The sequence below is a fragment of the Populus nigra genome, chromosome 13, assembly GCF_951802175.1.
Source record: "Populus nigra chromosome 13, ddPopNigr1.1, whole genome shotgun sequence".
NCBI lineage: Eukaryota > Viridiplantae > Streptophyta > Magnoliopsida > Malpighiales > Salicaceae > Populus > Populus nigra.
Window position 1 is genome coordinate 13,830,324 of NC_084864.1, and position 65,189 is coordinate 13,895,512.

The 65,189-nt window shown below is 32.7% G+C and overlaps 6 protein-coding genes and 3 long non-coding RNA genes across 10 annotated transcripts; 4 read left to right on the forward strand and 5 right to left on the reverse strand.

Annotated features, from left to right (window-relative positions):
* The first annotated feature begins 5,116 nt into the window (after positions 1-5,116).
* On the forward strand, positions 5,117-9,025 carry LOC133671023 (putative disease resistance protein RGA3). The gene is made up of 3 exons (XM_062091640.1): positions 5,117-6,949; positions 7,309-8,501; positions 8,658-9,025. The coding sequence occupies exons 1-3, from the start codon at positions 5,364-5,366 to the stop codon at positions 8,771-8,773; spliced, it is 2,895 nt and encodes a 964-aa protein (XP_061947624.1). The 5' UTR covers positions 5,117-5,363; the 3' UTR covers positions 8,774-9,025.
* A 596-nt stretch (positions 9,026-9,621) lies between these two features.
* LOC133671024 (uncharacterized) lies at positions 9,622-10,505 on the reverse strand. The gene is made up of 2 exons (XR_009834198.1): positions 10,214-10,505; positions 9,622-10,010 (listed from the first exon to the last, which is right to left on the reverse strand). It is a non-coding gene; the product is annotated as an uncharacterized LOC133671024 (long non-coding RNA).
* A 965-nt stretch (positions 10,506-11,470) lies between these two features.
* LOC133670342 (nudix hydrolase 18, mitochondrial-like) lies at positions 11,471-13,575 on the reverse strand. The gene is made up of 5 exons (XM_062090822.1): positions 13,199-13,575; positions 12,488-12,599; positions 12,295-12,378; positions 12,063-12,191; positions 11,471-11,969 (listed from the first exon to the last, which is right to left on the reverse strand). Exons 1-5 carry the CDS (start codon positions 13,300-13,302, stop codon positions 11,817-11,819), a joined length of 582 nt encoding a protein of 193 aa, XP_061946806.1. The 5' UTR covers positions 13,303-13,575; the 3' UTR covers positions 11,471-11,816.
* A 9,894-nt stretch (positions 13,576-23,469) lies between these two features.
* On the reverse strand, positions 23,470-25,256 carry LOC133671187 (uncharacterized). The gene is made up of 2 exons (XR_009834221.1): positions 24,643-25,256; positions 23,470-24,399 (listed from the first exon to the last, which is right to left on the reverse strand). It is a non-coding gene; the product is annotated as an uncharacterized LOC133671187 (long non-coding RNA).
* Positions 25,257-28,999: 3,743 nt separating this feature from the next.
* On the reverse strand, positions 29,000-32,409 carry LOC133671691 (glutamine synthetase cytosolic isozyme 1). Its single transcript, XM_062092525.1, has 11 exons — positions 32,249-32,409; positions 31,181-31,220; positions 30,962-31,065; positions 30,781-30,829; positions 30,594-30,700; positions 30,291-30,507; positions 30,142-30,216; positions 30,002-30,055; positions 29,848-29,885; positions 29,583-29,742; positions 29,000-29,489 (listed from the first exon to the last, which is right to left on the reverse strand). The coding sequence occupies exons 1-11, from the start codon at positions 32,320-32,322 to the stop codon at positions 29,337-29,339; spliced, it is 1,071 nt and encodes a 356-aa protein (XP_061948509.1). The 5' UTR covers positions 32,323-32,409; the 3' UTR covers positions 29,000-29,336.
* Positions 32,410-44,545: 12,136 nt separating this feature from the next.
* On the forward strand, positions 44,546-45,367 carry LOC133670409 (uncharacterized). The gene has a single exon (XM_062090894.1). It carries the CDS (start codon positions 44,630-44,632, stop codon positions 45,170-45,172), a length of 543 nt encoding a protein of 180 aa, XP_061946878.1. The 5' UTR covers positions 44,546-44,629; the 3' UTR covers positions 45,173-45,367.
* Positions 45,368-46,478: 1,111 nt separating this feature from the next.
* Positions 46,479-52,542, forward strand: LOC133670833 (putative pentatricopeptide repeat-containing protein At5g59900). Its single transcript, XM_062091434.1, has 2 exons — positions 46,479-48,497; positions 50,498-52,542. Exons 1-2 carry the CDS (start codon positions 46,545-46,547, stop codon positions 52,310-52,312), a joined length of 3,768 nt encoding a protein of 1,255 aa, XP_061947418.1. The 5' UTR covers positions 46,479-46,544; the 3' UTR covers positions 52,313-52,542.
* Positions 52,543-53,146: 604 nt separating this feature from the next.
* LOC133671631 (uncharacterized) lies at positions 53,147-54,538 on the forward strand. Of its 2 annotated transcripts, none has more exons than XR_009834331.1 (2): positions 53,147-53,663; positions 53,764-54,538. It is a non-coding gene; the product is annotated as an uncharacterized LOC133671631 (long non-coding RNA). The 2 variants fall into 2 exon arrangements; XR_009834330.1 differs by having other exon boundaries at positions 53,998-54,538.
* A 6,381-nt stretch (positions 54,539-60,919) lies between these two features.
* Positions 60,920-62,610, reverse strand: LOC133671365 (aspartic proteinase PCS1-like). Its single transcript, XM_062092106.1, has one exon. It carries the CDS (start codon positions 62,521-62,523, stop codon positions 61,195-61,197), a length of 1,329 nt encoding a protein of 442 aa, XP_061948090.1. The 5' UTR covers positions 62,524-62,610; the 3' UTR covers positions 60,920-61,194.
* Positions 62,611-65,189: the final 2,579 nt, after the last annotated feature.

The window sequence follows — 65,189 nt, forward strand, 5'->3', positions numbered from 1 at the left end:
AGAATAAAAATTGCCGATAAAATCATAATCCAGGTTTCCTTCCGACATAATAAAAGTAATAGTAACATTAAAGAAGGTTCTGGCAATTAATTAATATATAGTGTAGACCCAAGAGGAAGAAAATATTTCTTTCGATCCCTTGTAAAGGCATGAATGTACATGAACTAAAAGCTACTATATATTTTGACATTCGAGAGTCTTACAATGATGTCAGAATATACACTACATGTAAAATTGAACTTTGCTATGAACAAAAAAAATCCTGCTTAGGAGAGGTTCTAACTTTTTGCTAGTGATAGGGTTTATACTCCAGTGGACGACTATATATACAACTCGAAACAATTAAATTTTTTTGAAATGAAAAGATGAACTAGACTATAGGGTTCTAAATTTTTTTTAAATATTATTTTAATATATTTTTAATAAAAAAAATATCTTTTATCACATTATTAAAAATGCATAACCTAAACCTTAACCTAAGTTAACTGTAAGTTAGGCTATACACCTAGTCCATTTAGAATTTGGTTATTCAAGGCTTGAATTGATAGATGATTGGTTAACTAGTTTAATCTGATGAAAATCTAATTTTTAATGTGTTCATTAATTTTTTATTATTAAAATAATATTATTTTATTAAAAAAAATTGAGAGTCAACACATCTGACTAATAGCTCAAGTCTTCACCCAAGTCCACACAAATCAAGTTTTACAGCTTTGTACACTAGAGGTTCTGATTCTTTTTTCACAATTATTTTTTGAACATTTTAGAATTTCAAAATCGCCGTATCTTTATCTCTTCAATATTGTTCCATCTCATCCTAGCGTCCTACTTCAGCTCCTGTGAATCTACTACTGAACTAACGTGGGTATTAATTAATTAGATAGCTTGCTCATAATAAATAATGGAGAATTAATTAAGTGGTGACTCTTCATCATCTTCATCTTCATCTTCATCGTTCTTTCTTTCTTAATCTTAGAGACTCTTATCTATATTGTGCCCTATATATTGCCTCTCAATTAAGAAAAATAAATTATTAGTTAGTTAGTTTATATATATATATATATATATATATATATATATATATAATACTGGGTGTCTTTTCATGCAGAGCTGTAGCTAAAACAATTTGCACTGGCATTTACGACTAGAACAACTCAACAAAAGGGTGTTTTTGCTCCCTTTTCATCTTTTTATCCCATAATGCATGCACATAGCTTTTTCAAGTGAAGACACACAAACCTCTGTACTAGTTGCACTGCATCACCCACACTCTACTTTAAACCTACTTTGGCAGGAGGGAAAGCAACCTATTTATATATATAAATTCCTTAGCGAAAAGGGAACTTAGTAAACAAGGAAAAGAAAATGAAATGGAAAGGAAAAAGAACCTATCTCCAGCAATCAATCGGTTTTTTTTTATTTTTTTTTTCCGAAGAGATTTCTATTTATCAAAACAACAAGATACGAAAAGAAAAACCCCTTTGAAATATTACGTACTAAACTTTTGAGGGCTAGCTCGAATCATAAGAATTTTGTACTTGATTGCCAAACAAAACAGAGAAATGTTCAGACTTCTTGCTCACTGTAGATTTAACTTCGTATAAAGGCAATTATATAGTGTATTAATTTGTTCCAAGATTTCTAAGCTGACAATATTGCGCCCACAGATGCGTGTGGGGCATTTCGGAATTAATGTTCCAAAGTTTTGTTCTCACTTCCAAACAGAACTCAACGGTATGGTCTCTCAGACACACATGTACAATCACATGCAGCTTTTGATGGTTGCATCGAAATTTAGCCACCATGAACTAGGTTTTGGTTGTTTCTCTCGAGGATAAGGAAGGTAGATGGAAGATGTCATATTCAATAATGTCGTTTAAGATTTATGGTAGTTTGTCTTGGTATCTCAATTTGCCAACACTACTGAGTTGTGGTGTCACACTTTACCCACTGATGTCTAGTCATTATAATAGGAGGGTCTGAGAATACTGTAATAATATTTGTTTTTTAAAATATTTTTTATTTAGATATATATTAAAATAATTTTTTTTATTTTAAAAAAATATTTTTAATATCAACATATCAAAAACAATCTAAAAATATCAAAAAAAAATTAATTTAAAGTAAAGAAAAAAATAAAAAATTTAATATATATCTAATTTAAATCCTTGTTCATATATAAAATTAATTGCTATATTTTCCAATTTTTATTAACGTAATGATTACAATATCAAATTTAATACCTATCCGTTTTAATTTATTTTTTTGTCAACTTAATGATTACAATAGGAATTTTAATACATATTCCATTTTTAATTTTTAATTACCTTAATTAGCCTTTTCCATATATACCGTTGGTTATTCGCTTCCTAAGAAAAAAAAACATGTTAGGCGCGCCACTTATAATTTCCTTATTTATTGTCTTGATTATTAAATAAATAATACATGTTTTTCTTTCAACAAGGTTTTATACCATGACTTATCATCTCCTTTTAAATGTAGTTTTTCTTCTAAAAAATAAAAAACATTATGCAATATATATAAAACTCTAGACCATATAGCCAAAACACTGTAGACTTATTATTTAAATTTAACTTTTTTAAAAATTTGATTCTTAATTTTTTTTGCATGATTGTATTTTTTTTTGTGGCCAAATTAAAGAACAATTGAATCGATAAAATTAAAAGACAAAGGATCAAAATAGAGAAAACACCTCAAATAGATGATGGTTTCAAAATTCATACAAAAAGTTTAATTTAGTCTTTAAAATTTATAAATTATACCTATTAGATCCATCAATATTCTTGCAATTCAATTTTGGTATAAAAAATGAATTATTTTTTAGTTCCTGGTTTGAGAGAGGAGAGAGATCGTTGGATTCCGGTGGTAGAGAGAAAAAACCAGAGTTGTCAATAATTTCAACCACAAAATGATCGATTTTGGTGTCAAAGGGTTTAATTTGGTGAGGATAGTTTCATTTAGGTATTTTTTTTTCATTTTAAAATTGCCTAAAAAACTAGATCTAAGCTTAAGAAATATTTTAGTTTTGGGTTGATTTCAAGTTTTTTTTAATTGTTTTTTAAGGCTATTTATGAGTTTGTAAAGGTGTTTATGCGCTTTTCTAGATGTTTTGGGTCAAAAAATATAGATCCTATTTTTCCAGCCACCACACTAACCAAAATCTAGGGAATACCAAACACCATGTCATCATCATTTATTTATTTTTTCAAGAAATATTGCGGCGAAAAACATATCATCCATCCCATTATATTTTTAAAAATAGGGTCATCGCGCGGACCCTTTCAAAATAGATAAGGCACGTGGCCTCTTTCATTGTTTCTTTCTTTTGGTATTTTTGCCTTTTATGAAATAAAAACCATGTTTTTTTATATGTTTTTTTTTTAATTTTTTGATTTACATCCACCTCTTGATTTTTTTAAAAATGTATTTAATTATTATTAATGATTTTTTTATTTATCAACATAAATAGTTATTGATTTATTTAATTATATATGTGCATATAATTTTTTGTTTGTATTTAATATTTTTTATATAAAAAACATGTTTAAAAAGCTTGCATGTTTGAATGTTTTGTTAAAAAAAAACCAACCTACAATGAAATGCGAGTAATATAAATAATGTGCGTGCGCTCATGTGTATGTGTGTGTATATATTAGAAGGAGGGGTATTTTTCTAATGTGATTTATAATTATTAAGTTCACTTTAATGATTTATTGGTTATGGTGGGTTGTCCGAAAACTTTTTCTCTTTTTCATTATTTTCTTCTTCAAAATCCACTGAATATTTTATTTGGCTTAGATTCATTAACATCATCATTCATTAATTCCTTTGGTTTCTTCTCCTTCTCATCATCATCCCCAAACTGACTGGGCTTGGATTCTGCAACATCCACACTAGTGTCTTGGGATTTTTGAGCTTCTGAATGCTACTTCATCATGATTAATTATGGAGTTGTTTCCAAATTCTTCATCTAGTTTTTCATCGATCAGCCACGACTGGACATGGATCTGTTTCTGAATTTAACCTGAAAGAATCTCTATATGCCTCCCCAAAATCTTCAACGGGAACATCATTTATTAATTATGATGGTTCCTTCTCGATCCTAGTTCAAATCCAAATGATTATGTACAATATTCTTTCTAGTTTGGACTGCTATTATTAATTCGTTTTTCAGCTACAGCTTTGGATTCATCATTAAATTTTATAAAATCTTGATAAATTTAATTTAAATTATAAAAAAATTAATCTATCTGCGATATTAATCAACAAGTCGACATGTTTTTTCAAGTGTTTTAGAATACACTAACGGTTATTTTTCAAAATATTTTTTCTAAAAAATATTTTCGATATCAACACACATGAAAACAATTTAAAATAAATTTAAAATTTTTAAAAATACAATTTCAACAGCTTCCTAACGTTCACTTGGTAGCTATATTCATTGGAATTTATTACAAACGCTGTTGTTATATAGTAGACGACAAGTATTCTCGTCTTTGATATTTAATTGGATCTGCACCTCTTTTGGGCTCAGCTTCCATATATCTCAATTATAACTTAGGTTTTATACAGTGAGTTGGGCTTGCTATTTCTATTAAGTCTCGAGATTCCGCAGGCACCAAATAGCAAACCAGCTACTTCCAAGGCAAGAAGAGTGCGAGAAAGGAAAAGAAAAAAGCAAAGGCCGGGCCTCCTCTGTTGGGTTAGATTCCGCCGCCTATGAGCCGAGCAAGCTGGTCTTCTTTTCTTTCAGGTTAATGCTCTTACTTTTTCTCATCTTCCATATACTTAAAGAGTACTTAAGCTTCATTTAATGTTAAAATTATTACCCTAAGATTGCTTTTTCCTCTGTTTTTGTGATCTGGGAAAGACTGTATTGGTAAAAGGAATTGTTAGGCTGGGAGATGGATGCATGGCATTTGCATTTCACCAAACATTTAGGCAACTCAAGTACTTCCATGACTGCTTTATGTTACAGTGGTCATATCAATTCCATTGTCGTAGTGGGTGTTAAGCACAATTTTTCCTCCTTTCTACACTAATAATGTATAATGGCATGACAAAAACAAAAAAGTTTACACCTGATGTTACCATATCTGGCCAAAATGTCAGGATGTTAATCACAAGTGAAGACAAAAACGAAGTTCTAAAAAGAAGATGTTGCCTGGTGCTTAATTCTGGGATTTTACTTTCACAGTTTGCACCATGAGTATTGTACAAGCTATGGTCCTGCATGGATCACATTTCACTGCCTTTTCCAACAAATTACAGCCGACTTCCTAGTTCTTCTTTCTGAGGGCAACTTCTTCTTACTCTATACCTGGCTTCATTCTATTGATTACATGATGGAGTGTAGTGTAAGATATGCTATCACATTTCATCATTCTTCTAGTCCTCGTTTTCTCAAGGCTATCATATTCTTCCAAGTCCAACATTCTTTCCTATCCTCTACCCAGCCTCGTCCTTCTTTCCATTGGTTTGCTCTCTTCTTTATAAAGAAAACCCTTTTTATTCTTGAACCAAGGAAGATAATGGCAGAAGCTGTTATCTCCAATATTGTTGGTACAATCACCAATGGGTTGGCACCCCTGATTCAGCAACGAATTGAACTAGCATGTGGAGTTGAAGAACAGCTTGAAAAGCTTCAAAACACATTATCTACAATTAACTCTGTGCTTCATGCTGCAGAGGAGGAACATGACAAAAACGAGGAGGTTCGGGTTTGGTTGGGAAAGCTTAAAGAAGCAGTCTACGATGCGGATGACGTGATTGATGAATACCAGACTGACAATGTGCAAAGGCAGGTCCTGGTTTATAGGAGCTTGATAAAGAAGGTACGCAACTTTTTTTCACTTTCAAACCCTATCTTGTTTCGTTTTCAATTGGGTCAAAAGTTAAAGCAAATTAGAGAGTTCATAGATGAAATTGCGAAAGATAGGTCTAACTTCCACTTTACGGTACAAAGTGCGAGAGTTGACAAAGTTGTTCCAATAAAAAGGGAACAAACTGGCTCATATGTTTCATCAGAGGTTATAGGAAGGGAAGATGATAAGGAGGCGCTAATCAAATTGTTGCTGTCTTCTAATGAGAAAGAAAATGTTACCATAATTCCTATCGTTGGAATGGGTGGTTTAGGAAAGACTACACTTGCTCAATTGGTCTTCAATGACGATAGAGTTGCATCTCATTTTGGATATCGTAAAATATGGATGTTTGTCTCTGGTGACTTTGATGTGCGACAGATTTTACAAAGAATTGCTGAAAAATTGGATCACGGAAACCATGGCCACTTGGATTTTGATTTGTTGCAAAACATAGTTAAGCAACAAATGAGCACTGGCAAGTATTTACTAGTCCTAGATGATGTTTGGAATGAGGATAAAGTAAAATGGCTTCGCTTAAAAGATTTGTTAATGAATGGTGCCAGGGGGAGTAAAGTTTTAGTAACCACACGTGGTAAGAAGATTGCATCAATGATGGCCACTGACACACGCTATGTATATAATTTGAGTGGTCTTCCATATGATAAGTGTATGGATTTATTTCTGTCATGGGCATTTGATAGAATTCAAGATCGACCTCAAAACCTAGTAGAAATTGGAAAGGATATAGTTAGTAAATGTGGAGGGCTTCCTCTTGCTGTAAGAACGTTGGGTTGCTTCTTAAACCGGAAGGGTGAAGATGAAGATGAATGGTTGTCTGTAAAGAATAGTGAGATATGGGAATTAGTTCAGAAGGAAAATGATGTTCTTCCTGTTTTAAGATTGACTTATGATCAAATGCCACAGTACTTGAAGCCATGCTTTGCTTTTTGCTCTTTGTTTCCCAAAGATAATTCAATCGATAAGGAAACACTAATCCACATGTGGATGGCTCAAGGTTTCCTTCAATCATCTGATGGAATTCCACTTGAGAAGATTGGCCACAGGTATTTATTGTTAAAGAATCTCTAGTTTAAGAAAATTATATGATTGATTATCTTAGTCAGTGGGATTTGTTTTAATTGTTTGAAAGAATGAATAAACGATTTTTTCAATTATATCAACTAATATACCACACACACACACACACACACACACACACACACATATATATTAATCTCCCATAAAAAATATGCATTTAGTGGGGTTAATTAATATAAACACTCATCAAGTGAATGAGAAAATGTTGCTATTTGAACATTAACAAATAATTATCCTGCTCATGTTTAAACCATGCAATCATATTCAATCTTTTTATATGTTCATCTTTCAGTGTTTTGGTGTTTCGTTTTTATTTTTTTGACAGGTATGTTAATGAACTCTTGTCAATGTCTCTCCTGGAAGATGAACTTAAATATCCTGATGATGAAGCAAGACACTGCAAAATGCATGATCTTATTCATGATCTTGCACGGCTGGTTGCTGGGACAGAGTGCTCAATCATCACTGCTCATCCTAAAATCCCTGGCAAAAAACTTAGACATGCTTCTGTTTTTGGATCTGGTTTGCCTGAAAACTCTTCATTGAAAGTCAAGGATTCAATTTCAGAATTTTTATGCAATGCAAAAAAGTTGCGAACTCTTTACTATCATCTACTAGTGGAGCAAAACAAGACAGTAATTAATCTCCTTGCAAATCTCAAGTACCTGCGCATCCTTATTCTAACTGAATCAGAATTTGATGGTTTGCCAAGTTCCATCGGTAGCTTGCTGCATTTAAGATATCTTGATATCTCTAAGAACTATCACATAAGAAGACTTCCACATTCTATATGCAAATTGCAAAATTTGCAGAAGTTGAAACTATATGCTTGCGTGCAGCTTGAGGAGTTGCCAAAAGATACTTGGAAGATTGGTACCCTACGACATTTGGAAATAACTTCGAAGCAAAAGTTCTTGCCAAAGAAAGGGATAGAGTGCTTGACTTCGCTTCGTTCATTGTCCATCCACAAATGTTATCGTCTTTCAACCCTGGTTCGAGGAATGCAACACTTGATTGCTCTTCAAAAATTATGTTTGACTGATTGCCCCAATCTCACTTCTTTAGGGTTCAGTTTGAATTACCTCATTTCCCTTGAAAGTCTGGAGATTCGTAACTGCAGTGGTCTTGACCTGAGTGGACGACAGGAGAAGAAAGAGGAAGATTGCTTGGAAGGGCGCCGGAGCTTTCCATCATTGCTCAATATTGTAGGTCGTAATTACAAAAAAGAGCAAATTGAGGATGCGGGCAAAAAAGAAGAGGGCCACCAAGGTCTTCAAAAGCTTCGGTCTCTGACATTTGTTCAGCTTCCGAAGTTACTAGAACTGCCATGCGAGCTTGAAAATGCTGCTAGCAGCCTGCAATATCTTTCTATTTCCAATTGCGACAAACTTTCTTCTCTGCCAGATTGGTTGCCCCAGTGCATAGCACTGAAGAGGTTAGAGATTAAGCAGTGCAAAATGTTCCCATCTCCACCAGGAAGCCAGCGTGGTAGTTGCACAATCATCTCACCTTCTCAAGGTCCATTTTTTCCATGCATTATATTTGCATCCTTCCATATTGGTTCATCATTAATATTTATTTATTCGTTCTTGAAATTTTAGCTTCTCTCTTTTATTGCTTTTCAATGCCTTCATTATCATGTTATATTTTTGTAATCAATTGAAAGTTTAGCAGATGAATTGAAGGAGCTAATACCAAAGCCAAGAAACAAAGAGGAAACCTTTAAAGAAGCAAATACTACCGAGTTGTATGAGCTTACCGAAGAACGTTCGAACCTGGATGAGTTCTAGAAGAACAATTCAAAGCTGCTGCAAATATGACCAAGTTTCACCAAAACATCTCTGCATTAAGATCTCCCTCGTGAACATTGTGTATAGTTTAACTTTATTGTTTTTAAGGCATGTAAATTTAGTTGTGATGGCATTTTTCTTTATTTTTTTTATCACTCTATTCATGAATCTGGGCAAGAAACTTATCTCTTATTTGGTTGATTATCTATCACATATACTCTTTCCTTATCCTCATTTTAACTTGTTACGTTACATGCTACTTACTATGTCCTTTGGGCAATAAAATTTATTTCGCTACTTCTGATATACACTTTATGTCCTCTGGTTACTAGCTACATGAAGAACATATTTTGTTTTTATATTATCCCATGTTGTCATCAATGCCATGCATCTGGGCAAGAAACGTATCCCTTAATTTGATTAATTATCTATTCTTCATCCTCATTTTATCTTGTTATATGACATCCTACTCATCTTGTCCTTCGGGCAAGAAAACTTATTTTTGCTACTTCTGATACGCACCTTTTCCTCTGGTTCCTAGCTCTCTTTAAGAACTTCAAGCTTAAGAAGACATGGTGAGACTGGACAACAGCCTGATGTGAAGCTTTCCAAGGGAAAATATGAAGACAAGCATGGATTCAGATTTTTTATCGCCGTCAAAAGTTGGAAGAAGAAGAAGAAGAGCATAAATAGATAGAGATGAGAGATGTGCTATTACTTCAACGTGACTGAGCAATAGGCAGAGAGGAGACGGGGAAGCAAAAGGATTTCCCCTGCATCTATCTCGCTCAGGTCTCCTCGAATGATCAATTATTATGAAGCAAAGAGGAAGTAGAGATCGTGTAAAATATGAAACGTAAGAATCCAACTAATCCCCAGTAATCTCAATAAACCTAACATAATAACAACTTACTAGTTACTATCATCTCCAAAACCTTGAATAAAAAGGGAAAACATTGAGAAGAAGCAAAAACCCACAATCTTAAACTAAAAACACAAAAACCCTTCAAAGATCAAACTCAAAAAATCAATTTAACTTAAAAGATTTGTAACTTAGAATCAGAAAGACAGCAATGAGAACTAAACTAAACTAGACTTTATTGTTTCATCCTCTCAACAGCTTTTCTAAGAGGTGACTTGCTGCGACCTTAAACTGACCTCTCTGCTATCTAAGAGAAACGATGCCGAGCTAACCATAGAGCCACCATTACTACTTGTCCATAATCAAAGAGGCTGCCTACAAAGATAAAGAAAGAAAACATTAAATTAGAAACAGTTTGTAAGAACAACAAAATGGGTGGAGGAAGAAGAAGATGGAGAAGAAGGGGAGGTGAGAGATGTACATAATTAAAACTATGCAACAATTAGTTAATCTTATAACCATTAAGATCAGTCCAAAGAATTTAAGAGTAAATGATTTGAGTAAATATTTTTGTGCACCTTTTTCAATATTCTGTGCACATTTAATGTTTAGTTTCCTCCGATATTTTATCATATTTCAAATCTAAAAATGATAGATTTATATAAACTGAGGGTTTGTTATTAATGTTTTGTAATATTAGTATAAAAACTCCTTATAAAAGCTGTATATATAATAATAATAAAAATTGCCATGCATGTCCCGCGCGTGTTACAATAACATGTGAATGAATTGGACATCATGCGAAAACTATGTCTTCTTATCATAGTTTTTAGACCCGGGTTGGTAACTGGCCCGATTCAAAATTTGAGTTTTGACCGGGTCATCCGAGTAATTTTTTTTAAATAAAAACAATGTTGTTTTAATAAAAGAACACAAAAGTCAATAAGTTACAATTGAGTTTTTGACCGGATTTTGCCGGGTCAGCCTGCCGGGTCACACTCGGTTTTTCCTTCACCTGTTTTTTCTTCAACCCGGCCCGGTTCCAGTTTTGAATCGACCGAATCTTGAACCGAATCAGATTTTAAAACTATGCTTCTAATAACTTAAATAAGTCATCATGGCCAGAATTGAATTATTTTAATTTTTACTTAATTATATAAAAAAATTTGGATACCGGGAGATGGAAATTATAGCTTCATGGATCACAAGCTTTGAACTTTACCCGCAAGATCATTTTTTATGAATCCTTTCGTTGGGGTTACAAAGGAGGTGTTTGGTTGGAGGGTATAATTGTTAAAAAAATATATATTTATCTTGTTTTAGTATAATTTTATTTTCATTATATATAATTATTTTATATTTAAATTAAAACATGCTAAATTAAAAGAATTCTAGCCTCTTTCTCATCTCATTCATATTCGTATTTATTTTATATTAACTGAATTATTTTAACAACAATTACCGTTTCGCCAAACAAATCACATAGTTTTTATATCTTCGAATCATTCTTTTTTGTTGTTAACAAAATTAATTTTTTTAAAAAATAAAAATACTATTTTAATAAAAAATATTTTAAAAAATAACTACTCTTTAAACACCGACTAAGCCTATAATATTTTCTTTCTTTTCAATCTATAATACCCAACGCTTCAAAGTCATTTCAAGATTCAAGAAGGTCAATAATTAACGAAAATTAAAGTCAAAACCTAGAGCCGACATCGCTTACATGCAAACTAGAGCTTGATGGAGGAGGAAAGAAACTTTCCCTATTTTCTTCTTTGACAACTACAGATTACAACTTTCAAAGCCCTTAAATTAATTGCAAATAATCAAAATTTCCAGAAGTAAAAAAAGCTGTCATTATCTGCAATCCTGATGAAGTACAATGACAGTTGGCCGACTATGAAAAAAAAGACAACTGACATTTTTTTTTCCTTCCCAAAACATAATTTTTTATTAATACCTCTCCAGTTAGAAACCATCTTGCGTCTTCCTCGTAAAACTTTCTGATGTTCCCCCTAACATAATCCTAACAAGAAAGTTATCAGAATTGAAAATTCAAGAAAGGGACAACAAAATAAACACAAAATCGCCTAATTATTGCTTCCTGCCACTCCTTTTCTTGCTTGTTCAATTCCTGTTAATTATGGCCCTCGCTGTATTTCTCCACAATTTGTCTATTTACAAGTTGGATTTGGCCTGGTAGCTTAAAGGACAAGATCCCATGTCTTCTTCACCAAGTTGTTGCCGACCTGCGAGGCGGTCAACTAATACATCCAAGGCTTCCTTCATCCACCCACGCTGACAGCATTCTCTTGCTTCTTCCACACTCATCTGTACATAGCACAAAGGTAACTTAACATCAGCAATTGCACCGACAGTTCCAATAATACAGATAAAAATGTTAGAAAGGTAGCATGCGCATACCCATTTTCTCTGGCGATTGTTTTTCTCTGGCCAGAAATCTAATACCTCCTTAACATGTAAAGGGAACAAGTATCCATCATAATCAGTGCCATGAGTTCTGCTCTGGAAGGTCCAGTGACCTAATTGGTGCTGCAAAAAAAGGTCAAACATCAATAAACTGCGTGATTAAATTGGGGAAAAATGAACTTAAATTGAACTGCAACCACACCATTAAAGAAGATAAGACAACTACCTCAACATTGCCTTTCACCCCGGCTTCCTCGTATGTCTCTCGAGAAGCGGCTTGTTTTATGGTTTCATCCAATTCCCAGCCTCCCTGGTAATCAATGAAGCATATTGGTTAGGTTATGTGACAGAGCAATGGTCTGTACTCTACGCTCTACATTGAGTTAATCAAGTGCTAATTTCATTTTGAAATTAGTTACCTTAGGAAACAACATCCCCTTTCCTTTCTGTGAACTGATGACAAGAACTTCTAACTCATCTTCAACCTCCGAAGTATTTGAGCTCCCGTTCTTGTATCTGTATGGTATGCATCTGCAATATGTGAAACAAGAATACAGAAAATTTAGCAACCAAGAAACTTAAAAGTAATAAAATCGGGCACAAACTGGACTACTTGGAATCAAATCATCAATTGAATTATTGCTTCCATGTTTTCAGTTCCAACAAAGATGGCCAATCAATCACAGAGCAGGACAGAAACTGTATTTTCCCTGCTCCACAAGAAGATTTAGGAAAAGATATGGACAATTATCCATGCACGTGGGCCAATCCTGTCCACCCATCATGGATAAGCCCACCATGATGGACTAGCAAGTGGCCTCAAGCGCCCGTAAGCAACCACTCATCACATTCATTAAATATTTTGTACTAGACCAACCTCGCAAACCAGAATCAAGTTCTGCTTTTCTAACATGTCAAGAAATCATTTATGACGAATCCTGTTTTATTAAAAGACAAAGCAAAACTTAACAAATCCTCAATCAACTAATGATTATTTAGTCCATCAAATCTGCAGGCTTAATAAGAAAAACAATCATGCCCCACTAGGCAAATCAAGAAAACGCAGCTAGGTAACTAATGAAAAAAAAAAAAAATTCAGTAGAGAGAAGGATAAGGGAAAACCAACCCACCCTACAACTTGACGACGACCTTTATCATAACGCTGCAAATGCCTCCCTGTACGAGACACCAAAGAAGCTACAACATTTTCTTGAGATACCAAAGCAGTAGCCATTTCTTTTCTTTCTTAGCAAAAACAATTTTCTCAAGAGAACTTTTATGGGGTTTCTTGAAACAAGAAACTGGTTCTTTCTATTACAAGAAACTAACTAACAAGCTAGCTAGATAGCTAGAGAAGGCAGGAAATATTAGGTAGATGGTGCAAAATCTGTGATGATATGGGAACTGACAGATCCTCTAAGGTATCTGTTTCTATTAGTAGTTATGACGAGTAGAGACGGGCTATCTTCTCGTATAAATAATGGCAGGAAAGAGTGAGGAGGAGAGGGAGAGGGAGGGGAAAGGCTTTGATGGCAGGGCCCCCGTTTATTGGACTTTGGCCATTTTGCCTGCTTCCAGACGACGTGTTGGTGACGCGTCAATGATTTTTTCTTTTTCTTCGTGAGTGGAATCACCGATTATTTTTTTAAATATCTTTTATTTAAAAATATATTAAAATTATTTTATTTTATTTTCAAAAAATTATTTTTAATATTAATATATTTAAAAATATTAATTTATAATTTTTTTTATTTTTTTCAAAAACATTTTAAAACATAAAAATAAACAGTCATTTTATCTTTATTTTTTTTTTGTTTTTTTCTCAGAAAAAAATTTAATTATTATTGTAGACTCCAACCATTGCAATCCACGCCGCTAAATGGAGGGAAATTTGTGTTTTTTTTTCCTTTCTAAATAAGAAAAATTCATTAAAATTTAGAAATCTACATGTTTGTATGCTTCTTTCAAACACGTGCCCCCACGACAACTTTAATACAAGTTTTGAAGTTTTAAAATCTTAAATATTTTTTTTATAAAAATAAAACTATAAATTGTAATACTATTAATCCTTTTCCATTATAATACTAATTATAATAAATAAAGTGACGGTGACTATAATTTGTTGCGAGTGAACAACCGTTTATAATACAAAATTTGGATTAATAAATTCTTATCCCCTTGTAACGAGTTTGTAAACCTTATACAATCATTCGGCTCGGTTCAAGATTCGTACTATGAGTTTTGACTAAATAATCAAATTATCTAGAACTGATTTTAATTTTTTTATATGTAAATCAAAATGTTTGTATTAAAAAATATAGTCAATAAATTACAATCAGGTTTTTCCAAATTAACCTGAGTTTTTATTTTTTATTAAACCCGGTTTGATTTCGGTCTCGGATCGACCTGTCAAGCCTAACTAGAACTTTCTAGGTCAATCCGGGTTTTTACCCTCTATTATGTTTTTAAACCTGACATGAATCCAATTTTAAGTTGGTTTGCTAAGCTGACCGAGTTTTAAAACTATACTTATAACCGTTGATAGTGACAAAAAGTACGAAAAGAAAAGAGTATTATAAAATTATTTCCTAAAAAAAATCATATATTAAAAATGGTATAGCCAATTATTGTGTGTGTGTATATAATTTTTGTCGTTATAATTAATTTGCTGCTAACAACGAGTTGATTCGGACGTTAAGATACCTAAGGATTATATATGTACTTGATTCAAATTGTGTCACCATCATAGCTCAATGAAAACGGCATGCCTTGTGAGAACATGTGACTTACTCATGATTTTATTAAAATTAGTTTTGAATTTAATAATTTATGTTAGATGGGGGAAATAAAATAATATAATAAATTAATTCATTTTTATTTTATAATCACGTTTGTTGAATTTGAATCTAATGATTATAGCAGAATATAACATAAAAAAACTTGAGAATATCTCAATTCAAATGCATTGCCTCCCATTAGTACATCAAAATACAATATATAAATAATTAATAGCTAGTTAGTGTGAGGTTCTCTACAATTTTTTAATTTCCATAGATAATAATTCACTGATATTTAAAACCTTTTTTTGATGAAGACAGAGAGAGATGACTTCGTGTTGTTAAATAATGGAACATTTACTTCCATGGAATCTTTCAATGTTCTTGATTTTATACGAGATGGAATGATGGGCCCTTCCCATTAATTTTTTTTTTGTGGAAAAAATCAAAATAATGAGATTTCGGGTACAATATCCGCTCTTTGTTAATTCATGCTCTCAATTAACAACTTTAGGTTTAGTTTGATAATATTGTTGACTTTTACTACTATGGTAACTGTTGCTTGGTTGTGGTTCTGGATGCAATTGTTGTTTTTAATTAACATGTAGTTGGTAAAAGTCATGATAAAAAAACATTCCACAATAAAAATAAAAATTAGTTGTGATTATTGGTTATAATAAAAAAAACTCATCAAATTAATTAATTTTAGGGTTGATATATAATATGTAATCAACTATTCATTTACTAAACAATTCTTGGTATCTTGTTATTTTATTTTGTTTACAATTTCTCTTAGGGTTCAAATCCTAAAACAGAAACAAAAATTACTTGGAGCCTGGTTGAATATCCAACAAATCAAGCAGATGTTAGTATGCATAATACACCTATTTCTGGAGATTCTTTACTTAGCGAAGGGTGAAATATCAGACTCAACTAGCTGTAATTAACCTCTCATTCTTCGTTAAGAAGCATACTTGAATTGCACGTACCTTGGGTCATTTTTTCCTTTCTGTCAACGAAAAAACCCCTTCAAGTGGGGTGCAAAAAGAAAAATGCTATACTTATCACGTTTATCTTGTCTTCCCGTATATATACTGTTACTCTTAATACTTGTTTGGAAAAAAAAGAAGAAGAAGTTTGAATTGGAATATTATCAACACGGTGCATTAAGAAAAACTCTTATTTGGCCTGAAGGATTTTCCATGTGAGTTGTGTTAGATTCGTATATTCATGCATGTAATTCTGTGGAAGTTCTTTGTAATTGATCATTGCCTTGCTAGAATCTACACTGCTTTGAATTATCAGCACAATGATTTTCAGGCTTCTCATATGACCTTCACAGCTGATCCATGTGTTGTCAGATAGATTTCTTGTTGATCTAATATCCCTCATATAGGAGGTGTAGTTGTTAAATTAGGTTGGATTTGATTAGTTAATTTAAAAAAAATCAGGATTTAAAACTAGATTTTTAAATGAATTTTAAGTTGAATTACAAAAATATTAAAATCCAATTAAATAGTTGACTCAATTAAATCCAATCTAGATTTAATCAGGTAAATATTAAAGAATTTTTTTTTTTAAAAAAATATTATGATATAGATTGTCTTGATAATTAGCAACTAAAAAAACTTCTTGGGATAAGTTTTCGAGCTGATTATAATGACTGCAAAACTGAATGAAGAAGTAACAAGTTGGAAATGGCCCATTTGTTGATGATATCAAGGTTGTCAATTCCGTTTCGGTAGATGTTTCGTTTTTTCAATTGGAACGGAATGTTTCAGTTTCGGAGTGTTTCGGCGTGCCGTTTCGGGGTTGTACTGTTCACACATATATATATATATATATATATATATATATATATATATATTCAACAAACATAATTTAAATTCAAGATAAATTAATTATAAATTATGCAATACAAACACAATGCCAAACAAATATAATTTCAAAATTTAAAATATTTCTAAATAGTCAAGATTAAATAGATCTTTAACTTAAAGTAATTCAACTTAAACAAAATATCAAAATATTATGAAAGTAAAATGTTTTAACACAAATATTTTAAATATAAAGTTAGGTCAATGTCATTAAGGCTAATGAAATCTAAACCATCCCTTGTTTTGCTCAAATTCCTACAAAGTATAAACATGAAAAAAACAACATAAATATAAACCATATATATTAGTGATAAATCTAATTTTAAAAAATTAATATCATTGTTAATGAAAATAGTAATAATAATTTTCAATGTTATTATTAATATCATTGTTATAGAAAATAGTAATAAAAAAGAGCTTTTTATAATTTGGTGGTTTAATTAATTAAATTGAATAAGGTTCAATTTGATTCAATGGCTTTTCAAGAGCGGAACGGAACATGTGGAATGGAACCGGAACGTTTCGGGCGGAATTTAGCCGAAAAATCCGGAACGGACCGAGATTTAAAATGAGATGAAATTTGTTCCGTTTTGTTCCGTTTTTTGAATTGGTATGGAATGTTTCGGCCATTCCGGACGGAACGGAACGGAATTGACAACCTTGGATGATATAGTTTATTTTAGGGTTTATTTTAACTTACCCTTTGAAGTTTATGGATCATTCTCTGTTGCTTGAAGTGGTGGAAAGGGTTTCATGACTTCTTTTTTTGTCTCAATTAAGCCCTAAAGGATCATTATGGATCATTCTCTTTTTTCTCATAAAAATTAAAGGGATGTTTTGGATCATTGAACAATGTTTTGGAGGAAAAATGAGAGAATCTATAAACTTCAAGGAAGTAATCTAAAAATTAGCCCTTCACCATCGTAATAAGATCTATATTGATCATTTTCAATGGTTATTTTTTACTTTTTTAGCTGGTGGTAGACAGTTAAAGGATCTGAATACAATAAAAAATATTTTTAAAATATTGTTTACTTGTTGCATGGAAACCATTATTCTCCGCATTATTTTTTTAAAAAATTTTGGTCCCTCCTCTGCGTATAACAGTTGAGGAAAGTGCAAGGAACGGATGTCTCGTTCACATCCCAATCTTTGAAATTAGACTTCGCTACGATGAGCTTGTAAGACTCCTTCGGCTATGTATGACTGCTCAAATAAAGGTTGCAACCATTTGACCTCGCTAGCCATCATGGGTCATCAATTTGAGCTCCTACAAGTGTTGATCGCCTAATAAGTTCAAAGCTTTCATTATCAAATTGGAAATGAGGTGAACATGAGATTTACAAAGTAACATGCACATTTGGATAAAATCAATCCAACTTTTAGAAAGGTTTGATTCACTCCATATATAGAGCGGCTACTGCATTTAAATACATTGCTTTTTACTAAAACCTGATCTACCAATCACTGAGACAAAAAGTATCTGAATAAATTGAAGGCACACCTCTTGAATTTGTGCCCTCCAAATATTTTATTTTCTATTTAAATTGACTTAGATATTAGAGTGTCCCAATCCTTCCAAAATATATATATATATATATATATATAGTAAAAGAGTGGTGTTATCATGCCAATTTATCTAAAAAGATTGTAAGTGATTGTCATGCTTTTTTTTCTCGAGCTGAGTATCAATTCAAATGGTTTAGTTTTTACCAAAGACTTCAAGTGAATCAATTTTTTTAAAAAGAAATTTAATCATAATTAAATCAAATAAAAAAACTAAACTGATATATTTGATTTGCTTTAGTTTTACATGTGGTAAAATCAAATAAATCTAATTTTAATTAATAGTTCTTTAGTTAGTCTATTGATTTTTTATATAATCAGTTCAATTTAGTTTGATTTATTTTTCTCGATTTCAAAAATATAAACAAAATTAAATTTTTTTTTTAATTTTCTAACCAAGATTATCCAATAAATTTTGAAAAACATTAGGTTTGGTTAATTTCATATCTATTTTTTACTAATATTCTGAATAATTAAATTAATTTGTTAACCCTTATTTTTCACTTTTTTAGTATGCACGCATGCATATATTTTTTTGGACAAGAAAATACACATGAATGTTAGAAGAAATCCCCCCTTCCTTGTACGTTTATTTCTCCAAAATCGATTATGAATAAAACCCACTTAAATAATTCATAAATATGCTAATATTATCCACTGATTTTAATTAAAATGAGTAATTTCATTTTTCTTACTTAAAAAAAATAATAAGATGAGTAATCAAATACGAATCAACTCCTAAATTCCTGCCCACAACTCAAAATCATCCAACTTAACTTTCAATAACCCAACCCGTAAAAGTACTCCCAACTCCCATTAATTTATTATAATTCTTTTGATACATAATTAAATGCAAAATTGAAAAAAATGAAGAAGGGCTGAATTTAATCCATGAAGTCCCAACCACATATCTATTTATTTCAATCTATTCAAGTACATAATGATTTAACTTAATTTTTCTTTTTTACTTTAGGGTTTCAAACCAAAATTTATGCATATTAAGACGACTAATTAATGGATTACTTTTATGATTTAGTGAATTAGATATATAATCAATTCACTTTAAGATTTTTTTAAAAAATAAAAACTAGTACGAGGCAATTGCTTCCTCGTAACCTTAATTACTTCATAGATAAAATATGAATCTAAATCATGCACCTAATTAATGATCACACGACATGTGCTTTACTAACTCCCAAAAATCTTTTTTTCTCTTCATATTTTGAGGTTGTACCAAACGTTTTATCTTCTTATTATTCCTTTTTTTTGGTGCATACCAAACATTTTCTTAGTCGACTCCTAAAATCGATTTTCCTTTATCACACAGCGACACGGCATGTTCTCACCTAATTCAAGACTACGATCGTTAGGAGCATCAAAAAAAAAAAAACCATTCTGGTCGACAACGAAGTATATGAACACATGCATGTTCGTGAGAACCGAACCTTCCGAAATCTAAAAAAATGATTCCAATTATTATTTTGTCTTTTCAATAGATAAGATGGTCTAACAAAGTTAATGCCTTCGGTGGAAAATTAAGCAAAACCCTAAATATATATTGCATGTCCAGCCGTAGACTATAGTTTTTATATAATTCTTAGTCCAAAGTCTCCGGCTCCTTCTTGGCTTTGCATAGCCTATATATATATATATATATATATATATATATATATATATATATATATATATATATATATATATATTCAACTCTGATCGGTATATACTAAAGATAATACATTATATGTGGCAGTAGAGGAGGGAGTCTCACATCATTAACTTTGCCCTCTTTTCCAGAAGTTGACAATTTTTTCTCCGGATAAGAAATAATTAAGCTCGTGCTTCACAAATGGTCGGTCACCTGTCGGTTATGAGTTATTTTGAAATTTGTAGCTACACTTGCATGGTTGCTATCAATTTAATCTAGAAAAGTGGAAAAACTTTCCATACCTACATGTATTTGAATATAAATTTGTTTATTTATCTTGAAAAAATATTAAAATAATAATATTATTAATATTTTTTAATAATTTTATATAATTTTTAAATCAAAAAAATATTCTTAAGAAATACACCATAACATGTACTAAACCTTCAACTTAGATATTCGAGCATTGGTCTTTCTACTTGTTCATGGCTTCAGGAGTAGCCTTTGATGAATAATGCTAAGCTAGGATCTCCCCAAAACATTTTGAAATCGTTTACGTTTTGGTCAATGAACTTACATGATGCCCTAATATAATTCATTTTTTTTCTTAAAAAAATATATATCATCTTATACATTAAATTATAGGTATATTTTTTTAATGAATCTCATTAAACCAATAATTGATATTTCTTTTATAAATGAATTTTATAAAACTATTATGTAAGATTAACAAAACTTTTTAATTTATATAATTCGTATGTAGGTAGGGCCAGTCGAATAGAACCCTCTTAAAATCAATGAATAATGAAATTCTACGGTAGAAATAACAAATTAAGCTATCATTATATTCTCAATATTTGAAAAATAAAGTCTTATATTATATTACTGTAGATGAATGATTTCATAAACAATATGTACTATTTTCATTCGTTAATTATATGTTTTCTCAACAATGCACCAGCTGTTGAGCATACACTGCTGCTAATTAAGAGAGTGGAAACCGGTGATGATTCAACGAGCTGGCATGTGAAAACATGTGAACATGTTTCTGAATCATAAACTGGCTGATGTTTATTCCAATCTGTGGTATGAAACCCACAAAACTCTTATCTTATTTCATGTGGTTTCTGACATCAAAATAATTTCATGTTGAAAAAAGAAGAGGAAGATTTTCACACAGAGAGATATATAAAAGAATAGAGTTTGCTGGGTCAGATGTGGTGGTTTTTTTTAATGAATTACAGTCATGTCATTTATGTCATCTATGACACCAACACTTGAAGATCTGATTTCATTTCAATGTCGTCTAAACTTAGCTTGTGCACAGTGCATGCTGATCACCAAGCGAGGTAATTACATGGCCGAAACCACTACCATGAAAGCTTTAATTCCGAGCTGGATACCATGATAAGGCGATGCTCAGATACGATGATGGATAGTATCTCTGCCTAGCTAGTTGAGCACTACCATGAAAGACGCAACTGTCTTTAGGAATAGAAAGAAACTAGCCTTAGGCTTCCACGTTTCGCTGTGAGGAAAATAATCAGAAATCAAAAGAAAAAAAGATTAAACTGAAATCATTATTGTTATCATTTAAAAAATTAAAATTAAAAATTTGATTTGAAAGATAAAATTAAAAGTTGTAAAATATTTATCAAAAAAGTAAAAGGGCAAAAATATAAAATTAAAAATAGAAGAACCGAATAAAAAATCATTATATATACAAATTAGAAACCAATAATTAAATTGAAAATACATAAAACTTTAATAAAATAAAAAATAACAAAAATATAAAAAAAAACTAAAAAGACTGACTCTAAAATCCAATAATACTAAGGACCATGACATATTTATCTTATGATTAAAAACAAATCCTCACATTAAGTGAATGCTTGAATTTACAAAATAAAATTTAGTTTTATTGTTTTTAAAAAGACAATAAATGTAGGGATACTGGAAAAAAAAATGTAGGTTTTGTTTTTTTTTCCTGTACTTATTTTTATTGAATTCTTATTATAATTGTTTTTTATATCTTTTAATATTATGGTGGTTTAGAATTTGACCTCGTAATTTATTTTCTTTTACTTTGCCTTCTATAAAATTAGTGTGATTTATAGTTTTGTCAGAGTAATCTTAATTGTTCTGGTTTACAAGTTTGATGGGTGTCTTATTTTTTAATTGAACTTAAATTTTTTATCGTTTATTTTTTTCTATATAGTTAAAAAATAATTTCAAAAATAAATCATGTTAATAAATTTTATAAAATCCATGGACTTGTTCACAGGTTTAGATGATTGATATGGTTCTTAACCCAATATTTACGGATGAAGTAAAATTAACCCACAGGTTTAGATGGTTGATATGTTTGATGCGGTGTAAACCGTGTTCTATAAAAATTTAATTTTTTAATTAAAAATTATTTTTTTTTATATGTTTTGAATCGTTTTAATACGCTGATTTTAAAAATAATTTTTAAAAATAAAAAAAATATCATTTTAATATATTTTAATATAAAAAATATTTAAAAAAAATAATCACAACCATACTTAAAAACAGGCAAAAAAAAAAAATAATTCTATCAAAAAAATTATTCACGCTGTTAACATTTGTTTTTAAGTTAAAAAAAATTATGACCTATCAGCAAGCGCGTACCGATATACTGTTGTCAGCTAATTTTCAAGACCATTCGATCCACAAAGGCTCTGGCCTACGAGCCGAAGGTCATGGTTCAAATTTGAAAGACTAGACAGATGACCACTGAACATGCTTGTCATGGAGTACAAGCCCCACAAGTCTTAACAAACTGGGGATCACACACAAGAAGGCAGTTCTGGAGGTCAAGAGAACGCCTTAATTAGATGAATGGGCAGAAAACATGAGAAGACAAGAGAAGATTGTGGGGTTGGGTAGCTTTTCTGTACACATCATGAAGCCTACGACAGCCAAGAGCGTGCTTGTCGTCCTTTCAGTGGGTCTCCACAAAGAAATTTTGGAACCAAGAGTCGACATGCCCTTCCTTCACTTTCATATTCATTGATGGCAAAGGATATTATCAAAATTGGGATGCAGTTTTTTACGACTCCTTCGTTCTTTCAGACCTTCACATACTTGAAAGGTTGGATTTTCTTCTTTGTTTTCTTCCATGGATGGATGGTCCCAATTGGCATTTTGTTTTCAATAAATTGTGAGGGAGGAGGGTTCTTAAGACTTAAGAGAGTTGTTGCCAGCACAAAAAGGCTTGTTTTCATTGCTTTATAGGAACTTTGCGGCTTTTCTGCTAAATCTATCTACCTTTAACTTGTTCTTATGGGTGTGAGCTGTGACTTCTGCTTGCTACAGATGATTGAGTTCAGATTTCTCTTTGTTCTCTCTGTTGGACCATCGAAGAAAAATTCAAAGTGATGATAATGCAACATCCAAAAGTCTGGCCACGATCCCCTGCGCTAATCTAACCCTTAATTTGTACTGAGAAATATAACGAGCTTATGATTAAATTGAAATTAAATTCAGAAATGAGAAGCTTTGGCAAAAGTACAACCCTGGAAAACTCAGGAGAATTTAAGTCAATCTCATAGATGAATTAGGATTCATACAAGTTTAGAGCTGATTCTACTTGCAGGGTGTCCAACGCCCTTAGAGTAAAATGCACGCTACAAAAAAAACTGACGAGCCTGTATAATATCTATGCAAAACCCCAGGATTTCCAAAGACAAGAAGCATACAACAGATTTGCTGAGAAAGCACAATATTTGCAGGGAAAATCTGAGGAAGAAGACTGAAAATTAAAACTACTTCTAAAACCAAATTGATTATTATGCTCCAGGAAATTTCAATGGAAACACAAGATTGGTTATTGAAAGAGAAATGCAGAAGGACCGAACAATTTCTCATTCCTTGGAATAAAGAATATTATGGACTTGAAGTGAAGAACATTAAAAAGAAGAAAAGAACACAACATGACGTCGAACAGAGAACGCGAGAATTTGTTCCTGGCTCATTCTCTTTAATTATAGCTGTACAGCATTTGGATAAATCAGAGCCTTGTAATATTGTTCTTGGGTTCTTACCTTCTTATTTAAAACAAATTGTAAAATAGTTGGACCATAAGGCAAGTTCGAGCACCGATTCCCTCTCCTTTTTTTCCCACAGAATAACTAAAGGAGGATGAACTTTAAAACGGCAAGGCAAAGTGTTCCATAGTGGGCTTCTCTTTAGCCATTGATCACTCCTTTCTTGCCCCTGGATTCCATCAACTTCAATCCTTTCAGTGATCAGTTGGTTACTTAAGACTTGAAGCATTGATTATTATGGAATCAAGCATGCAATTTCTTCATTTTTGTCTGGTGTTTAACCATGATTCAATTATACTAGCCCACAATACCATTGCCATTAACCTGCAGCTATTGTCTCCGTCCTCATGAGAATTTGGGTCTTCCAAACAAACAAACAAAAAACTGAAGGAAGCACTGCAGCAAGAGTGTACATACAAGATTAGTATTATTAGATTATGAATTTAATAAAAATAGAATATTTATGCTGATTTCTTAAACACAGTGTCTTCTAGCTAGGGGTGTATATGTCTATGGATGGCCTATGTTCAAATTATGGAAGAAGCTGAAAATACTCAAGATGCCATCAAAGCAGCTAGATAGAAGTTTCTATGGTGGTGAAGGTTAAACAGACAAGTGAGGCTTTGGAAAAACTACAACCTTCTATGTTTTGAATGATCAGAAAGTAGATGAGGAAAGAGGCTGCTATCTCTTCTTTCTGCATATATGACTGCTGAGGAATCTTTTTTTCAGCGAAAGTCTAGGGCGGCATGCATGGGTACAAGAAGGAAATCAGAACACAGGCAAGAATACCATGGACTTGAAGCGAAGAGCCCTAAACGAAGAAAAGAACATAACACGAGTTTGAACAGTAGGCAAGAATCTGTTCCTGCCCCATTCTCTTTAAAATTTCTAGCTGTACAGCATTTGGAGTTTCACAAGGCAAAAGATTCTTATTAAAGCAAATCACAAGGAAAGTTCAAGCATTGCTTCCCTCCATAGACAAGAATCTTGCTCCATTCTCTTTATTATATGCCTTCCCTGTTGCGAGCATTCGAACGTGGTGCTGCAAAACATCTGATACAGTTCATGCGCGCGTCGTATTATACAAGAAACAAGGAAGTCACCCCCTTCTCACATGAGAAAAGATCAAAAAACATTTCCCCTTCAATAAAGAGCTGAAAGGGTATGGTAGAAATTATTAAAGAAACTAGTAATGCCAAACAATCTAAACTGACAGAAGAAAAACAGAAGGTAACCTCGGAAAATAAAAAAATAAAAAAATAAAACGGAAAGGCGGGAATGAAGATCAGCGGGAAAGTTTGTTATAGTTGGGCTGGGCCAAGAAGTTCAAGGTAAAGCGTGAGGTCCGGTAAGGAAGGCGAGGCCCGCCCTAGCACCAAATTGATTGGGAATTTAATTTTGTTTTATTTTAGGGCAACCTTAACATTAGGCCCTCAACTATGATTTTAAGTACAATATGGTACTCAAACTAAACTTTATTTCACATGGATCTCCAAATTATCACGAAACTTTCAATTACATCTCACAGATAAAGCTCAAATCTTCTCATTTCTTTTTTAGGGAGAACATAAGAAACTAAAGATATTCAATTGAGAAAATCTATAGAATTATATAACATTTGTAATATAAGATTTATGAAATTAAAGGTTTTGGAGAGATAATGTTTTATCAAATTGAGTTATATAACTATATATTAACTAATTTTTTAGGCAATAATGCTAAAAAAACCAGCAATAATCTTCTTCTCAACAATAATCTTGTTTCTTATATAATATCAAATCATGTACATTGTCCAATTTACCCCTCAATCATTAATACCCATAATTACTCATTAAAGGGTATTGTTGTCATTTCAACTCCTTGTTATAGGGAGTATTGCATGCTATCCTCAAGCATAAAGAATTATTGGCGCACAATTTTTTGGCTTTCTGCTAGCGATACTAAGATTTTGGAGCATTTGTTAGATTTAATTTTAATTTATTTAAATTTTGGATGGATAAAAAATTCAACACATTTTTTGATAGGCCCGTGGTACTGCTTGGTGTGTTTTTTTTATATGGTTCAATTATGATTTTTTTTTTAATTATATTTTTTTAAAATATTTATATGCATACATGCGATGCCAAAAAATCAAATTGATGTAATCTACCACAATTTATATTTTATAGGCTCGCTCTTCCACTGCTTTTCCTCTGCATCTTGCAGCACAGCTTGGATAGTTATTAACATGTTGTTAAGATTTTCAAGCTCAGTCTTTAAGCCCCCAGCAAGTCCAAGCTCTTGAAGAATCGGGGAATTCAAATTCCCCATGATTTTACTCGCTAGAGCAGAAAGAATTGCATCTCCCATAGCTTGTTTTAGAATGGAAAAGAATTTGATGTTGACAAGAAGAAGTAGAAAAGCTCCAAGGATAACTAAAACCAGGGGATGCGAGCAAGAAATGGTATATATTGAGAAGAAAGTGCAGTATGGGATGTGAAATGGAAAAGGTGAAAGTGTTTGATGACGGGCTTCTGCCTTTTCTGTTCTCTGACAATGTTGATTACGCTCCACAAGTTGTAAACTTGACTATCTATGCCTATAATAAAGCAACTGAAGTTTCAGAGAAGGAACATGGCTGTGATTTGAAGACAAAATTTCTCAACTCAAAACGCAAGATTGGTTATGGAAATGAGAAAGGACTACTCACTTTTTTAAAGTGAGCAGGAAATTTTAATGGAAACACAAGATTGGTTATGGAAAACAGAAATGCAGGACTTTCAAGAACATGATATGAGTTTGAACAGAGAAGGCAAGAATTTGTTCCTGGCCCGTTCTCTTTAAAACTCAAGCAGTACAGCATTGGAGGTTTCACCAGGCAAAAGATTCTTATCTTGTGATCTTTTCCTTTAAACGATGACTTCTCAATGCAAAAAGAAGTATGAACATAAGGCAAGTTCAAGCATCATCTCTCTCTCTCTCTACAATGTCATCAGAATCTCCTTTTCGTGGTGACTTTTACCTCTATCAGAATTGCTTTATCTCCACTTCCCTCCATAGACAAGAATCGTGACCCATTCTCCTTATTACACGCTTTCCCTATTGCGAGCATTTGATCGTGGCGCTGCAAACATCCAATATAGTTCACGCGTCATATTATACAAGAAACAAGGAAGTCATCAATGAGAAAGATCTGAATATATTTCCCTCTAATAAAGAGCTGAAAGGGTATGATAGAAATTGCCTCAACCTCAATGCTCAGTACAGTAAGTTTCCTTTTGGAAGATAGCGCATAACCTAATGAACTGGGTTTAGTTTCGAACTATCAATAAATGGGTTTTATGCAGAATTTTCATAAATACAGACTTCTTTTTTACAGGGACTTTTATTAACAACATCAACATAAATGAACTTTTAAACATAGTTTAAGGAACAGAATCTGACCTGGGAAAATTGAATAGAATGCGATTCATAATTTCACAAACGAATCCAGTAACTTAGCTGAGCCTTGAAAAAATTATTAAAGAAACTAGTGTTAAAAGGAGGAATTTCTACAAATAGATAAACTACATTACCAACCAAGTAATTCCATCAACAAGATCCTGATTACTTGTTGGTTATCTTTCACATTTAACGAATCTCAAATACTCATTTAGGGTAACACTAAAGCAGGCAACAACAAAAAAGCCCCAGAAGGTAACCTCGGAAAGTTAAAAAAATGGAAAGGCGGGAACTGAACATCGGCGGGAAAGTTAGTTATAGGTGGGTTGGGCCAACAAGTTCAAAGTAAAGCGTGAGGTCCTGTAGGGAAGGAGAGGCCAACCCTATTTTCAAAGCGTGAGGTCCTGTCTTATATTTTAAAAATATATCTGATATAAAAAAAATATTAAATTGAAATTATTTTTTTTTTAATTTTTAACAAACCATTTATCTAGCTAGAATCACAGATAAAGCTAGAATCTTTTTCTCAAAGCTGGATCCTTGTGGGCTGCCTGGATTCTACCTCATAGACTGAAGGGTAGTAGTCTTTGGAGCCTGAAATGTATTAGTGATTGTGTATGGTATTGGAAAAGGCTCCCAAAGTTGAGAGAGAGAGAGAGAATCTGGGATCAAATCCACTATATTCACTTAAGGTGAGATCATCGCTAGCACTTTGCTGGTGTTCTTGTAAAGACTTACAGATCTAGACTGCTCTACAAATCTGGCATTCCTTCCACTGCAAAATTGGAAACTGTTGCAAGGAATGGAGAGTGGGTTAGTCCTGGAGCTAGATCAGATGATTTGGTGGCTATTCAAGGTGCTATTTGCAGTACAATTCAGCTAGGGAGGACAGTGCAGCATGGCTTGATAGTTCTAGTGGAATCTATTCAACTAAAAGTGCTTGGAAGTTATCGAGGAGCAAATAAGTGAGAGTAGACTGGTATGAACTGATCTGGGCTCCCTCACAGATTCTCAGGCACAGTTTTGATTTCATAGCATGCTGTATTAAACAGATTGTGCCTTTTAGTGGATGAAATTGAAAAGAAATTGAATATAAAAAATAAAAGATGGAATTAAAAAAGAAAGAAAGAAAAAAAGCAGCCTTGGCCAATTGACGCCCATTTATACATTTATTAGTAAGTTTTCATTGATTAATTAATGAATTGAAATTTGTCAGCTCAAAAAAGAGAAGATCTAACTAATTGATAGTAATCTCAAATGAGTTTCAGACAACTAAGTAAATTGCAATTGAGACACCAAGAAATTATTTTTAATTTGGTCCTCAAAAAGCTGTTAATCAAAAAATTAAGAAATGAAACTACATCTAATTAATCAACTATATTAATCATATGTTATTAAGTCTTAATTAAAAAAAAAACAAGAAATGAAACTAAAGATTTGGCATGTTGTGTTCACTGCAAAATGGAGAACAATTAAAAGGCATAACTTGAGGGTCCATGGCCTATACAAATCAAGAGAAGAGAAGCATAACCTAACCAATCACATTTCAGGCTATCATGGAAGTGCATTGATCTAGGACAAATCTAAAGCTTTATAAATCAATAAGTAGTTTATTTTAGAGCAAGACAAAATCTTGTTCTACATTACATCAAAGCAAAATCTTTTCAACCCATTTCCAGGCACTGGAAATCTGGGCATCCATGAAAGTGATTGAAACCAAGCATTACATTATTCAACAGAAAATGCAGAATCATAAGGCAGGCAAGCGAAGCAATAACATCGCTTGCTACCTCAAATACAAAGGGAAACAAATTGAAAGACATACATCCTACTGACTCAAATCCTTCTGTGATTCCTTGAAAAGACTACTACGAACAACAGTATTTCGAATGAGAGATTGGTTAAGGTTCTCATGGCTTCCACAGGATGGTGGTTTCTGCAATCATGGAAGTCACGACATATGGATCCATGTTTGAAGCAGGCCTTCGGTCCTCAAAATACCCCTTTCCTTCTTTCTCCGTGTCGCGGCCAACACGAATGGAAGCCCCACGATTAGCAACACCCTGTCAATCGAACAAGATGTAAAGAAACTAATGTAAGACATCTTGTAATAAGAGAACTCAAGCAGCAAGGAAATTGTTTCCTTTCCCTCTTACCCATTTGAAAGTGTTAATGTCAGCTGTTTCGTGCCTTCCAGTGAGTCTCCGCTCGTTCCCTTCTCCATAGGCTGCAATGTGTTCTTTATGCCTCAGACCAAGCTTTTCAATTGCTTTCTTGATGACTTCATAGCCGCCTTCATTTCTCATGGACTTAGTACTGCAAATGTGAAGAATTTTCAAGTATGAGACAGGAAAAAAATACTAAGAGTGCGGAATAAAGAAGGAAAATAAATTAAGCTTCAATCAATGATGCAACTTATACCTGTAATTTGTGTGCGCCCCTGCTCCATTCCAATCTCCCTGGCAAAACAGAAGTCCAAATTCTTGAGAGCTTAAACGATAAAAGTACTGAAAACATGCACACTTGCAGCATCCAAATTGAATAGTAAAAAGGGTACAAAGAAATGAGAATTGACCTGAATTGGCTTAGGATCAAATGAAAGCACAACTCCTGCAACCTCAGTGATCCTCTGTTAACATAAATACAGACATTTGAGAAAACAATAGATATTGGAATGGTTGTACCATCTTCTATAATCAAGTACATTAAAACTACCTCCAAAATGTACCGAGCTGCCCATAATTCATCTCCGGAAGAGATACCGACTGAAGGTCCAACTTGAAATTCCCACTGCATGAAAATGAAAACGGTTTAATGTTGGGAAACAAAACAAGATCAGAGTGGTTTTAGTTCTTTTATTTTACCTGGCCTGGCATCACTTCTCCGTTGATACCACTAATGTTGATGCCTGCATACAGGCAGGCCTTGTAATGTGCATCAACAATGTCGCGGCCAAATGCTTTGTCAACACCAGCACCACAGTAGTAAGGTCCCTGAGGGCCAGGATAACCACCGATAGGCCAGCCAAGTGGCCATTTAACATCTTTCTGCAACAACGTGTATTCTTGCTCAAGGCCATACCTGGGTTTTTTTTTTATCAGATTTCTCGTTAATCAAAGTTGCAAAATCACTTTGAAAATAGAGTGAAGCTGGGGAAAAACAAATACCAGGGAACCTCAGCAACAACATCAGGATGGCTGAATATCTTAGCAGCCTTGCATCTCTTGTTTGTTGGAATAGGCTCGCCAGCAGGAGTGTAAGTATCGCATATGACCTATCCAATCAATATCAATGTTAAAGAGAATGACTTGGCTACATCAAGTGGCAAGATACAGGGGGGGAAATTGAACTCACAAGGATATTATTGCCCCTCCTGAATGGATCCTTGAAAATAGCTTGTGGACTGTTTCATTGCACAAAGGAGAGTGAGTTCAGAAATATTTGAAAATTAAAAAAAAAAAATTAACATTGCAAAGAACATGGTGGTCCAACAATATTAGAACCACGCAAGTAAGAAAAGAAAACGGAAGCTTACTATAAAATCACTTCACTGTCTTCTCCAGGAGCCTGGCCTGTGCTGGAACCATCATAGTTCCACTTGGGAAGCTTTGAAGGATCACTAACCGGACCGGAAAGAGTCTTTACATAAAAATTAAGAAGAAAAAAGACATTTTTTAACATTAGAATTACTAAATAGAAAGCTTAGACAAGAACAACGACGACGACAAAACCTTAAAAGCATAAAATTATATACCCTTCCTTTGCTCCTTATATCCATTCCAGACCCTCCAACCCTGTTCAGAATTAAACAAAAGCATAGATTACTTGCTTGGTTGGTTATAAAACAAGGCAAACCAAACCATATCCATTAGCAAAAAGCAACAAGAACAGAGCTATGCCATGTTTAACTACAATAAAAACTTGACACGACCCCAGCCTCCAAGGAAAAATCAAGAACACAGGATCATTTCAGGAACTACATTAGTCCCTTTTGTTTTTAATCGACAAATCAAAGATAAATTTACTGACTAGAAACAAACAGAGTTCAATTAAATATCAAGCTTGGCTTTTCAATGTTAATGACCAGAAAAAACTGAAACTATTTAAAACAATTTGTCAAATAACCATCTCAACCCAAAAATTTAAACGGTTAGGTGAGGTAGAAGATATGATTTATATTATTCTCTATTGCCTCTCGCTATGAAAGTTCCTCCATAAGAAAATATTTGCTTAAGCTAACCGTAAGATTGAAGATCTTATTCTGTCGGCTATCCATCACGACATGAAAAACTGGAGCAGGGCATAGTCTTGTGCTCTGTTTTTTTAAAATGATCTAGTGAGCTACGTGTGGATGACACACAAGTGTTGGTTCATGTCAGATGGCTGAATTAGTGACCTTACTTGTAAGGGTAATAGTTCAATATTACAATCAAAAAACACAAGAATAAAGCAAAACCATCCAAGACTATAAAACTATGAGCAGCAGCAGCAGCAGCAGGGGAATGGCAATAAGTGCAGAAGGAAAAGTGAATTAAGCTTCTCAGGAGGGTTCTTCTAAACTTGAGAACCAAAAAAATGACTCTAAGTAACACAATAATATCTTTGATCATTCATGGTATAAAAGTTACAAGAACAGGAAAACATAGAAACCCCGTAGCCCCAGAAGGGATAGATTTCAAGACAGCATCAAAGAAGCAAACCATAAAAAAAAAAAAGCAAACCCTCTAACAGAAACGTGCAACTACACATATATGCATACAAATATCTATACATTCATTTACAGATGAAGAAGAAGTGTGTAAGAAAGTAAAGAAGGCAGTACCATATGTACTCAGCAATAATTTTCTCAGTAGAGTCGGAGAGGTTAAGGTTGATAAGGTCTGAAAGCAACGACATGCTCAAAAAAAATCAATGAAGCTTCTCTTCTCTGTTTTCTGAAAGTTTAATGTCTGTAGATGTGAGCATGGAGGAGCTTCGCTTGTGCTGCTTTTAAAGGGCGGATTATTGTTGAAGATATAAAAGAAATCTTAAAAAAATATGGACTTTTTTTACTGGATATGAATTTAAAAATATCTGATAATTAAAAACTAATTTATTTGATTAAATATTGAAAAAATATCTTTTCTCTAAAATAAAATAAATGGATTGGCCGTGTCAGCAGAAAAGGTGGATGAGGGGGGGGTTGCAGCGAAGTTTATGTTTGAAGGGAATCTTCAGACGGATCCATGTTTTACTTCGCTGGCTAACTGCTCTACCGGTTGCAATTTTCTTTAGTTTTTCAAAACTTTTTCTTTTCTTTGTTTTATTGATGAAATTTGTCAAAAGATTGAAAATTATAATGAAGTTTTTCAACCATATTGTTATAATATTGATAAAATTCTAATTAGAATTTTTTATATAATTTGATTAATAAAGAGATATTTATAAAGTTAAAACTATGTAAATTTAAAAAAAATTAAAAAAAAAATTTAAAACTAGTTTTAGAAAAAAGAAAGTTAAACCAAATTTTGATTATGTGGCGTGGATTTAACTAGGTTAATTTTTATTTAATTTTTTTAGAACCTGACCTAAATTGAATTTTAAATTAACACATTAGATTAAACCTGGTTTAATAAAACTTGTAACTATTTATTTATGAAAAACTTATGTGATTAAAAATCTCATGTTTTTATAATATGATAAAAAGATCATCTGGAATAATGAATTTTTATTTTTAAATAAATATTATTTGACGTCATAATTAGTATTATGAAATGTTTGAGACTTTATATGAATGGCTTTTAAAAGTGTTATTCGCTTAAAAAATTATGTTAAAAAATTATTTTTAACATTAACACATCAAAACAATTTAAAAATATAAAAAAATTATTTTTAAATTAAAAAATTTAATTTAAACCGATTTCTATTTGAGACGCAACCCAAATGGTGCTACATCAAGCTAACAAGCCAAAGGTAATGTAACATCGATGGCCACATCCACCAAATGAACTAAAAGCAGAAATAAATGGAAGTGGTGGAGATGATAAATTTGGATAAAAAGTAGTGTCGTATTGGTTTGTAATTGCTGAAAGTTGGTCGTCGTTTAATATGAATGATGGTGGAATATCATATTTTGCAGAAGGAAAAGGGAGGCTGAGCTCACACCGCATGAGGGGAAGCGATAGCGGTGCTCATGCATGCATGTACTAGCTTTGATGGCTACGGTAGCCCGAATTCCAATGATATCTTGTGCCGATTGAAGAAAAATAAATTTATTTTTATGGATGCTTTTAAATTAACTGAAAATGAATAAAAAAATACAATTTTAAATTTACATAGGACAATAACTAAAAATATATATATAAATAGTTTATTATTAACATAAAAAATCCCAAAATCCCTGTTTTTTTTTTTACTATTATTATCCTTGCAATTTATTTTTTTTCTAGCTATCAAAAAGGGGAGAGAGCTAGCGTGGTGCCTTATTTGAGAAAAAGTCGCTATCTTTGAGTGTGTTTGGCAGTGTGGTTGCGAGTGCTTTTTAAATAATTTTTCGTGTTAAATGCATGCCAACAATGTTTTTTTCATTTTTTAAAAATCATTTTTGACATTAGCACATCAAAACAATCCAAAACATACAAACCATATTAAATTTTAGTAAAAAAAAAATTTCAAATTTTTTGGGAACGCAGCCGCAGCCGCATTTCCAAACAGGACCTTTGTTTTTTTGTGCAAAAGTGCTTCTGGAAAAGAGTTGATTTTTTTAAAATTAATACTTTAATATTAAAAATAAATTTTAAAAAAATAAAAATATTATTTTAATATATTTTTAAATAAAAAATATTTCAAGTAAAACGGCTCCTAGAATATCAAACCAGCTCACAGCTGTTAGACGGTGAAACCAGGAACGTGGATGAAATTCACCGCCACGTGTAAGAAAGTCAACGAGTCTTCTATTGGTTTGAGCCCGCATGCTCCTAAACTTCCTAGGCACCTCCCCTTTTCATCTTATCACAATTATTAGCCCTAAATTTTAAGCGATTGGAGTGTATTAGCGACAGTAATACCCGTCGGCGTCGCTAAAAGCATAAAAAACATTGCCTTGTCCTGCTCTTCTTCTCCCGCAGCAGCTCGGCTATGGAAATTTTATTTTGCCGCAAAAACATATTTATAAGACCGGTCTAATTTAATAAATCAATTGAAGACTATATAAACCTGATTTTGAAACTTGAACTGGATAGAAAAATAAAAATAATCATAAATGACTCGGTTTGTTTTATTTTTTTAAATAAAAGGATATTATTTTAAATTAATTATTCTTGGAATTATTTTTGACAAAACCCTTCGAGGGGATGAAACGTACTGCCCTCAACTATTTGACATTTGAAATGCCAGTCGTCTGCAAATCGAAAGAGAATATCAACCGCTCGAAGTTATTCAATTGCTTGCAGTCCAATTTTTGGTGACAGAAGTTTCGCTGCTGATCTCTGCAAATGGATAACATTATTGACTTTCTGTCAAAACCAGAGGCTGAAAACCCAGAATTACCCAACAAGTAATTAAGGCAGTTGTTTGTCACCACAAAGTCTAAGTTTTAAAAAAATAAAACACCAAATTATTTAAATGCATGAACTCAATACTCAAAGTCTAAGTGTTGGTATGTTCACATGCACTTTTTATTTTTTTTAGATTCAAAATATATTTTTTTTAGTATTTTTTATTGTTTTTATACAATGATATTAAAAAATAAAAATAAATTATTTTAATATAATTTTAAATAAAAATATTTTAAAAAATAAACTCTTCATCCCGATCTTAATTTACTAGGCGATGTAATTATTCCTAGTACTATTATTAACAATTTTACAAAAAGTACGCATATTTTAATTATTGACATGTTTTATCCCTTAATTATTATAGTCGTGACAAAATAAGAAATGAAATGCCAAATTTGATCTATTACTTCCTCAAACTGTTGTTTTTTAGCAATTAAAGAAGGTCTATTGCAAAATTGACCGTTAAATCTAACTACCAAACTTTGATTTTTAATTTATATGCTATTAACGACTTTGTTTCAAGCAATTCAAATTTTTTTAATAGATGAAAATACTTGATTTCATATTATATATTAATTCATATATCTTGAAAAAAACAAGTACTAAACAACACTTCGTTTTTAAGTAGTGTTTAAAATTATAATAATAACTATTTTTTAAATACATCAAAATATTATTATTATTTATAGCGTTTAAACTAATACTTTTGTTGACAAATCTTGATTTATTCAAATAATAATAATTTAATGATACAATATATCAAATTTGCACTTCAATCCTTATTTTGCCACAACCCTAGATGGTGGCCCAGTAGTAAGAGCTTGAGACCAAGAGATTTGATCCTTTTGTGGTCTCAGGTTCGATCCATGTGATTGCTCATATGATGGCCACTGGAGACTTACATGGTCGTTAACTTCAGGGGCCGTGGGATTAGTAGAGATACACGCAAGCTGGTCCGGACACCCACGTTAAACTAAAAAAAAATATATGTCATTTTACCCACGGGATAAAATATATCATGTGATTTCAGGTTCGAGCCCTGTGGTTGCTAATATGATAATCACTGAAGGCTTACATAGCTGTTAACTTCAAAACTCGTGAAATTAATCGAGATGTGCACAAGCTGACCGAATATTCACGTTAATCATGTGTGTGTGATTATTAAACCTAAATTATTCCAAAACTTATTCCAATTATCAAAGCCGGTACGTCAACGGTCCTCTAAGACATAGAATCAGGAACTTTTTGGATCCGCCCCCAACTTAAGTAGAATAATTAATTTGTATAATATTCTCAATTCAATCAAAATACATATCGAGGTTCTTGATTGCTTGAGGAACAGCTTGAATAATTGAAGTCAACCATCTTCATTGGACATGAGAGGGCACAGATGCAATTGACGTTACTCCTTGATTATAACCCTTCAGCCTTTTTTTAATCCTAAGTTGTATCCTGAGCCCTCCCTTTGACTCCTTATGGGGCAAGATATATGTAGAAAATCAGTTTACTAATCATATGTTTATGTAATTAAGATATTATATCAGGGATTTTCATTTTAATAATGCTATTCGGTCTGTCATGTCCTTCGTAGGTGATAAGTTTTGCTGGCCTGAAGAAGTCAGGATAATTAGATTATCATGAAGGGACAAATCTGAAATTGCTTTCTAAGCATAGTTTTTATACTCGGTTTAAGTTGGGTTGAGGATTATAATAATAGTTATGGTTGAAAATATTTTTTATTTAGAAATATATTAAAATAATATTTTTTAAAATTATTTTTTATATCAGCATATCAAAACGATCCGAAAATATAACAAAAAAATTTGAAATTTGAGGAAACTTGGTTTGCACTGCATTTCCAAATAGATTCTTAATGGCTCGATCATGGGTTTCGATTGAATTATTAAGAGATTGACTTTAATTATCTTTAGATATGAATCAAAACAATATCGTTTTTGTTATAAAAAAATAGTTAATGGATTGCAATTGAATCACTAAGTTAACCTGAGTTTTTACCTTTCATTATATTTTTTTTAAATTCAACTTGATTTCAGTTTCAAGTTGACCAGATGAGGTTTTAAAACTATGCTTCATGCATGCTTTGTATTGTCTGAGAAATTTGATTGTTCGTCACAAATATTGCAAGCTTACAATATTTTTTAAGCAGCCATATTATAATTGGCTCAATTACCAGTAGTTGAATGAATGACAATTTACCATGAATTAATAGTCTTCAAATAGTATTATGAATTAAATATGTCATTTTATTTCATAATCTCAACTCAAATGCAAGCTTCTTAACTAATAGATGCTCAATTTTCCATGCCTAATCTTGACTCTGTGTGCTATGTTGGAAACTTTGAAGTTTTTCTCAGGTTTTGTTTGCCGAAGCTGACAACGACGACAACAGCAACCAACAATAACAATTATATATTAATTATTACATTATATTTAGATATATTTGCAGTCTTAAAATATTGATTTGATATTTAAAAATGCATGTTTCGTTTATTAATTTTTAAAACTTAAATCTTGGGATTAAAAAATTCATTAAAATTCTTTAAAAATAGGTACTGATGGAGGTTGAAAAACCCATCCTCCTCGAAGAAAAAAAAACAAAATTCTTTTTTGATGCTTTATACAAGTTGTTATTTTTTGATGGCATAGAAAGTAATATCATCCCACGTCCGTCTGAGTAGGCAGATTCCATAGATCCAGTATATATGGTGAATTATTGTTTTATTTAATCATAAAAAAAATACACTAAAGAGTCGTCTCTCAGCCATTTATTTATCACAATATATTGTGCTAAATATCATTTGTGGTCCTTCAACTTTAAACTGAGTCAGATTAACCTCTCTACTTCCTCTTTTTAATTGTTCTTTCATTGATTGTGCAACCTGGCCAAACATAATTGGATGGAGAATCTCAAAAGGGGAATCAAATCATCTTCTCTGCTTCTAACTAAAGATGATCCGAGCCTCTTAATCTAACCTCAGTTCTATCTAATTAGCCCGATAAAACCACAATGCATGGTGTAATTGGAAGAGATCAGGGGTTGGTTTGATCAAATTCAAAGTATAAGGTTTGATTGAGTAAAATTAGAAAAGTAGAGGGATCACATATGATTTTATTTGTTTTTTGAATGTACAATGTCTAATCTTGGCATCACATCTCTGAATTCTTGATTAAAGCTAGAAACTGCGTAAAATATTTCTGTTTCAATGTCGTTCGTATATAACTATATATAGTTGTATATGATCGTTAGTAAATTAATAGAATAATTTAATACCAATGCCTTGTGTTTGTCGTTCAAGACAAATATTTCTTTTTTCTTTTTCTTTTTTTTAATAGACAATGCAGTTGTTGGCCTTGTTGATGATGAAGCTAGCCCAGCATGCAGGCGTTGTAATTGTCAGACATAACGAGTACCGAAGGTGGTTTTTTAAAGTGTATTTTATTTTAAAATATATTAAAATAATATTTTTATTATTTTTTTAAAAAATAATTTTTGATATTAGTATATCAAAATAATCTAAAATTATATAAAAAAATTAATTTTAAATAAATAAAAATTTTAAAATTTAATCAATTCCTATTTAGAACCCAACGCAGAACAGGGCGAAATAGAGAAAATGTGTTGCACAATTGGACTTGCTCCCATGGTGGTGATTGGCCTTTAGTAGTTTGGATGTCCACCTGTCTTTCTGTAGGCCAATAATGGTGGCATCAGGTGCCAAAACGGCAAGGCTTTATGATTCTGTAAAACCTTATCTCCAATGGTGGATTGATGGTGGCTACAAGAAACCCATTGGATGGTCATTGATCGGAATATTAGAAAGAACATATTCTACGCACGAATTTTGAAAGTACCTTTATCCAAATCCAATGCTATAAGATGGGAGTTTTTTTTTAATAAAATCACACATTTTTTTTTGTTTTTTTTTAAATAGCTAATTAACACAGAAAAAGATTTTAAAATTAATCTAATTTGATATAAGTAGCACTTACCACTTGTGATTTTTTAAAATTCTCATAGTTGAAAGTGCGGCTATTTAAAAAATACATAAAAATTGGTTTTACAAACTAAAAAAATCAAAAATATATTGAAACTTTGATAATGATATTTCTAATACAATTAAAAGATCTCAATAAAATAAATTCAACATCAACAAAAAGATTTATCAATGATAATTGAAGTATATAATACACTTAAATATATATATTTTTTTATGCACAAGGATAGGGGGGTGAGCATAAATGTAAGATCTTTGAACATGATGGATTAGATTTTGCTGTAATGTACAATATGCTTTATGCTTCGGTTTTACCCTTGGTAATTGAGATCTTGAATGATCTTTTCTATTGCTCAGCTTGTCAGTTTCTTTGTTGTAATTCAAATCTATCACGCTAAAGCTTTCATGGAAGATTTTATTCTCCACCTACAAAACCATGCATGGATGCTCATCTAGAACAAAGCAAAGCTCCATTGACTCTTTTTTTATACATCCTTGATAAAGAATTTCCTAAATAGGCAAAAGAAAGAAAATTCTCAGAAACTTTACGTTCTTTTTAGCACATATTTTTATATATAAAAAAAAGTGATGAAATTCAAAAGGGATTGCAATGATAGAGTTTGAAGATTTATGCAGATGTTGTCCCAAAGATCCATGATTTATCTTCCATAAATATGCTTCTAGTGAAAACATAGCAAAGAGAACAGAATGGCTAAGGCTTCAATGAAATTGAAGTTGGGACGAGAGTTCATTGTTTCCTGCTGTATGCGACACTTGAAAGGGTTTTTGGGCCTCTGCCAAGGGGTTTTGGGATCTGATGCAACTCTGAGAATATTCGTCATGACTGTGCTAATAACCTCATCGAGGTTTTAGATACACGATTGCTAACCATCAAACTTATCTGGCTTGGAATGAAGCATTTTTATATGCAAATGATCTCATCTGAGGTTTTCAATATGTTATCATGATGAGCATCAAACTTGTCTGGTCTGGATGATTTCAGGACTGAACTCTGCCGGTTCAGTGGGGCGAAGATATATCCTGGCAAGGGCATCAGATTCGTTCGCTCAGATTCCCAGGTAATTTGCAGTTCGGTGTCGAAGGCATATTGTGTTTTGTTTTTATTTAATATCTTCTGCAATACAATCTATGAAACTAATAAGTGATAAAAAAAAAAAAAAAAAATAAGTGATGCTTTTTCAATCAATTCATTCTAAATGCCTTTTTTTTAATTTTTTTTTCTAAAATTATAATCAATATGAATTTGACATGTCTCCCAATATTTTTAAAAAATAAAAATTAGTGAAATATTGAGTTGACCATGAATGAAGTATGAATAGCAAGCAGACAATGTAAATGGTAACTTCAAGGGGTTGGTCTAGTGAAACTTTTTTTTTTTTTTTTGATTATCGTGGGTGTCCGAGCCAGCTTGCGCGTACCTCGACTAATCTCACGGGTCCTGAAATTAACGACCATGTAAGCCTCCAGTGACCATTATATGAGCAGTCACAGGGTTTGAACCTGAGACTTAAGAGGGATCAAACCCCTCAGTGAAACTTAATTATGGGCTTGGAGGTTTACTCTCTTCAGATCTTCAGTTTGAATTTTTCTAGCATCAAATCTTTTAGGGCCGCGAGCTGTGGGGCTTAACACTGTGTAAAGATCGGTTCCAGGCTGTAAAGACTTGGTTTAGTACGTGAAAGCTGGGACAAGATATTCTGTGATTCAGAAAACAAAAACAAAAAAACAATGTTAATGGTTTGAGTTGAATGTTAGTTTTGTTATAAAAAAAAATACCAAGTGTTGAATGTTACTAAAAGTTTCTCTTTCTCTCTGTTTCTTTTCTTCTGTTGTTCTTCTTGTTATTCAAGAACCCTTCTTTCTTCTTTAATTACCAGATTAATTGGATGGCAACACATTAATTTGAATTAAATCTGGAAAAAAAAAAAGTTTACTGTGCACTGTTCTTCGATCTTGGAGTCCCTGAAAATAGATCAGGTTCCTAAGCATTCTGTTAAATTTCAACTGTCAATTATTAATAAGGTGAAACTATTAATAATAGCATTTACATTGTTTTCCAGATTATGAAGGGCTGTTCACTAGTGCATTGTAAATTAAAGTTTGCTGTCTAGATTTTCCATTTGAGTAAACATATATGTTCAAATAAATATGGTTCTGGAGGTTCAAAACTTCGAAAAAAAAACCAGGTATGACCATGACCACCTTGCTGCATACAGAAAGAAGTTAAATAGCTTCATGGATGCCGTATTCTCTGGGGTAATCTAGTTTTTTTGTTCCAAGGACTGTTGTGCCTTCGAAGTATACTAATTCCTTACACTTCTAATGTTAGAACCCTTTTGATCTTGTCCATTTTTCGGCATTAAATCATTCTTCATCTTATCTCCTTGTCATATAATAAAAGAAAAGGAACCTTAGTCGGAAAACATTTATCTTACCCGTGTCAGTTCCCATTTTCACTTCAGAATGTTAGAGAAAAACTAGATGCCACCGCCAAGGAGAGACACAATTTCCATGTAAGTGAAGGGGCTTTGGAGATAGAAGCAGGTAGTTTTGATTGGCGTCAGACTTGGTCATGGGTGAATGAATCAGAAATTTATGGAAGGGGCAAGGAGAAAGAAGATCTGGTCAACATGCCGCTCACCTGTTCAGATGATTTCTCTATTTATGCTATTTGTGGAATGGGGGGCTGGGTAAGACAACTCTTGCTCAGTTAGTCTACAACGACTGGAGAATAGAAGGGCATTTTGATTTGCGGATTTGGGTGTGCGTATCTGTTGATTTCAACATAAAAAGATTGATAACAGCCATCATCGAGTCCATTCAACGCACTTCTCCAAATATTCAACAGTTTGATGCTCTTCTACGATGCCTCCAAGAAGAGTTAGGTTGTAAGAAGTCTTTGCTCCTATAGTCCTATTGGATGATGTGTGGGAAGATGACCATGATAACTGGAGCAAATTGAAAGATGCATTGAGTTGTGGAGCTAAAGTAAGTGCAGTTATTGTCACTACTCGTTTGGGAACTATGGCTGAAAAAATGGCCACAAATCCTGTTCAATACATGGAAACATTGTCGGACGAGAAGAAGTTTGTATTGATGGTCAAAGATGGGAGGAGAAGAAGTTGTCGTGACTGTCGTGGGTTAGATCGGAGCTACCACCGTGGGAGCTGCTGGTTGTGGGTGTCACGTCTGTCGGAGAAGTTTGTTAGCCTGTTACTAGTGCTTCGGGTGGTGGCCGACAGTGATGTTCTTCTTCATCCATGGTTCTCAGGTTCTCTTAGGTGAACAGCGAGATGAGATGGGGTTTTTTTTAGTGAAGGTGCAAGGGAGAGAGGAGCTATTGGTTTTGAGAGTGAGAAGGTCTGATAGAGGATTAGTTGCTGGAACTGTCGTTGCATGTTGTTGGTCGAGAGAATGAAGAGGAGTTGTGGTGTTGAAAAAAAAATCAATCGGTCTCCTGCTCTCTTGGAAAAGGTTGAAGATGATGAGGGTGATGCTCTTTGAGTCAGAGAGATCGTGAGTTGTGTTTTAGATCTTACAGTGAACAGGGAAGAGATTCTTGGCTAGATAGTTGTTTGTCCAGGTGTGGTGATTTTTTTGTTTGTATTAATGCTTAGTGTAAGGTTGGGATAGGGGAAATGAGTACTTCACTTCTTTCTTTTTTTTTTGGTGACGGTGCTTAGGATTTTTTTGTGTTGCGTGGATCTTTGTTATATTAACATTTAGTACCTCTACAAAATAAATATTTTTTTTTTTTGTAGATTTATATCATTCATTTACTAAAAATCAAAAGTAATAAGTACTCATATAAAAAAAATCTTAGACACTTTAAAATAAAAATAAGAAAGATATTTGCTTAATTAAAACATTTTCATCTCAGTTAATAGTGTGGGTCAACTTGAAAACTCCTCTATCCGACTTTTTATTTGGTATGAGTTTCGGTTGGATTGATCAAATCATGGTTGGATCATCTAAAACTTATAAACATTATTATTTTATTTAAAAATAAATAAAATGACATTGACTAATGTTTTCTTTATAAAAAAATATATTGAAATAATAAAATTTTGAATAGATTTAAATTAAATCGAGTTAACTCACCCAACATATGATTTAGGTCATAGCCTATACCAAGTTTAACAATCTTGTCTTTACTTATTTAATTTTTATTTAATTGAATGATTAGTAATCTAAAAAGTACAAAGAAGTGTCTTAATCAAAATTAAATAAAAATAATTAACACAAACTAAAAAAGAAAGAAAGAGGGTTTGAATAAAAATGAAAAGAAAAAAAAAGAAAGAGACTAACTTGTAGCTTGCCAAACCCAAGCATTTAGAGAACAAACCTAAGCTCAGTGTGCTTGTGTGTAATTTTTTTTTTTTTTTTACTATATAAGGGTGGTTGACATGTTATCTTACCCTTTTTATTTAAAAACAAATAAATAACATGTCGTCTGCTACAATAAGTAACATATCATTCAAGAACTTAGATTCTAACCATCACAATAGTAGATGGAAAATTAGGGTTTAACTTTCTAGACCTTAAAAACCTGACTTTTCAATCATTTTCTCACCTAAAAAAACTCTAGAGCCCTTTGACACCCATTTGTGGTACAAAAAGTTGGAAAACAGGGTTCTAAAATGATAAATCAGCTCAATTTTAAATTTTTTTAAAGACCTAGTCTGTTTTTTAGACAAGATAAAGACCAAAGAATGATAAAGACCAACTTTTTGATAAAGACCAAAGAATGCATTAATAGAACTCTTCTAATCAAAATAAACATGTTAGCTTTTTCATAACCAAAATTATTATCATTTGATAACTTTATTTTTTTCTTGTTGTTTTTTAGTGACTTTCTCTTTTCTCTTTAGAACTAAAACCAAAATAAAAGAAAAATAAAATTTTAAAAGAAAACATTTGATCCCCAAACTAAAGGACAAGAAAGGAACTTTGCCAAAACTCATAGGCAAAATTGAGCAAAAAAGTGTACTGACTAAATTTTTTTTTAAGAATAGGGATGCCTTTTTTATTGACATTCAAATTTGATTCTCTAATTTTTAATATCATGTAAATAATAAAATTAAATAGATTCTTTTAAAATTAAAAACTAATCTAATGATGGGATGTTTAGTCAGGGGAGTTTTATGGAAATCAAAGAAGAACAATTATGAAAATTAATTTTAAATTAACACAATGTCAAATGACTAAATAAAAAAATTGAAGGACTAATTCATAAACAGTAATTTGTGATGGAATCCATGAATTTAGCAAAACTTTTAGTGTTTTTTTTTTTTAATGTAATGTAATTGTTATTATTTCGTAATGTAATGGGTGCACAAGACTCCTTGATGTTATATGGAGTTTCATGGCAATACATTGGTCTCAAATTCATCGTAAGAAAAATGTTGATGGCCATGACAAGGTTCAAGTACAATAAACACTTGATCATACGTGGACAAGTGAGAATGGTACACGTTCACAAGACATGACGGCAAACTAGTCCTCCGAGGGCCCCCAACTTCCACCTAATTCAAGGCTTCTAGTAGGGATAATGCCTTCTTCTAGTAGGGAAATACCAACTTTTTATCTATCTATAGATATTTCCACATATTCTTCCAATACAAATCCCCCATGCCTTTAATCACTCCCTTCAAGGTTTTCATGGAGAAAAAGAAACCTAAAGGTGGTGACAGCACTGGTGATTTAGCCCTAGTAAAGGCGGCTGCATGGGCATGGTACCAACATGGATCAGGGTCAGAAGGAAAGCCTATGTGTGAATCTTATGTTACAAGTACTCGTCGAGCTCCAAGACCGTCAAGATACAAGCTAGAAGATATGAGATTGAGAGTGAAGGAAGATACCATGGATGGCTCAGGAGCACCTAGTCCAATCGGTGCAGATAATTCTCTACTTGACAACTATGAGGTAGAGAGCATTTCAAAGCACCTTGACTATCTTATGGAGTCAAGCAGCAAGAGATCTTATGGCGTCGAGATCTTTGATAGAGATGATCATCTTCATCGCGGAAAAAGTATTTCATTATTGGATAGCGATCAAACTTGTGGAATGAAGCAGAAGAAGAACAAGTCGAAATTTTTCTTACAAGGTTGGTGGCTAAGACATTCGGTTGTTTGTGGCACAAGGGAAGATGTGGTGAACATACAAGAGCTTTAGCGCGCTGCGGCAGCAGCCGGAAAGGCATATTCCGGTAGTTGGGCTGTTGCCAGTCGAGCCTCAAGAACTGCCAATGGTGGGTGAATGTACAGGAGCTTCTTAAATTGTTACCTACACTAACTTTTATCTCTTCTATGACTTTTTTCCCTTCTTTTCTTTTTTTCAATGGAAACACTTAAATATTACACTACGAAACATAGATAACTTTCCCTTTCACTCATCTCAAAGTAAGAAAGATTTGATCTCGTATAAGCATATAAAAATTACACATGTTTACTATTTTGATTTTTAATTAATTATTTTTTTTCTTTTTTTAACTCAATTAAAATAGGTGAGTTTAATAATTAAATTCATTTAAACTATATATATATATATATATATATATATATATATATATATATGTTACAAGATTGTGTTATAAGATCTTATGAAGGTGCCTTGAAGGAAGGGACAAAAACAGTAGTTGGAGAGATCAATTATAAGATTTGATTTCGACTAGGTACTTGATGATGAACTTGTACAAACATCAATCAGCATCACTATTCTTCTTCTGATGCCACAATTAGACAAAACAAAACCACTAGCACCGACTGATCCTGTGTTGAAATTGCTCTTTGATGCTGCTTGTTTAGGACGAAGTATGGTTCAAGCTAAGCTGCATTATTGGGTGAGGAAATTAAGATTAAGATAGGATAAAACAAGGTGAAATCGTAGTTATTAATCAATAATATTTTTTTAAAAAAATTAATCCCCAAATGGACATGATAACTATGGTAAAAACCACGGTAGACTGAAAAACTTTCTCCTGAATTAACCTAATGGTCAAAGAGTTGGTTCGAAGAAATTCCTCCTCTCAATTCTAAAAATGAAGAATGGTTGGACACCAATTTGAGAGGCTTCTCATGCTTGATGTCATCCGGTCCACACCTACCAAGAGTGACTCCATGTCGGTCACATGTGATTCTATATGTGCGTGTGAGTTCTATTTTCACTACATAGGTAAATTTGGTCATAAAATTATTGTTTTTTAAGAATGAAATGGAAAAGTGCAAGACTGCTCTAAAATTACAGAGAGAAAGAAAATAATGACAGTGTCGTTCCCTGTGAGAAAGGCATTGTGCAATTGGGGCATTTTGCTCCAGAAACGAGAGCAGGAAAAAAAGGGGTAATGTCCATCAAATTTCACTTCAACTCTTATCTTAACTTTTAATCTATCAAAAAAGAAAAAGAAATTTAATTATCTCTAATTTAACTCAAGATTTCAGTAGCTTCTGACTATTACAACATCTAATGGAGGATCTCCTTGTGAATTTATTTTAATTAAGAACTTCTTTTTGAAATCTTATTACCATATGAATTTTGTAAAGAAAATATGAGAGGAGAAGAGGATGGAGTGAAACAAAAGAATGGAAAGGTGCCCCCTTTTGTTTGTGTTTTTGATTTGGTCCTTATTGGATTTTTTCTATTTAGCTTTCAACTCGTCTATGATTATCAAATGAAGGCAGCAACAAAGCAAGAAACAAATGAAATGGCTACTTTCAAACTCCCTAAAACCCACCTCTCTCCTCCAAAAACCCTCTGCGCCTTCTCCACTTGGTACTCACCACCCCCCCAACCCCCACCAAGACAGTCGGCGCCGCCTTCACGCCATGAATCTCCAATTCTCACAACGATCTCTGAAGCAATAAAAAACATTGAAACTAAACCACTTCACATTTCTCTCAAAAACATCCTACCTTCATTCAAAGCCCATCACTTTATTTGCCTCGTTAACCAAAATCCTTACTTTCTACCTCCAAAATCCCTCCTTTCTTTCTTTGACTTTCTATCTTCATACCCTACTTTTAGCCACACAGTTCAGTCTTATTGCAGTATGGTTCACTTCCTCATTGCACATCGAATGAACCAACAAGCTGAGTCTTTGCTTCATTTTGTTGTTTCACGTAAAGGGAAAGGATCAGCTTCTTCCGTTTTTGCTTCAATTCTTGAAACTAAAGGTACCCTTTCGTCAAGTTTTGTTTTTGATGCTTTAATGAGTGTGTATACTGAATTTGGTTACGTGTCTGATGCTATTCAGTGTTTTAGATTGACAAAGAAGCATAATTTGAAAATCCCATTTAATGGTTGCAAGTGTTTGCTTGAAAGAATGATTAAAATGAGCTCTCCTATGGTAGCTTTGGAGTTTTATCTGGAGATCTTGGATTCTGGGTATCCACCAAGTGTGTATACTTTTAATGTTTTAATGAATAGATTGTGTAAAGAAGGTAAAGTTAAGGATGCTCAATTGATTTTTGATGAAATTCGGAAGACAGGTCTGCAGCCCACTGCTGTTAGTTTTAATACTTTGATTAATGGTTATTGTAAATCAGGAAATTTAGAGGAGGGTTTTAGGTTGAAGATGGTAATGGAGGAGTTTAGGGTTTTCCCTGATGTTTTTACTTATAGTGCTTTGATTGATGGGTTGTGTAAGGAGTGTCAGTTGGATGATGCGAATCATTTGTTTAAGGAAATGTGTGATAGAGGGCTGGTTCCTAATGATGTCACTTTTACCACATTGATTAATGGGCAGTGCAAGAGTGGGAGAGTTGATTTGGCCTTGGAAATTTATCAGCAAATGTTTACTAAAGGTTTGAAAGCTGATTTGGTCTTGTACAATACACTCATCGATGGCCTTTGTAAGGGTGGATATTTTAGGGAAGCAAGGAAGTTTGTTGGCGAGATGACTAAGAGAGGTTTGATACCTGATAAATTTACGTACACTACACTTCTAGATGGTAGTTGCAAGGAGGGAGATTTAGAATTGGCTTTGGAGATGAGGAAGGAAATGGTAAAAGAAGGTATTCAGCTGGATAATGTAGCCTTCACAGCCATTATTTCTGGATTGTGTAGAGATGGAAAGATAGTAGATGCAGAGAGAACATTGAGTGAGATGTTGAGAGCGGGTTTGAAACCAGATGATGGTACATATACCATGGTCATGGATGGGTTCTGTAAGAAGGGTGATGTGAAGATGGGATTTAAGTTGCTCAAAGAGATGCAGAGCGATGGACATATACCAGGAGTGATCACTTACAATGTGCTTATGAATGGACTCTGCAAGCAAGGCCAGGTGAAAAATGCTGATATGCTTTTGAATGCAATGCTCAATTTGGGTGTAGTTCCAGATGACATTACTTACAACATTTTATTACAAGGGCATTGCAAACATGGGAAACTAGGAGACTTCCAAAATGTCAAGACTGAAATGGGGCTTGTTTCTGACTATGCATCTTATAGATCACTACTCAATGAGTTGAGCAAAGCTTCTAAAGATCGTCAAAAGAGATGATTTCTGACGGTTGCATATTTCATGTACAGACCTTTGATAGTTGATAAACTTAGATTTGATCTCTCAGTTGATCAGAGCGAAGGTATGATCTTTTAGCAAACTGGCTAATTGATTTACTTGACTTTAGATTTCTGGACGCAAAACACAGAGTTTATAGCACTTGTAACCTACTGTCATATGTCAAGGATTTAACTGTATAAATACATACCTTGTAACAAGTAGAACGATTCTTTTATCCAAAAATAAAATAAATAATTAGAAAAACCAGGATCTTTAAAGTTTTCTTGTCAGCAAGAGTAGCATAGCTTTTAATGGGGGTATCTGCCATGTACTGTTTGTTCACTTCTTTCTGTCCTCCCTTGCTCTGTCTTTAATTTCAATTTATGACCATTTTTTAATGAAGGGAATGCAATGTCTAGTGGATTATGCTGTATACTGCATCAATTCTTCACCATACCATAACCATCTTTTGAGACCGTAGTTCTTGTTGCAGTTACTGCATGCTATAAACTTTTAAGAAGCTTATCCTTGACTCTACTAACCCAACTAATCTGGTTTAAGTCCATAAATAGTAGAGTCAGCTGATCATCTTAGTTGCTACAATTAATAAAAAAAACTTACTGCTGGTCTATGAACTGATCGTTTAAGTTTTGTTGATTCATTTATTTATTGTGTCATGCCTCTCACAAAGTACTGCTCTTTGTAGCCGATCATAGTTTCATCTACTCTTACTTGAAACATCTCTTAAACATTGTTTTTGCAAATGCAACAATTACTTGCTACTATAAGAATGCCATTTGTTTTCAAAGCATTGTTGAAGAGCTCATTCTGTGAGCATAGGTGTAAACTTGATCTTGGGCTTAAGTTGGTTTTATGAATGAAATCACTTATATGTCCTTGATCCTTGTGAAGTGTTTGAAATCCTTAGCTTCAAGATACTTTGTAAACTTTTTGCTAAATGTTGTCTGTATTTTGCCGGTTGGATTCACTTAGATTGTCGCCTGAAGGCATATAATATGATTGAACTTCAAATCTCTACTACAAGAACAAAATTTAGTTTCGAAATTTTAGTAATGATTTATTGGTGAATTGTTCTCTTTTTTTTTGGTATAATAGGAAAAGAAGCTAGACTAGCTCCTCAAGAAACGAACACCACAGAATCACCATGTAATGCTTGCAGAACTCGCAAGTAAGAGAAGACTTTAGGGAGAGAGACTACTAGCTCATTAATATCAGAATCAGAGGACCTAAATTTGAAGTTCAGACCATTCAACAAAGGAATCAGAACCAGAGGCACCCAACTTTGCCATGATGTCACCACAGCTTTTCCCCTCTCCAAGAACGAGTAATTTTGCAGGGCCAGGTGCTGTTAAGCAGCTCATTAATATCAGCAACTAGAGCATTGTATGGATGAAATAAAGAATTGCCCTCCCTGACCATACGAAAGGCTTCCTGAGAGTCAACTTTAAGAATCATATTTCTAAATCCCAAGCTCCCAAGCATGATGTAAAATTGTAAACCTTGCTGCATAGCTTGAAGTTCAGTTCAATTCAGCCACCAAAACCTGAATAAATTATCCATACAAGAATATTTTGTATCAGAGAATTATATTATTTTTTTAATAATTAGCCCATAAGTAGAAAATTTCCAAAAAAAATTTGAATGGTGACAGTAGATATATACATGTTGTTTTTCAACTATATTCATATCATATTTCATAAGTTTTTAACAATAAATTTAAATATTTATATTATATTTGTCGGATATCTATTATTTAAAAATTATTTATTATTCTATATATATAATTTCATCATATGTTTTTTTATCCTATTTATATGTCCACAACATTAATATTATATATAATTTTTATAATTTAATCATGGACTGATTTGGATTGGATTGGATTGTAGATCGGATAATATTTATATCGTAGTAATGATATTTATCGGATTTGAAAGGAAAAGCGTCGTTTCTTGTTATAGAGCACGGGTAGGTAGTTTTTGAACAGTGAAAAGCAACCACGAATCAGTTTCAGTCGACCAAGACAAGGCAAGAAGCCAAAAACAAGAAGAATCAAAGAGACAAGGGAGAAGAGAATGCAAGAAATGGGGAAGCAGCAAGCTCTAATTTTGATCCAGAAAATGGTGAAAGTCCCTCCTCTTCAAGCCTTATCACTCTTCAACTCCTCGATTCAACAAGGCTTCCAACACACTCACCACTCCATTTCTTTCCTTCTCCAACACCTTCTTGACCATCACAAACTTCCCCATGCACAATCTCTCCTCCTCCAAGTACTTTCCAACAAGATCTCCTCTCCCTTTTTCACTGTCCCATCTCTTCTCCACCATTTAACACAGAACCAGAACCAGAACCAGAACCCATCAATGACTACTGCTCTCCTCTATGAATCAATCATCAATGCCCATCTTAAATCTCAATTACTAGATAAAGCTCTCATCTTTTTCAATGAAATGGTTGATAAAGGCCTCGTCTTTCGACCTAACATATTTAATAGTCTCTTGGGCTCTCTTGTGAGATTAAATTGTTTTGAGAAAGCTTGGTTGGTTTTTAATGAATTGAAAGAGAGGGTTAAGTTTGATGTCTATAGTTTTGGAATAATGATCAAGGGTTGTTGTGAAAATGGTAATTTGGATAAAAGTTTTCAACTTTTGGGTCTATTACAGGACATGGGTCTTTCTCCTAATGTTGTCATATACACTACTTTGATTGATGGTTGTTGTAAGAATGGTGATATTGAAAGAGCTAGGTTGTTTTTTGATAAGATGGGAGAGATGGGCTTGGTTGCTAATCAGTATACTTTTACGGTATTGATTAATGGGTTGTTTAAGAAAGGACTTAAGAAAGATGGTTTTGATTTGTTTGAGAAGATGAAGATTAATGGGCTGTTTCCCAATTTGTATACGTATAATTGTTTGATGAATGAGTATTGCAGTGAAGGAAAAATATGCAGAGCTTTTGACTTGTTTGATGAAATGCGTGAGAGAGGTGTAGAAGCAAATGTTGTCACGTATAATACTTTGATCGGTGGCATGTGTAGAGAGGAGAGGGTTTGGGAGGCTGAGAAGTTGGTGGATCAAATGAAGAAAGCTGCTGTTAGTCCTAATTTAATCACATATAACACATTAATAGGTGGATTTTGTGATGTTGGGAATTTGGATAAGGCTTCAAGTTTACTAGATCAATTAAAGTCAAATGGTCTGTCTCCATCTTTGGTGACCTACAATATTCTCATTGAAGGTTATTCCAAGGCTGGAAATTGGAAAGGAGTTGCTGATTTAGCAAGGGAGATGGAGGGGAGAGGCATTTCTCCTTCTAAAGTGACATGTACAGTTTTAATTGATGCTTATGTTCGATTGCAAGAAATGGAGAAAGCATTTCAAATTTATTCCTCTATGGAGAAGTTTGGTTTGGTTCCTGATGTCTACGTCTATGGTGTGCTAATACATGGTTTGTGCATGAAAGGTAACATGAAAGAATCTTCAAAACTGTTTAGATCAATGGGTGAAATGCACGTGGAACCAAGTGACGTGATATACAATACAATGATCCATGGTTACTGCAAAGAGGATAACTCCTATAGGGCTTTAAGGTTGCTTAGAGAAATGGAAGCTAAGGGGTTGGTTCCAAATGTGGCTAGCTACAGTTCTATCATTGGAGTTCTATGCAAGGATGGGAAATGGGAAGAAGCTGAGGTTTTATTAGACAAGATGATAGAATTGCAACTAAAACCGTCAGCTTCCATCTTAAACATGATCTCCAAAGCCAAAAATTTTACAGAATTGAAGATTTAAAGGACTCATGGCATGAAGTGGCAAAGCAGAATTCCGTGAAAGATGGAGCCTTTGAGATAATGGTAATATTGGTAAAAGAATCCGCAAAGATTTGAAACACACACCCACATTTTGGGACAGACTAGCAGAGACTGCATGACACTCTGTGTGGGAGAGGGCACTGAAAACGATCCAATCCTGTTGTATAGAAACTAATATCAGCAGTTTCGTATGAATGAATCAAGTTTTTTTAGCATGGTAAGGCATCTAATATTTTACTTATTTGATCTTTTCAATTTCACATAGAAATTTGTTCAAAAAAATCACACAGAGATGGAAAATCACACATTCATGTTTTGAGTATCCCCTAGTTCTTCATTGCAAAACATTACTTTTTATGGAAATATATAGTTATGTCCAAAGCATTTACCTTAACAACTAGTTTCAGTATAATGTTAGGACAGACAATAAAAAGAGAATAAATAAACATACAGTTGTTGCAAGTTCTTGATCCGACCCAACTTTGGGGCAAGAAATCCCCTTCAAAAAATACCTGGATATGTTTCTGCAAAAATATAACTCCAACAAAAAAAAATGGTTATAACTTGATTCACTGATAAATGCACCTTATATGTACACCATGTGCTAGGATCTAACTAGAGAAAGACTAACATATATAATACTGAGTTTTGATAGAAAATTTTGATGTATCATATCTTACATCTTTAATACATGGTCTCGAGCAAAGGAGCTGGAAATGCCAGACCAACTGCAAGGATCTTCATCTGAGACATCCCAATTGAACAAAACCATACCTGGGCCTTCATATATAGCTTTCTTTGAATTTTGTTAGTACCCAAACTTTTCAGAAGTCTATAAATTCCATTTTGTGAAAAGTACAAGACTGCCAAAAGTTTTCCAGGTCACTAAATTTCATTGAGTACATTACTTTTAACACTGGAATTCAGATCACATAACTTCCAATCCTACTCATGCTATTTGATCACCATGTAATTGTAGGAAGGATAGCAGATTGAACCTACTTGGAATCTTGAATTTTTTTAATTGATTACACAATAAATCACACCACTTAATGTAGCCTAATGACACTAGTTAGCTCAGCTTAGAACTATAATAACAATGGATAAAGAATCAAGAATATCTGAGTACTAAAGTGATAAAGCAAATACCTTCATCTTTAGCGAAGGATCAGTCACAGGTCGCAAAAAGAATTAGAGAGCAACACAAACAAGTTGCAGTGCTGCATATGGTTTTTATTTCCTCTGATTTTCTTCTCTATTATCTCTACCAGCTGCTACCTGCAATCAGATTCTGCAATATGGGTGCAAAAATGAGCCTGCTAGCATCACAGGTATGATCATGAACTCAATCCACTATTTTCTCTTTTGCACAGGATTCTATATACATCATGCGTACTTCTTTGTTTTCATATCTATTTGTTACATAATCAGGGGTTCACCCTGTCCCTTGTCGTGATAATTTTCTCAGAAGTCCTGTCCCTACATATGGTAAGTTGATGGCTGTGTGTGTTTATGCAATTCATTTAATGTAATTACATGGGCAGATTTTGCTTGCAGCTCTTATTAAATGGAAATTTGGAACATCTGGAGACGTGACTTAAATGTCACATTGGTATGCAGGTATAGTTGTGGCATGTATCTGATACTTTGTTCCTGCTTTCGCAGTGCCAAGTGAGATCCGGTCAGCTGAGCAAAGCATCGCACTCTCAGTTAACATGCTTTTCGCCTTCTTAATTGTTCAATTGTTTCTTCCTATGGGTTAACATGTTTTTCGCCTTCTCTATTGCTCAATTGTTTCTTCATGAAATGTGGCTTGTTCATCTTCTTTGCGAGTTTCGTGGCAATTATGACTTCTTCATTTATTCCTTTCTTGCCTGAAAGGAAGCACGTACCAATTGAAGAGATGTATAAAGTGTGGAAACAACATTTGTTTTGGAGGAAATCCATGTCTGTAGATGATCACCGAGCAAATGCCACCTCCTATGGAGAACCATACTTCAGGCATCCAACCGGAAGGCATTTTGTGTTAAAGCTTCAGAGTAGTCGTTTTCTCCAACTCGAAACATGTTAACTGCCGTGGAGAGTAATTTTTTTTTAAAAAAAAAATGTCATATTAATTTGTTCATGTCATTTTTGTAATATAATTGACGTGTTGTTAAATTTTCATGTCATATTAAATGTGAAAAGATTCATATTATGATTATAATTCATTAAATTGATTATTTGGAAGAAAAAAAATTAATAATTTATAATAAAATCATTGATTGGTCCATGATTTTTAATATAATTTATTAAACTGATGATTTATATAAATTTAATAATAATAAATTCATAGGTTTTGCTGTTAAAAGTAATTGAAAAATACTTAAAAAGTCATTGATTTGGTTTATTTAAACAAAACAAAATTGAAAATACTTTATATTTTTGACATCCTCTGTCACCGGCTCTGGTTCCCATCTTGAGCACCGCACCCAGCCACCCACCACCAGCAATGGCATTGCATCGGATTCAGTTATAACTTCTAATTGAGCCAAAGTTACAGCAAAACGCACGGCGTCCCAACGCCTCTCCTTGAGTAGGAGAGCTTCATATACCTGTCATCCACAGCCAAACCTGCCCAATTCCTACAGTGCCGGAAAATCTCTCTCTCCCTCCTCAGGGGAGCTTCCAGGAAAGGACCGCTGCTCCTCTGCATACACGCTTAATATAATTCCCAACAAATAGAGATACAGCCGCCTTCCTATCTACTGCTCTTTATATGGTATGCACAAAATAAATACGAAGCCTCCAAATAAACCAATATTTTAATTTTGACTATATCATAGAGAGACATTATTCTAAATTACTAGATTTGTCATAAATGCATGCTCGAAGACCCGACTCGGCCTCAGACATAGCCCAATCAACACGTGAAACTCTACCTGACTCGGGTAAAGTTTCGAATCGATAAATTGCTGGTTCGTTTTATGGTAGAACACAGATGATCTACCATTCTCTAAAAAAAAAGAAATCCAATGACGTACCATAGCCAGCCAGGAAATGATCTACCGTTCACTTTCTACAATTTTAGGTCGCCATTTCCATAGAAACAGATTGATTTTGAAACACATGATATTCCTTTCTAGTTCTAGCATTAACAGACCATAGCGTATAGCATGATAGTCAGTATCTGTAACCAAATTTATTATTGTTCCCTTTCCCTTTTACGAATATCCTGTTAATATCCTTTTTGAGGTTGCGGATCATTTTATTTTTCAATAAAATTTGAGATTTTTTTGTTTTAATTTTATTATTAATATTTTTTAATTTTTTAATGTGCTGATATTTACATTTTGAAAAAGTTATTTTAATATATTTTTAAATAAAAATACGGTGAAAATCAATTATTTAGCTAGAAAATGAAGTGTAGAAAGAATGAGACAGGGATAAAAGAAAAGCTGGAATGGGCTGCATTGCATATCCCTGTAACAAGGAAAAGTTAGGGGAGGAAGGGGACCATGCTGAGCAGTTGTAAGAGTTTAGCATACAAAATGGGTAGCAGCCTGCCATGGCCAGCCAGGAAAGCAGATCTCTTTCCTCTGCTTGGTTGCTTTCTTTTCATTTATTGATTCAAGGAAAACTACATAATGGCAATTTGCCATCATAGCTAGCTTGGCCTAGGGTTTGGTCATCCTCTGCAGAAAGTGAGTGAGATTCTACGGGCGTGCGTGCACTGGATGCTAGTAATTTATTTGTGGCTAGCTTCTCAAGAAATGGCTGGTTCACACCCTTTAAGCCAGCTGTTCTCTCGTCTCTTCCCTTCCAAAGTCGTCTTCTTTCATCACCCTTTTCTGCTACCCTCCAAGACGTAGATAACGATGTTTTCTTCGTCTTAATTAAGACGAACCACTTTTGAGATCTCCTCAAATGGCTGCCATTAGTTTGGACTTTAAACCATGTCTTAGTTTTCGAATTCTTGGTGAGAAATGATTAAAAGCATGGGTGGCCACTACGTAAGTCTGTGATTTCGTGGATTAGGGTGTCCACTGCGATGAGACAAGACAGGTTCAGTCCCACGGGCTTAGCATTGTTTAAGAGTTGGTGCTCATATTAATGGTGGTTTAAGTTAAAAACAATGGGATTTATGGTTAATGTGATTTGTCTATGTCATTGTTTTTTTTGCTCCAATCTTGGAATTAATATATACAAATAATTCAATCCTCTAGGTACATGATGGCAACAATTGAAAGATGTGTTTTTAAAACATCGAAAGATAAATTTAAGATATATTAGATTTTATTGTATTTATAAAATATTAAAGATAGATTTAAGATATAAATTCTTTACTAAACACGTTTACTTATAAAATATTGGGGAAAAAATGCTTAAATTATAAGCATAACATGTTTAAAAACAGTCTTAATCTCTGCAAAATAATTTGAAAATACTTATAATCATAAAAAAAAATATTATATAAAATAGTGTTCAAGTCTTCAAATATGTGCACCTATTAGGCAAAAATCTGTATTTATCCTCAAGAGGCCTGCGTAGAAAATAAATCCTTAAAATATTCGAGGAAAACTCAAATTAATTTCCATCTTGATTCTAGTTAATGACTCTCTCGATGGCTTAAATTTGAGGGTCCCTTCAATCCAATTGATGACTCCTATCAGTTTCTATCAATCAAATAGGTCATGTGATCACTTAGACATCTGTTACGCAATTAATTTAATTGGTGGAAACTGAAGCATTATCAAATTGAATTGAATTGAATTCTTCTATATTTTAAATGCAGTAGACTAGAATGAATGCATGAAAGTCTAGTTGATATTGGAAATATACTCACGAAGGATAAAAAAAAAAAGTTTTTATTCTCTTTAAAATGTTTTTTTTTATCTCATAAAGTACAGACAAAACCTAGAAATTGTTCGCATCTTTTGCTATGAAATCTTATATTGCTCAAAAAACTGTAAGCTCTAGACACTTACCATAAAAAACAAAATTAAAAAGAAGAAGAAGAGAGAAATAGAAGAGAAAATCTTATAAAAAGGAAATTCTTATGATTTTTTTACGGGATCTGATCTCTTTACTATGTTGTAAATATCAAGTAAGTTACCGTTTGAGTTTTTTCCCATGATTGTGCTACAAAATAGTGTAAAAAATTCAATTTTCATTTAAAGAGTTGCTTTTAAAATGGCTTAGATGTGAAGCTAGTTGCATTGATGTAGTGGTTAAGGTATTATTATATCTTTGTAAAGATAAAAATACAAATTTTAATTTTTAAAAAACATATTTATTGAGAGTGGCAACCACGAACCTTGAACGAGATTAATTTCATTCTTTAAAAGAGTATGAGGATACCCAAATAAAAACTAAAAAATAAATATAGAGCTAGTTGACTTAACAAATAATTTTTATTAGTTTTATGCCAATGAAATTAATTATGTGGGGTTTTGTTATAAGATCGAGTTAATTAAGATTTAAATTAGAATGCATTTCATCCTTTCTTTTTTATCTTTTAATTAAAAATTGCAATTAACACAAAATAAAAATAAAAAAGCATGAATTGGTTTTCGAAAACAAACACAAGATTGAAAGGAAAGCAGTGTCACAGGCAGTTGTCACGCTCCCATGCATGGATATTCTACGAGCTCATCATGATTAACAACATCTTGCAAGAGTGATTGACTGAATCTATTTATTCATTCATTCATGACATGTAAGAATATTTTGGTAACTTTTTTCCTGAAAAGAAAAGAAACTGCAATCCAGGTAGTGGAGCAGAGAGCAGGAAGGAAAATCCATGGTTGAAAGAGTGAAAAATTAGAACCGACAAATCATGATTTACCAATGATGTATGGTGTAAGTGGGGCTGTGGATAGGTTTAAAAGTGAGAGAGATTTTTATATTTCAACTTTTTTAATTAAAAATAAAAAAAACATTGCATATTTTAGTCATGTGAATGTCGGGAATACAAGGATACAATCTTGGTTCGAAGTCGGCAAAAGAGTTTAAATAAGCTGTCTTCCACCCGGCATGCACACAACTAATATGGAGCCCTCCATTACCTTGCACTCCCAATCCTTGAATAGTTGCAAAATATCATAGTAGTTTGCTGAGTCAATCCGGTAATTCATAGTTATAAATCTAGTTTGGATAAGATTTTATTTCAAATCTATTTGTAAGTTCACTCGATTTAACTAACTTGCTCTCCTTCTAGTTAACTTTAATAATTGTTTTTAAAATATTTGTCTGAAATAGAATATTTTTATTAAAATATATGGCATTTTAAGTTAATATAGCAAATCTATAACTCAAATCTTAGACTAGATTAGATTTTATACCAAGTCAAGTAACTAGGAGCATGCATAACCTCTATGACTTTTTATTCTCTCAATTTAAATTTAAGATTGTTTCGAGAAAAAAGTTTAATTTTAAAATTAACACATGAATTGATTTTAAATTATTTTTATTGTTGAAATAAAACATTACCAGATTATAAATTCACTTAAAAGATTAAAAAAAAAAACTTACATCACCAAAATGGTTATAAAAGAAATTAGTTAAAACCTAAAATACCACTTTCCTTTTGTTTTCTTTTTTATCCTAGCAAATATATTCATATTCACTTACAAATACATTTTTTTTTTCTATACAACAATTAATTATTGGAACTTCAGACTCAATTATGCTAACTTGATAAATTAATACATTCTTGTTTTAAGAGATTAAAAATTCACTTCAAATTTTACTAGAGACATTTATTTTACGTTCTTATTAATTTCCACTGCTCAAACCAAATATTTTTTTTTAATATATAAATTCATTATATTTTTTTTTTATTAATATGGATGTTTAGGTCAACTTATACATATATCGACTAATTTTACGGACCCTGAAGTTAATAATAATAATTATCATATTAACAACTATATAATTCAAACTTAAAACCAAAGGAAACAAACTAAGTTTGCCCAGCTAAAAATTAAAGAGTAAGAGTTCAAATTTTTCATCGTAATAAAATAATAGGTGAAATTAACCGATCACGTAAATTTTGATAGCAGTCTTCTAGATTTTAATGTTGCTGCACATAGAAATGGAAACAGGGACCGTGCATGTGCAAATGTTTCAGGTGTTATGCACCGTTCGAATCTTCGCAAGAGAACGGTCTCTAATGGCAAGTGTGGTCACTTACTGTTTGTGAGTGCGGTTCTGTTTAGTAGTTTTTTTTTAAAATATATATATATTTTATCTTGAAAAAAATATCAATTTTTTTAATGTTTTTAATGTTATAGGATAAAAATAATACTTTTTTTTTAAAAAAAAAACTTTTAAAAGATACAATTTACAGTACCAATTTGAAAACGACCGAGTAAGATTGTCAAGGTGGAAGAGCAGTCAATCGAGGACTGATTGTCCATTTTTATTTACGATTGATGGAACCATTTTTAGCATATTTGACTTTGTAAAAGTCCCTAAATAATTGAATCCTCAATTCTATATCATCAAATCAACCAGGATTAATATATATATATATATATATATATATATATATTAATTTTTATTTTTATTTTTATTTTTTAAATTTCATTGATTTTGAAAGTCAAAATACTTGATTTTAGCTGAGATAAAACAAGTTTATTTTTACGTTTTAAAAATATTTTTTAAAAAACTTAAATTTATTTTTTTTATATTTTTCTATTATTTTAATGTTTCGATGTAAAAAACATTTAAAAAATAAATAATATAAAAATACTTTAAAATTTAACCACGAACCTTCATGCATAGGTTTGAAATTGGAATTTGTCACTGAGCCAGGTTTTATTAACTATGATGCTTTTATTAAAAAAAATAATTAGAGTATTTATCTTAATATAGTTCAGTTACATGAAATAAATTAAATGTGAGAAAAATCATGATAGTTGGAAGTCATGGAGGGGAAAAAACCTACTACGGACAGCATGATAATAATGACCATACACCTCTTTGAAAAGGACAGCAATATCTTTGTATCGTGAGGTCTTCGATCCAACAACACAACACAACTAAATGAACACTCTCTGTCTTCCTCTCTCCGGCCAATTTGTATCATTTTTACTCCCTATTTTTCTCTTCCCCCCTGTATTTTTGTCCTTGATAGTTGCTTGATTTAAGTTGATTTTTATTTAAATTGATTTTAATATAAACCTGGTTAAACCAGATAAATTAATCAACAACGTAATTAATTTAATCAAATTTAGTCAAACATGTTCAAGTTAAAACCAAAATATTAAAAAATAATAATTTTGATTTGAAGAAAAAATAAAAAAAAAACTAAAGTTGATTGTTGATTTGATCGACAACCCACTTATCCAAACAAAAAAAAAACATTTTAAATTGATTCGACAACTATGCTATCTATACCATTATTTTAAATTTAATATAGTTGGTAAAACTACTACTAAGAAAATCTCAATAAAAGAATTTCAAATAGCAAAAAAGGAGATAATGGTACAAAGTTTTTTATATTCAAAATATATTAAAATATTATTTTTTAATATTTATTTTAATATCATCACATTAAAATTATTAAAAAATATATGGATTTAATTAAATGAGGATGAACAGATAAAAACAAACATTTAATATTTCATATATATCCTCTATACATATTACATGGTCTCAAGCATTCAACATTTACCTTGCCACATGCAAACTAGTACAAACATTCAAAAACATTGATACATGGCCTAAATGTTAGTTTGACGTGGGCCATTGGATTAGATCAACACGAGAAGACCGTACTGATATTTTCTTTTGTACAGTGTTACGTTTACTACCTGATTAACTCTCCTGGCCCCATATAACCCATAATATCTTCCAAGTACCGGTACCACTTATGTTTTACACAGATCTGCTACAATCAGCCTTACCGAAGCCCACTCTACGATTGGCTAGATCAAACTCCACCCATATATTTTGTTGGTGAAAATTTCCTATTATATTGCTAGCAGCACCACCCAACATTTCCGACCGTCCGATCCCAACACAATGGACCCCTCCACCCACATCAGCTAAAACCCTCTCTTTCTCTACAACTATCTCCACACCCTTGTCAAATTCAAACACCATATTGCCTATCAACCGTCCGATCTCTATTGCATTGCCATTGAAACACATGTCAGATACACCACCATACACGTATCCCTTCTTTAACCTTGGCCCCACCAGTCTTACTACCTCCTCCCTCACCTTATTGTAAGCCTCATCCACCAAGTAAGTGAATTCGGACCCGGAGTCAATCATGGTTTGACCCGCACCACTAGGATCGGGCCGAAAGGCCGAAATCGGAATGTTCAATTTTTGGTTGCCAATCCTAATTCCTTGCATAGCAACAGTGTAAGCCAAGGGGTCCAAATTGGGCATCCGTTGACTTTGAGAAAAAGTCAAAAGGTTAATATACCGAAACCCACCTGAATTCGGGTTTTCACCCAAGTAAAATGACCCTGTTGGGGTAAAACCGGGTCGAACTTGCCGGGTGGGTACACAGTATGAGAACTTGGTTAATTTAGCCTGGGAAGCAAAGGACAGCCTCCCAAGGTTCATTCCCAGAATGCCCTTGGCATCACTTGATTCCTCAGCGCAGCCTAAGATCAAAGGAGGGGTACTTTGGGACCTGGAAAATGTAATCTTTTCCCTTACAAGATTACCTTCAGCTAATGTTCCATCAGCGTAGAAGTAAGAATAATGACACAAACGGTTCTGGTCGCATGAGGTTGGTAGGGTAAAATCAGGAATTCTGGGCTTGCAAAGGGGATGATTACATGGCAGAACAGAGAATGAAGAGGATAAAGAAGGATCAAACACAGAGCTAGGTGGGGGTTTTCTAGGAACCTTTTTGTGACACTGAATCCATGACAACTGGCTGCCCGTGTCCAAAATCATTTGCTGAGTTTGAGGTGGTGTCCCTATAGGGAGAGAGACTAGCAGTATCATCGAGTACTTGAATCCTGACCCGTAGTTATATGGCGATGACGAAAAGGAAGAACTTTTGAGTGTTGAGGCTTTCTTGGTTTGTGAGATGAAGGAAGAGTAGAAACTTGGAGAGGCTCGTGGGGAGCGAGGGAGGGGAGTGAGTGGGAAAGAAAAGGAAAGGGAGTCATTCTTGTGCTGGGTTTCTTGTGCTGAGAGGGAGCAGGAGGTGAGTAGGAGGAAGAGGTAAAAAAGAAGCATGGTTTCTTTGAGAAGAGAAGGAGAGGAAGCAATGGAAGAGATGAAGCAAGAGGGCAGTGTTGGAGTGGTTTTGAGTACAGTTTGTGGTGTATGGTTGTATTTATATGCCAGAGAAAGGTAGTGATAGGCTGGGTAAAGCCAAAATAGGAGAATTCGAAAAGAAAAAAATGAAAAAAGAATACGCGTTTTCTTAATTGAGTGGTTAGATCTTATAATGACAGTAGAATTGATGCTTGCTTAATTGAGTTGCAGAAGATATGAGCTGCCCTGGTAGAATCCTGAATATAGCTAAACAAAAAACAAATTCCTTCCTTGAAATTAACTCATTAGAAATGTTTTTGAGACTGTACTGTTTATGTTTTTAATAATAATAATAATAATTAATTTTATTTTTTTAAAAAAAACAAATATTTAATTTTTTTTGAAAAATCTAGTACGACAACACTTATGCCTACAATTAATTGAAGCTCAAAAGGCATCCTAAAAAGTACTCCAAGTTCTCGTGAAGCTAAGTAATGGTGTTTACACTTTACATGGAGTGATCCTGATATTGTGGCGTTCAATGTTGATCCGTATTATATGTTAAATGTCAAGAGGATGCCATCGCCATTTTACTCAATAAAATCTTCTTGATAAGCTTAATGAAAATGGACATTGGTATGTGCATCGATAATCTCAAGAAGTTTAGAAAATAATCCTTTTCAAAAATAAATATAATCAATTATTCCACATACTCTATTTTCAAAAATTATTTTTAGAATATCATTGATGTAAAATTAAAAAAAAAACTTACAATAAATTGATTCAATTTCAATTTTATATTTATTTACAAATCAACAATACTTTATCTACAAAACCAACAAGATATGTCTTGTCTCTCAATGGCTTGTTGCTTGTCTCTTTGAGATTCTTCAAGTTCGGCGACGTGAATATGATCTCGTTCGAGTGTTTTCACTTGTTTTCATAACCATGATTCATTTGTTAAGATTGTTTTGCATAAACTTCATGTATAGTAAGAAGGCTTTCTTGAAGGAAAAAAAAATATTGATATTTGATTTTTGTATTCAATACTATTATGATGATTATTTTGGACTTGGGAGAAATATTTTGCTATGATATTCTAATGTAATAATTATATTGACAAACTTAGGTCATCGGTATTTTGATGTGGTTCAAGAAATACTTGGGTCGTCGGGCTCTTCCCTCGGTATGTGCCACTAACACAGCCGCTACAGCCCACGCTATGAATACGCTGCCCCACCTAGTCCTTGACCTCATATATGTCACAAAGCCGTCCATTGCGTGGCTTTTCTTTTGCTGCCGTGGAAATTACTTTCTGACTTTTAGTTTCCTCTCATTTCTTTTTCTTTTTCTTTTTCTTTTCAGTTCAGCTAAAAAGCACGTTGTTTTTCATGTGTTTTTAATATTGTGGTGCTGATTTAAGAAAAATATATTTTATTTTAAAATATGTTATAATATTATAAAAAAACAAAAATTATTGTTCTCCAGACACTAATTTAAACACGATTACAATAATCAAGCAATTTAAATAAAATAAATCTATAAAATTGTCATTATAATGTCAAGTACATATGTCACATAAGTCAGGTGGATCAATAACCAGATAAATTGACATCTAATCTTTATTATCACAAGATCCATGCGTTTGAGTGTCGTAAAAGAAAAATATATTCATTTCAGGGTTTTTTTTTTAAAAAAAACACATAACTAAATTTATCAAGGGATTAGATTATATATCAATCCAGATTGAATTTCTTTTTCTCAAAAACATTATTAATTTAACATCCACGTTCCAAATTGACTTAGGCAATAAAAATATTAAATTATTTTAGATATTAGCTCCAAAATTTTAACTCGTTAAATAAAGAGGGATGCTAGTAACAACTTCAGTAATTATATATAAATTATATTTATTATCAAAGAACCAATTCAATTTAAAAGTTTAAATTATTAGGTGAGATCTCAAAATATGATTTATATTATTCTCTAACACACCCCCTCAAGTAAAAACCCTTTAGATTTAAAACTTACACAGACTTATATTATCTTTTACTTAATTTTTATCAAATAAATAAGGATAATTAGATTTACACTCGTGACCACTTGATCATCAAGGCTCTAATACCATGTTAAAGAACCAATTCAATCCAAAAATTCAAGTTCTTAGATAAGACTCCAAATATAATATATATTATTTTTTAATATATAATTAATTGATGGACATCAACATTCTGATAAAAAAAAAAAAAGTGCTATGAATTGGTTTATAACATGACTAGCGTTCAAGGGCGTCCACAAATTTTCTCAAATCTGTGAGTAACATTTAAATATCTATAGGATAGTAGGCTACAGACAGGCAAATTGAAAATAATAATAATAATAATAAAATACTACTGGGAATATTTACTTTTGACGTTTTTTATTTTCTTTTCTATCATGGCGTCTAGTGGCACATCAATTAGAAACTTCTAATACAATAACATTAGTAGATTTCTTTAATCATTGGCCTATTAAGATAAAAGCACAAAAAGTCTGGCCAATTTCAAAGAGAACACTAAACAATCAACAGGGACCCAGCAGGTCAAATTAGTCGTATAAATTTGATTTTTTTAAACTAAAATATGCAAAAGATTGTATGAACATTA

What these genes read in the sequence shown, in the direction of transcription:
- LOC133671023 (XM_062091640.1), top strand. Translation starts at nt 5,364, where the DNA reads ATGATGGAGTGTAGTGTAAGATATGCTATCACATTTCATCATTCTTCT. An exon ending in CTTGAGAAGATTGGCCACAG is followed by an intron (nt 6,950 to 7,308) that starts GTATTTATTGTT and finishes TTTTTTTGACAG; the next exon opens with GTATGTTAATGAACTCTTGT. An exon ending in AATCATCTCACCTTCTCAAG is followed by an intron (nt 8,502 to 8,657) that starts GTCCATTTTTTC and finishes AAAGTTTAGCAG; the next exon opens with ATGAATTGAAGGAGCTAATA.
- LOC133670342 (XM_062090822.1), bottom strand. Translation starts at nt 13,302, where the DNA reads ATGGCTACTGCTTTGGTATCTCAAGAAAATGTTGTAGCTTCTTTGGTG. An exon ending in AGGGGATGTTGTTTCCTAAG is followed by an intron (nt 12,379 to 12,487) that starts GTAACTAATTTC and finishes ATTGATTACCAG; the next exon opens with GGAGGCTGGGAATTGGATGA. An exon ending in ACAATCGCCAGAGAAAATGG is followed by an intron (nt 11,970 to 12,062) that starts GTATGCGCATGC and finishes TGCTATGTACAG; the next exon opens with ATGAGTGTGGAAGAAGCAAG.
- LOC133671691 (XM_062092525.1), bottom strand. Translation starts at nt 32,322, where the DNA reads ATGTCGTTGCTTTCAGACCTTATCAACCTTAACCTCTCCGACTCTACT. An exon ending in GACAGTGAAGTGATTTTATA is followed by an intron (nt 30,830 to 30,961) that starts GTAAGCTTCCGT and finishes GCAATGAAACAG; the next exon opens with TCCACAAGCTATTTTCAAGG. An exon ending in ACATTAACACTTTCAAATGG is followed by an intron (nt 29,490 to 29,582) that starts GTAAGAGGGAAA and finishes TTCGATTGACAG; the next exon opens with GGTGTTGCTAATCGTGGGGC.
- LOC133670409 (XM_062090894.1), top strand. Translation starts at nt 44,630, where the DNA reads ATGCCTTTAATCACTCCCTTCAAGGTTTTCATGGAGAAAAAGAAACCT.
- LOC133670833 (XM_062091434.1), top strand. Translation starts at nt 46,545, where the DNA reads ATGAGAGGAGAAGAGGATGGAGTGAAACAAAAGAATGGAAAGGTGCCC. An exon ending in CTAAAGATCGTCAAAAGAGA is followed by an intron (nt 48,498 to 50,497) that starts TGATTTCTGACG and finishes ACGGGTAGGTAG; the next exon opens with TTTTTGAACAGTGAAAAGCA.
- LOC133671365 (XM_062092106.1), bottom strand. Translation starts at nt 62,523, where the DNA reads ATGCTTCTTTTTTACCTCTTCCTCCTACTCACCTCCTGCTCCCTCTCA.